Consider the following 72,089-nt stretch of genomic DNA (forward strand, 5'->3'; position numbering starts at 1 on the left):
AATGTTCTATGTTCTATGAGGCAAAGTCGCTGTAATAACCGAGCGTTTCCATAAAGGGCCAATCATGCGTTGTAATGTGCGATGTTCTTCGAGTCTAATGGCCATAATGATCCGAGTGGTTCCATAAAAAGGCCTCTAATGCGGTGTAATCTTCAATGTTCAATGAGTTTGTCTTTCTTTATTAGCCGAGCATTTTCAGAAAGGACATATATTGTGCTGTAATGTTCTATGTTCTATGAGTGCACCATTCTTTATTAGCTGAACGGTTCCATAAAGAGACGCGCTGCACTGTCACATTGGATGTTGTATTAATCGAACATACTTTACCAGCCGAGCGGTCCCATAAAGGGCCTGTATTGCGCTGTTATATTCTATGTTCTCTGAGTCTAACTTCTATATTAACCAAACAGTTCGATAAAGGACCTGTACTACCCTATAATGGTCTATGTTATATTAGTCTAACTTCATTTGTGAGCTGAGAGGTTGCATAAAGGGCCTGTACTGTGTTGTAATGTTCTATGTTGTATTAGTCTAACTTCCTGTATTAGTCGATAGGTTCCATATAGGGCCTGTACTACGCTGTAATGATCTATGTTCTCTGAGTCTAACTTCCTTTATTGGGCGACCGGTTCCATAAAGGGTCTGTACTGCGCTGTAATGTTCTATGTTATCTTTGACTGACTTCCTTTATCGTGCAACCAGTTCCATAAAGGGCCTGTACTGCTCTGTAATGTACTATGTTGTATTAGTCTAACATTCAGCATTGACCGAGCAGTTCCATAAACTTCCATTATCAAGCCTCCGGTTCCATAAATTGGCTCTACTACCCTGAAATGTTCTGTGATCTATGATTCTAATTTCCTGTATTAGCTGAGCGGGCCTGTTCTACACTGTAATGATCTATTTTCCTTGAGTCTAACTTCCTTTGTTGGACTGCACTGTAATGTTCTCTGTTGTACTAGTCTAACTTCCTTTTTCAGCCGAGCAGTTCCATGCAGGGCATGTTCTGTGCTGTGATAGTCTATGAGACTAACGTCCTTTATTAGCAAAGTGGTTCCCGAAAGGGCCTGTACTGTGGTGGAATGTTCTATTTTGTATTCGTCTAATATCCGTTATTAGCGGAGCGGTTCCATAAACGGCCTGTACTGCATTGTAATTTTCTATGCTGTATTGTTCTAATATCCGCTTTTGGCCGAGCGGTTCCATAAAATGCTTCTACTGCACTGTAATGTTCTATGTTGTATTAGTCTAATATCCGTTAATACCCGAGCGGTTCAATAAAGTGGGAAAGATAATGGCCAAGAGCCACTCAATTTCTCTTCGAGTTCTCTTGGTACGAGGTGAAGGTCGTGGGAATGGGGAGAGTACGTGTGGTAAAAGCAGAACCACATCCCCATGATAGCAAATCCCAGTGTAGGAGAGTGGGAGCCTGGTCAAGGCCTTATGGCTGCAAGTGAAAGAGGTGCCATTATCCGTTCGTCAGTATATCGATTGATTTCCAGTTCGAAAGGTTTCGAACCTGGCACTTGTAGTCGGATAGGAATACTCCCAGAGGAAATTGTTCAGTGTCCGGATGGGCTGAGGAGCAGGGATGGGCTACATTTCCTGTTTCCAGCATTCCACCTTGACCTCCAGCTGCATTGAAATGAGGTTATTGTAACCTTCGGCCTTCCAGTTGAAACTATCATGGCGTACCTGTGAATGTAAACTTTGAAAAGTTTTGGATGACTTATGCAGATATTTTCACACCATTTAAACCACTGTTGGAGCAGACTTTTCAGCTGTTGGGATGAGTTCAATCAATCTCCAAAATACATCTCCTCTCAGGAGACTATTTTGATAAAAATGTACTCGAGATAATTCTATAAAGCAAATTGTAGACAAGTAGAAAGGCCCACCAGGCAAGTGGGTGTTTCCAGACTGCAAGGACATCCCTTACACATCGTCTTTTTACAAATCGGCCATGTTTCAGCTCTTTTCTGAGTTGCTTTCTGGAAATTCGCGTGCCAACAGGTTTGTAATAAAGTATTAACGATTTACTCCTTACCCAAGCGTCTCCAATTATGCACAGAAACAACGAGGTTCGGAGCAAAGAAGGATCCCAAACATGTCCCACAGGGATCATCCACAGCTTGGTTTGAGCATCGAGGGTGCAACCCATTTGACTCCATTGTTTTTGCTGTTCAGCAGGGTGTCTCCCTCTGATTATCTGTAACTTCCCCAGGCCTGGCATACCCGGCCTTATATTGTCCATTGTTTGTGCTATTCAGCAGGGTCTCCCCCCTCAGTGATTTCTGTATCTTCCACAGCTCTGGCATACCCGGCCTTTTCTTGTCCATTGTTTGTGCTGTTCAGAAAGGTCTCCCCTCTGTTATTTCTGTATTTTACCAGGTCGGGTATACCGGGTGTGTCCAACCGGGTTTTACTGGGAACCCAATGGGGTCAGAGGTTTGCAAGTACCCACTCATTTCCTTTGGAGACTGTATCAGTTGCCTCAGCGTGAATCGAATATTTGATAACTGCCAGACTGGGTGGACAAAAGCAGCCGAATAAGCTGTTCCGTGGAAGCTATTTGTCGAAGTTCAATCCTCTGTGTTCCAAAAGGCATCGAAACTCTGGGCCATGCCAAAGGCACAACAAGAGTCGGTATATATTTGCAGATTCTGCTTTTTCTAGGATGCAAGGTAACGATAAGGGAATTTCACTCCCTACTGCCCATATCTCCGACAGTTAAACCAACAGGCTGCCATTGGTCCCTGGAGGGTCTTGTACTGGTGCTGGCCTGTCGCTGTTGTCAGGGTCCCCTCAGGAGAGGGTTGCTCAGCAGTGGTCGCTGTGCAGGCATCTGAGTTAGATGCCGCTTCCAGTGGGCATGCTGGTCTCTGTCAATGCAGTCAGGGTTGGCATACGGGGTATAGGGCTCGCGAGGTCATGTACATATTCGAGTGTTTTTATTCATTAAACTTGTATTGTGGTTCGGTCTCGTTCTGGCCATCTCTGCGGACGACCACCACTCACCTCATTAGTGACCGGGATTTCTTGGACCAGTTCATATTGTTTGTCTGGATCATGCCAGTGACAACAGAAGGAATACGTTGCAAAAGCATATCGTTAAACAAAGGTGAGTCAGCTTCCAGATTAAAGGATTGATCACCTATAAATGTACTGTAACAAGTCACAAACCATTCCTAGTAATCACCTCCTGACTTCCAGTATTTGGGATTGCATTCCAGTCCATCACCAACGTTTACAGGTATTTGTAAGGCTTGTTCTAACGACTGGATTGAGGTGTCTACCTGGGCATCATTGTTGGGGAATCTCTCCTTCGAGTCCCCGTAACTGTGGACAGGCCCTGCACCACTCTTGCCCATCTATCCTTGCCACTTGCAAACTTCTTCAGTGGTCCAGCTGAACACTAACTGATGCAGCCATGCTTCAAATTAACCATAGACGCTAGCACAGATCACCGACAACATATAAAGGTATAAAACCATTAATTCTAATTTTTCTATGCAGGACTACTAGAAATGGTTTAAAAATATTGACTAATATAACTATATTCTCTAATTGAGAGATGGAAACTGAACAAGTGGCTGAGATATTTCACTGTTAATTAATAAGAACAGCAAGATTTTCATATCACAAAAATGATTCAGATCTGCTCAGGGTTGTATACATTAATTTGGATCATGCGTGTTCTTTTCTGTGCATTTTCTATTCTGCTATTCAATTACAATTTTCTTCCTATTGAGTATGAGTTTTGTTAAGAATCTTCAATATAAACTGGAAATTCATTTCTTCAAAATCAAATTATATAATATAACACGTGCGCAGTTTCCATCTCTGAAGTCCATTATAATTACCTGTTTCGAGTCTCTCAATTTAAATCGTAAGCTTGTTCTTTAGGCAGTTCTGATCAAGCATTGCTCATTCCGACTGTTATCAGCTGCAAAATGTCTTATCAGCTGCTTGTCTGCTCAAAATATTTTTTGAGAATGGGCTAAGGATCATGGTAACAAAATGCTACTTATGCACAAATAATGATTAATCTAAAGACACAGATATAAACAATAGCAAATTAGTTACAAACTAATGTTGAGCTGAATCTTCAGTTCTCAATGAGGAAGGGATATTGAAGTGGAAGAAAGCTACGACTGGCACTCCGTACTCACATACGGAAGGTTTTCTGAGAGAAAGTCTTTTCAGACAGTGGGTGGTGCGGGTCTGGAATATTTGCCTGGGAGGGTAGTGAGCGTTGGGTTCAGATACACCCTACCTTGAAAGTGGTGTCACAGGTAGCCAGTGTGGTGAAGGCAGTGTTTGTCACGTTTGACTTCATTGATCAGAACATTGAGCGTAGGAGTTGGGATGTCTTGTTGGTAAGACCACTTTTAAAGCACTGTATAAAGTTCAAGACGCCCAGATTTAGGAAGGATATTATTAAAGTAGGAGTAATTCTGAAAAGATTTACGAGTAGGTTATCAGGACTGGACGGTTTGAGTTACAAGGAGAGATTGGACATGCTGGGACTTTCTCCCTGTGTGGTGCGGTGCCAATCATGTGGGTTGGTTTGTCCTGGATTGTGTCAAGATTCTTGAGTGTTGTTGGAGATGCACCCATCCAAGCAAGTGGGGAGTATTCCATTATACTCCTGACTTGTGCCTTGGCGATGGTGGTTAGAAGTTGGGGTGTCATTAGATGAGTTAACTTGACACAGTATGCCTAGTCTCTGACCTGCTCTTGTGCCACTGTCTTTATGTGGTGAGTCCAGTTGAGTTTTGGTCAATGGTAACCCCGAGGATGTTGACAGTGGAGGATCCCGTGAAGGAAATAAAGTGAATGTCACGGGCCTTGGTGAGAGTGTCTCTTATTGGTGATGGTCATTGCCTGGCATTTGTGGAGCGTGAAGGTTACTTGCCACTTGTCGACACCAGCCTGGATATTGTAAAGGTCTTGCATTTGAGCATACAAAGCTTCAGTGTCTGAGGAGTTGCGAATGGTGCTGAACACTGTGCAATCATCGGCGAACATTCTTACTTCTGACTTTATGACAGAGGGAAGGTCATTGATGAAGCAACTGAACATTGTTGGGTCTCATGAGGATGACTCAAATCAGCGGAGAGTTTGCCATCTGATACCCATTGATTACAGTTTTGCCAGGACTCCTTGATGCCATAACTGACCAAATGCAGTCTTGATGTCAAGCGCTGTCACTCTCACCTCACCTCTGGAGGTCTGCTCTTTTGTCCATGTTTGTACCAAAGCTGTGATGAGACCGGGAGCTGAGTGACACTGGCGAAACCCAAACTGGGCGTCACCTAGCAGTTTATTCCTGAGCAAGTACTGCTTGTTATCACTGTTGCTGATCCCTTGCATCACTTTACTGATGAAACTTGTATCAACAGTGGGAAACCTGATGGAAATCATAATACAAGTTAGTTAAACATATACTTTGAGAAAAATAAGTTATCACAAGTCAGTAAACATGGCTTTGCCAATGGAAGGTCGTGTTTCACAATTTTGATTGAGTTTTTTGCTGAGGTGGGAAATGGGCAGTGGATGTGGGTTGTGCTGTAGATGTTACATTTTCGACAATAAAGGCTGATGTAAAATAACTGTGTAACTGCCTTTTTCCATCACTGCCTCGACAGATTGCGAAAGAGGTTTGATGAGTTAGAGAGGAGGTTTGACTTACTGGGACAATCTGGAACAAGAAGATAGAGTTTTGGATAAGTGGGTGGCAGATTTAAAAGAGAGATGAGGAAGAATTACTTCCCAAAATATCATGAATCAGTGGAATTCACTCCCCCAGTGTGCAGAGGATATCAGGACACGGAATACATTTAAGGAGGAGATGTAAAGAATTTTAATGGGTAATGGGTTGGAGGGTGACTGAGACCGGGGGACACTCTAGAAAAATTCAGGTTGTTTTCCTTGCAGCAGCAGACGCTGAGGGGAGACTCCATGGAAGTGTAAAACATTATGAGATACAATAATCGAGTTGGCAGTCAGAATCTCTTTCACAGAATTGAAATGTCAAAACGTTTGGAGCATACATTTAAGATGAAAGTGGGCAAGTTCAAAGGAGATGTGGGGCAAGGTTTTTTTTTCACAGAGAGAGGTAGGTGTGCGATTCATAATGTCAGGGGTGGTAATGGAGGTGCGGATGTTTCAGCCACTTTTAGCCCCATAAGCATATGGATGTGCAAGGATTGGAAGGACCAAGTGACCATCAACCAGCTGGAACTTCCAGTTGCTAAATAAATGAAGACAAAGGTGAATATATTTGCAGGAATGGTGGGCAGCAACCTCATCGAAAACATAAACTAGCCCGAAACTGCTCCCAATCATTAGACTTATGGTGTTCTTATCTGCCATTTCACTTGACGTACTGCAAAGCGATCTGTAACTTATTTCACGTTCCCACACGCTGGTAGCATTGACCGCACAGAAGAATATCTAACACTTTCATAGAGAGTTTATAAAACAAGATTCACACCAGCCCAAAAAAGTAAAGAAATTAGTGGATGAACATGGAAGATTTTGAATTCACAAGTGAGAATTGCCAACCAAAAATTTGGAGGACAATATATCTATGTTGGATCTGGCAGTCACCAGACGATCAGGGAATATTGAGATTTGTTGGGATATGAAAACTAGGAGGATTGAAAAAACTTGGACAAAATAAAGACAAGGAGTTTATAATCTGGTATCTAGCTGATATGGCACTGGAATATAATGGTAGAGTGATGATAATGTTTCACCAATTCTGATCTGAGGCAGGGAGATCGGAGCCGTTTTGCAGATGGAAACAATTCTTCATGATGGTGTAATTATCTTTTTGAATTTATCACACATTTTCTTACGTAGCCACAATGGAAATAGGGTTCTTCTAGAGTCACTTAAGAGACACAAAACCTTTTCATGGAAGCAGAAAGGATGTTGACTCACCTGCCACATCCAACCCCTTTCCTGAGATCGGATCCCAGTTGCCACTGAGCCCTCTGACTTGGCCTTGGATTCCCCATCAACACAGCAACTGATTCATGGAAAGAAATAAATCAAGAAAGGAAGTGGCATAAGCCTCAGGCCGGGTGAACTGAATAGAAACAGACAAAGTGAAGTATTGCTGAAATGCATTTGTATACAAAAGACACTATTTTTTACAGGATATCATTTAATCTTTGCTTCAGGAAACTTCTCACATTTTTAAACTTTTGTTCTGATGAGAGAATCAGAGAATTCAGTGAGGAAGAATCACTGAATCCTATTGTTATTTTTCCCACTCTGGCCTGCAGTGAATGATGATACTTTCTTTCAGGTCATTTATATTTGTACCTGCTTCACTCACTGAGAATGGATTACTTGGGATAAATATATTTTTGTACATATCAAGCTTCTCTTTCGATTTTGCTTTTGTTGCTCAGCTTTATGTGAACAGTTTCTCCTTGCTAACAGCATTTTACACAGGCCTTAATGCCGCAGTCTCTTTCAGTCTGCCCCGCCAATTAGTCTTTACCCATTAGAAAAGGACTGGTTTCATGTTACTGCTCCTCCTTCTCCTTTCAGTACATTCCTCATGTGGACCCAGGTTCCATTATCCACTGCAGGTCGTGTTGGCTCTTAGTTACTTAGATTTATTCATCAATTGAATTACATTTATAGCTGGATATTTCACTGCATGCATTAACTGTTCTCTGAAGTTTTTCTGAGTCCCCACATAAATAAAATCATTTGTGCAGCAACTTCGATTTCACAGCATTAAGGCAGCTTGCAGAAAGAGACGAAAAGCAGTGCGATGCAAGGAATGACCGAAGTGAAAGATATATAAAATATATATCAACCAGAGAAGTATGAAGCTGGCAGATATGGAAAAGAGTAAAATTACAGAATTCCGTCTGATCTCTAATTCTGGAACATTCTCTGTGTTTCTCTGACCCTTCAGTCCCTTCCATACCTACATAGCCTCAGAGATGTGTCTGACAGTCAGAATATTGGGAAAGCGAATGAAAGTGAATGGGAATATTGGTGTTAAGCATCGTTCAAAATATGTAAAACTTGTCCACTGAAGACCATTATAATAATGGATCTGGTATAGCAGTATCATGGAACATTATTAATGATCTTTCCAGGTTCATATTAAAGGTAACTGGGAACATTCTTTAAAGAAAAGAAAATACAGATTGTTGCGAGAACCATCATTGCAGTTTTCTCTGTGCAGTACTGAGATTTCATCAGATGAAAACAAGTGGCAACAAATCGATCAAAAGAAAAATCGACAGTGAACCAGACAGAACAATTAATGGTCAAGCAGCTCAGGACATAGAGAACGCAACAAACAAGAAATATCCAGAAAACACCGGGGATAATAATAATATGGAAATCGAAGAAAGACAACCTAAAAAAACAATGAACAGTAGATAAGACGTTGCCATTGCAAACAGATAATATTTGCTGCATGAAGAAAGACCACAGTTGCCCCTAGTCAAGAAGATAATCGTCACTAGGCTAACTGTAAGAGAGAGAAAGATGAAAAGAAGACTTGAAGTTACTGATCAAACATTTCTCTGCCTGCATCCAGACGATTTTTGATGGATTTTAACACAAAGAAATTGTTCCAAGTCATATGAAGTTGACAGAATATGAAATCATGAAATGAATCATTTGCACTTTTAAAAGACATAGGGAAGAATATGACAGGCAGATTACTCTCAGAAACACAGTTATTGGGGATAACAGCGGTTGATTTCAGCTGCTTTGTAGGTTACTCCGACTGGCTGGATTTGTCTATTAGACCATAATATCCATAGAAAAGCAAAGAATGGGAGATACCTACCATCGACATGGGTCTCAAAATCCCTCTGGAGCCTCCACAGTTGAAACTGTACCTAGAATTGTACATCCTTATGTACAATTCTAGGTACAGTTCAATCACTCCAAATATACAGAAATAGATGGCCTCCCAAATATGAACAAACAAGTAATAGGTGTTTACCAGTGAACCCAATCACCATGTACATGTTGGATATCCACAACATTCAGAAGAACTTCAACATTTGGTAAGGTCTCCCCAGTCCTCACGCCCATACCGCCCACCCTAGCACCTAACCAAGACTGTATTCCAAAGTTCCCACCGAAATAAAATTTCTCTCCTTGTGAATAGCGGTCCTCTTTCCCATATTCAGACAACACACTGTGGCTACGAATTCCCATCTTTCAATCAACTCATGCCATGGACATTACCAGAATTAGACCACAGCTTGTTCGAGGAGACCCAATTAGTGTACTAATTCTTGGCCTCTCAGGCTACCTTTCTGGATTCTACCAAAATTCTAAAGATTAGGGGAAGTGATGGCCTAACAGTTTTATCACTGTTAATCACTATTAATTCAGAAGCTGACACGACGTTCTGCGGAACTGGGTTCAATATCTGCCACAGCAGCTCGTGGGATTTCAATTCAAAGCTTATGTCGTTTTATAATTTCGAAGAATAACAATTAAACGGCTGTCAGTTGTTGGGGAAAAAAAATCTCATCTCATTCAGTAATGCCCTTTCCCTGGTCTGGACTACATGTGACTCCAGATCTAAAATAGCCTGTCTGACTCTTACCTGGTCTCTGGGCAATTAGGGAAGGGTGGTAAATGTTGACCGAGGCAATGACACCCATATCCCTTTAATGAATAAAATAAAATAGTGCTTCCCAATACACAGTCAACTCCCCGGTACAGATGAAAGCTCCCTTCTTAGACTACTGCCTGGTATTTGAACATCCCCATACAGAGTGCATTGTCCCAACCATCAAATTCCCAAAATTGAAGACATGGGATCCTACACTGAATTCAGTGCAGTTACGTAGAGTAAGGGACACCAAGCGTCGACTACTACCAAACAGAGACAACACCAGCAAAAGGGTCTGCCTCCAGGCTTTGAGACCAGCACGAGTTTGGAAAGGCATTGGACTCAGAAAAATAAGCTATGATACGGATGATGGACCAGAATAAATGATGCCTTAAATTCAGCAGCACCAAGCATCCAATCTTTAAGCTTGGCATTTCTCCTGCTGTCTACCACACGGAATATTCCCTTGGACACTTAACCACCCCTTGGGTTCAGAGATATGGAATAATGGAGGTTGGATGGGTTTCAGATTGGTTTGAAAGGTCGGCGCAACATTGAGGGCTGAAGGAACTGTACTGCGTTGTAATGTTCTATGTATATGGACATGAATCTCTTCGTTATCTGAGGAGTTATAAATGATGCTGAACGTGCGCAATCAAAAGTAAACTATTCTCATTTTGAAGTTATGCCAGAGGGAAGCTCATTGATGAGGCATCTGATTTTAGGAATGATGATGTGGAATTCCTGTCGAGATATATAATGGTTGAAATTATTGACCTCCAACAGGCAGAACCATCTTCACCTGCAGTCAGGATGAAACCATAGAGAGTTGTAATCTCACTGAGTTCATTTTTTCAAAAGATCAAAATGTTTGACATTGTTATAAAAAACGAAGGGAAATGCTCACAACTCTGGAGTTTGGATTTGTGAATTGTTTTACGGACTTAGAGCATGTAGATGTATAAAGAGTTTCAGTGCCTTTGTGGTACAAATATAGAAATTATATTCCCATTCAAAAGACAGACCTCAACTTGAGTTCATTAATGTGGAATACTCATTCAGGTTTAGAGCACATTGTAATAAGAGATGTTTGTATGGTATATTAGTTCACTGTGTTAAATGGTCTGTATTCTGGAAATGTTAATGCTCACGAAATCAATTATTAGCCATCCTCATAATTTTGCAGATACTAAAGTTAGTTAATTGTTGAAACAGACATTTTTATTCCAAATACTGTTAGCATTTTCATTTTTATATATTGTTTGCATCAAAATCTCTTCCATTAAAGGAGGATACACATTACAAAGTTAAGAGCATCGATCACTGGAACATTGAATCTGAATACATTATGAATTACAAATGTAACAATTCTTAAAACAAATCTAACTTGATCTAGATCTGAAATTGTATCAACATTTCCAGCTCTACAACTATCCTTATTAATGTACAGATAATGAATTAGCGAACCAATATCCCAGAGTTTGTCCTAAACTTGTTGGAAGTTTAATCAATACCAAAAATATTATTCAAGTCCATAAGATATGTCCAGAAGGTATTTCACTGAATTCATATTGTTATCCTGCCATTTTTCTTTTTTGAAAAAAAATCACATCTGTTCATCTGCAATAGGACATTTAACTTTGAAATCTAAGCACCAAAGAGATACAACCAGCTGGGAAGATTTCCCCAATTGCAATCCATTGAATATTTGCAAACTACAGTGACAGCTCCATGAGTGGGCACAACAGAAATAAGGAATGTAATATAATCGAAGAACCGCATGGTTCATTGTTATCATCTTAATTTCCACTGCGGTCAGATAACACTTTTCATTCAGTACCCTACAAACAGTGGAAAACCATTGTCAGAGACACTCCTCCTTGTGCAAAGCGATTATAGTAATTTGTTCTCTGCAGTTGGTAAACCCCACTCAGTGTAATTTTGCTTTGAGAGGTGCTCCCAGTAATACTTGGACACTGGGGTTCATTGTTCCCCTTTGGCGAGGAGCGCACACGGAGTAACATTCGGATTGAAAGATGCTCACTTCATCAAATTGTCACTGGAATCGGTTGTTCCCTTCAGGCTATTGAACCTCGTGGCATACAGTTTACAGTGAAAGATATTCCTAGTAAAACTTGCAACTGGAGCTGCCAGTAGTCTCCTGTTAGTGCCCCATACTTATTATAATGTTCCATGTCAGATACCCACAGAAAAGAAAGAATACTGCGTCAGAAGTTCATGCTCATGAAGTTCCTAATCCCCCACACAGTACAATTCTACAATGACACTTCCTCCCAGTAACATAAAGGTCCAGTCTGAAGTTTGTGATCCCCATTCAGTACAACTCCATGATCAGCAACACCGTCACTCAGAGTAATTCTTGGAGATTTGGATCAACAGGACATAATATTCCAGTCAATCACTGGATAATGCAGGGACCCTATGAGTTACACGTAATGTTCTATCCTTTCCTCAGTTGAGGAATTATACCACGTACATCGTTTGGAAATCTTAACTGCGCATATTGATATCGCACATTAGGAACTCGTACCGCCCTAGCCCAGTGCCCAGTTAGTCAAGAACTAAATGCACAGCAATGGATCAGCTTTCAGACAGCATGTGACATCAGTTAATAGAATTCTCTGGGGAGGTAAAGATTGAACTTCAAAAGAAGAATTTAAAATTCCAAGATAGCCTATCACAGAACGCTAGTGCCTCAGAACGCTCACTCTTCTGTGTATACTAACGTCTGGTATTATGGCAAAAACACGCATGCCTTGAATCTTACAAAGTCTTGTCAGATATCAAATTCAATTCATTTAAAATCTTGCCACCCAATACTCCAGCGATTGAAGTTTCCTTCAAGTCAACCGTTTTGGAATTAAAGAAACTGGACGTTATTGTATCAAAGAGTTTAATCGATTGTGTCACTTCCCTGATGTGGAACACACGGGGCCAGATATGTCCCATTCAGCAGCGTTGATGCAGCAGCCCTGACCTTTATAATGTGTTGTGGGAGTGAACAGCTCCGTGTTATTGATACTGCAAGCATTTATAAACCCCCAAGTGCTAGCAGGCAACAAGAAGTTACTTCAATCCTACCTCACTCCAACCATCAACTTTGTTTAAATCTCTCAATAGCCACAAAACAGTCTGGGGTTACTCAGCATCCAAATGTGACCTGCAGTGATCCACCTCACCTGGAAACCACAATCACTGATTGGACAGCCATCCCGGGTGACAATTGCTGCAGTGATGTCCCACATCATCAAGCAAAGGACATGATGCTGTATCAGTTTCAACACATGGTTCATAGTCTCTTGGCATTGCACTCATAGTGGACTATGAATGAACAGATGACCCTGGTACAGTTTCCAACTCACCGTGCACCTCAGCTGGACATCAGGTCAAATGGAGGACACAAACTCTGGCTAACTGTCACTCTGTAAGGCAGGATGTTCTTGATCCTGAATGGAGCCTTGGAGCAGCACAACAATATCAAATATGCGCAATCACACATCAGTCACCACAAATCAACTTGTCTTTCATCAGAGAAAAGTCCTGTCTTACCACCCAATCTTCACCGTTCGGAGTCCTATGGATCGGGTACAATAACAGAGAGTTCACAAAGCTGATGGAGTACTGCACTCCATGGAGTAACACGATTGATGCACAGTAAATCGATCTAAAAATATATCCAGGGTGTTCTTCTCCAATACGTCAGTTTCGAGAAAATGTTAATAATTAATTTAAAAACTCATCCAAATTGATTGTCTGAATCAAAATAATCGCAACAAAAGGTGAAATGGGAAATATCTGGTTGGGCAAAGTTGTTTGATCGTCTGTTGAAGAGCTGCTGTCACTCCAATCCAGATCTCAGAGTTTGTCCTATTAAACTCTGTATAACAGCACTGTGCATCGTTTTACAAATAACACAACTCGCACGTTTTTATGAGAGTTAAATAAATTACCAATGCACATCATAATCAGACTCCTGTGCTGAACACCCCGCTCAGCGATCTTTCATCACAAATATCATGTTATCAGATTCCCACTGACTGATGAAAACACACAAAATGTTTCGCTATCGTTGCTGATGCTCAAGTATCACTCTATCATGACCTACTCAATCCACCTATTGCTCACATTGTATTTGGGCTTCCATTTGGAGCGGACTACCTGAGCAAGATACACCAACTCAATCACTTCGCATCACAGAATGGGAAATACCAGGTATCACGAAGAGGTGGGTTGTTATAAAACCCAACTAACAAGTAGCAGGATTTAACCTCCCACAGAGAGACACTAATCTTGCTAAACACTTTGTAGACCAGCCAGGGCCGGTGCTCAGCCAAACCCCATCAATGTGCCAATAGGATAAACACATTCTGCTCTATATGGCGAAACTGACAGTGCTGCACTTTCCTGAGGAGTCCTCTAATCGACAAACTAATCGTTTTAAACTCAGTAAGTGAGGACAGCATTGTCTGGCATCGGGATTTATCATGCTAAATGGAAATGAAATAATTATCAATCATAGAGTGGAATAAGCATCATTACATACAGAAATTTGCATAACATAAGTTTTTAACAAGACTTACCGGGAACACCAAGGATGATGTAATATACATTAGCAAAAAATAGATTAGCGTAATGCATTTTATGATTGTTGAACAATCTCTCCCTTCCTTCTGCTAGCAAACTGTTGAAACTGGAGATGATACAGATCCAGGGTTATAATTTTGTGTCGTGTGGTATCTCCATTAGAATACTCTGATTACATATTTATTTTTTAATAACTTCAAACAAACGGATGATGGCATCAGCTTTATTTTAATTATGTGATATCATTGGTGTTTAAGGCTGTGTTTGAACACCCCAAAGATTGGCTAAATCTGATCCTCTTGGGTCTCAAATATTAATATCAACTTGCCTCCAAACAACAAAACTTGCATTATTTCACTCACTATCACTCCATCATTGTCTAAATATCTTTTGATATTCTTTTCAGTGATAGCGTTAATTTAGTTGATACTATTCAGTTATTCAATACCTTATGATGTAGATCGCATGAAGAACTGTTCAACTGGACTGTTAAAGATCAGCAAGTCGGCCTTTGTGTGGAGCCGCAGAAAATGGGGGAGATACTAAATGAGTCTTTTGCATAAATATTTACTGTGTAAAATGATATGGAAGGCATAGAAAGTAGCAAAATAGATGATGACGACTTGGAAAATGTCCATATTACAGAGGAGGAAGTGCTGGCTGTCTTGAAACACGTAAATGTGGATAAATCCCCATTGATCAGGAGTACCCTATACCTCCGTGGGAAGCGGGAGACGTAATTACTGGGCCTCTTGCTGAGATATTTGTTTCAAAGATGATCACAAGTGAGGTGCCGGAAGACCGGAAGTTGGCTAACATGGTGCCACCATTTAAGAAGAGTGGTAAGGACAAGCCAGTGAACTATGGACCAGTGAGCCTGACATCGGTGGTTGGCAAGTTGTTGGAGGGAATCCTGAGGGACAGGATGAACATGTATTTGGACAGGCAAGGGCTGATTAGAGATGGATAGCATGGCTTTGTGCGAGAGAAATAATGTCTCACAAACTTGATAGCGTTTTGTTTGATGAAGTGACAAAGAGGATTGATGAATGCAGAGTGGTAGATGTGATCTACATGGACTTCAGTAAGGCGTTTGATACGGTTCCCCACGGGAAACTGATTAACAAGTTTAGATCTCATGGAATACAGGGAGAACTAGCCATTTGGATAGAAAACTGGCTCAATGGTAGAAGACAGAGGGTAGTGGTGGAGGATTGGTTTTCAGTCTGGAGGCCTGTGACCAGTCGATGGCCACAAGGATCGGTGCTGAGTCCTCTACTTTTTGTCATTTAAATAAATGATTTGGACGCGAGCATAAAAGGTACAGTTAGTAAGTTTGCAGATGACACCAAAATTGGAAGTGTCGTGAACAGCAAAGAGGGTTTCCTCATATTACAATGGCATCTTGACCAGATGGGCCAATGGGCTGAGAAGTCGCAGATGGAGTTAAATTCAGATAAATGCGAGGTGCTGCATTTTGAGAAAGCAAACCTTAGTAGAACTTATACACTTTATGGTTAGGTCTTTGGGAGTGTTGCTGAACAAAGCGACCTTGGAGTGCAGGTTCATAGCTCCTTGAAATTGGAGTCGCAGATAGATAGGATAGTGAAGAAGGCGTTTGGTATGCTTTCCTTTATTGGTCAGAGTATTGAGTACAGAAGTTGGTAGGTCATGTTGCGGCTGTACAGGACATTGGTTAGGCCACTGCTGGAATATTGCGTGCAATTCTGGTATCATTCCTATCGGAAAGATGTTGTGAAACTTGAAAAGGTTCAGAAAAGATTTACAAGGACTTTGCCAGGGTTGGCGAATTTGAGATATGGGGAGAGGCTGACCTGGCTGGGGATGTTGTCCCTGGAGTGTTGGAGGCTGAGGGGTGACCTGATAGAAGTTGACAAAATGGATAGAATCAATAGACCAAGTCTTATCCCAGTGGTGGGGGAGTCCAGAACTATAGGGCATAGATTTCGGGTGAGACGGGAAAAATATAAGAGACCTAATAGGCAAACGTTTCACACAGAGAGTGATATTGATGTGGAATGAGCTGCCAGAGGAAGTGCAGAATGCTGGTATAATTGCAACTTTTAAGAGGCATTTGGATGGGTATATGAATAGGAAGGTTTTGGAGGGACATGGGCAGCGTGCTGCCAGGTGGCACTGGATTGGGTTGGCATATCTGGTCGGCTTGGACTGAAGGGTCTGTTTCCATGCTGTACATCTCTTTGACTGCACACTCTTATCCCACTGCTTTCCTTCTTAATTCACTTTTACAATACATTTGGGAAATTCAATCTTTCTTTGAACATGCACTCTAATACAGAAACTGAAGCTGACACTGCCCACACCAACAGTTGGAAAGTTCACAGGGAAATATTTTCTCAAACAAAGACAAAATAAATATTCAAAACCTTACCTTCAAAATCACAGAATGATACTATCATTCAGGACGGCGGTAATTGTAGCGTCATTCAGGACAGCGGTGGCCTGTCTGTCAAGTTTGTCCCTCCAAAATTACACTAAGGGCTAAACGTGTCTCATTTCCCAGCACTTAATACATAGTGCAAAGAAGCCCGAAAATGTGGAAACAGGTCCTTCAGCCCAACAGGTCTACACTGATCCTCCAAACAGTATCACACCCAGACCCTTTCTCCTACACTGTTACTCGGTTTTTACCCCTAAATAATTTACCTAAACTACACAGCCCTGAACACCACTGGAAATTCAGCATGGCAACTTCATCAACCTGCATCTCTTTGGATTAGGATTATTTTGACTGTTGTGACATTTCAGCTGCTGAGCCAAGTTCTTTTTAAAGGAAGTGAGCTTTCCCGTCTCATGCAATGCATTGCAGGTCCCTCCTATCTTCCAAGTGAGAAAACCTTTCCTCATGTCCCCGCGAAATGTCCTGCCTCTCAACTTAAAATTATGCCATCTTCTTCATGGCCCTTCAGCAAAGTGTACAACTGTTTTCTATTCACCTTATCCCGGTCCCATATAGTCCTATATACACTCATCTCTGCTCAAAAGAAAGCAACCGAAGCATATCCAGCCTCCCTTGTCAGAGCTAACTTGCTACAGCTCAAGCAACATCCTGGTGATTTCCTTTGATTCTCCCTCCAATGCAATCGCATACTTCTTACTGTGTACTGTGCAGTGACCAGGACTGTGCACAGTGCCTCCAGCTCTGGCCTGAATAATATCTTGATGGACTGAATTGCTTGAAGTGATCATCCAGAATGTAGATGCAGTAGATATTGTCATTTTGAGTAGGTAGGTTGTTGAGTAAGGTTAACATCTCACGGCTAGGGAGGTCTGGACGGGTCTGTAACACTGGAATATGTACATTCTGTAACCTGATGACAGTGAGGGTTTCAGTAACTCCGTGTGTGATCGCAGTGAGGGCCCTTGTACTGGGCAGGGCAAAGCATGACCTCACAGAACAAGTGTGACCTCACTATGTACCTCAAAGAGAACGACCTCACATCACAATCGGTTTGTAAAATGCCTTCGTTTGAGGCACGAGGCTGCACGATGAAACCCAGGGAAGGCAAGGTCAGTGCGCTGGGAGTGAGTGTGATCAGAGAGAAGAGCAAAACTGCTTCACTTTACAAAATACAACGCTGTGCCAAGATTATCAGTGAGGTTATTATGCAGAAGATGGTAGGGGTTGAAACGTTCATCTACTTTTTTTTCGTTATGTAATGACTGAGCGTTTGGGTGGAATGTGGAAGTAATGCTCTAGAGATTTATTCTGAGGTAATTTAGAGTTTATTAAAATTGGGAAGACATCCACAACTGACTCTTACCAGGAAAAAAAATCTTTAATTCCAAATGTCACTGTATTCCTCTGACCTCGCTAATCCTTATATCCTTACCAGTGAAGAGCATCATGTGTGGTAAAAAAAAAAGTGCACTTTGGAGAACTGACATGGCATTAACTTAAGAAGAGGATCAGTTCCGTGACTAGTGCATGTGAGAGGGAGAAAGGTGGAGCAGAAATTGAGATGGAGAGGGATTGATTGAGGTGGAGCTGGATGTGAGAGATTCGGATGGGAGAGAAATCTGATGGTGAGCATTAGAGGGGAGGGCATTGTGGATGGTACAGAGATGATGACCTGCTTCACATCATCATTGTCCGCAAATCCACGAATGTCAAACCCAAGAGCTTGTGAAGTGTGTGACCAGGGTTCCCAATATACCTAATCAGCTTTAAAAGAAGTGATTCATTCAAACCTCACGGTTTGATATTGTAATGGAAAAATATCTTTTAAATGTGAAATTAATTATCCATTTACAGTGAAATTTAAAGAGAATGCTTTTCTTCAGTTGAATGATGTACCGTGTTTGTAAACGATACTTTGATGAACGCCTGTAGTTAGTTTAGCTTTGTTTGAATTCTGTAAACATTCGACTTGACCTTGCGATAGTCAAACACAGCGAAAGCTGAAAAACTGATATGTCTAAGACCAGGGGATGAGAGAATAAAAAGTTGATCTCTCCCAGTCTCTGCAGACTGTCACATTCCAAAGTCCAGGACTATGTCTGAGGGTCACCCGGATGTTTTGGGCAGCTCCTGCCAAGGTGCAGTGGGGAAAGACCCACAGTCTGCGGGCTCCCTGCCGAAGGTAAGTGTGATCCCGTTCCGACCCTCTCACTGTCTCAAATACATGTCAATATTAATATTGAATGTATGAGATTCAAATTTCAATGTTTTCTTTGTTCATTGATACGCAGCTGAACAGAACTACACTGCATTTATGACTATGTATATATACAAAGAGATTTTAACGAATAAAGTATGTAATTGATAAAAAAAGACGGCGCCTCGCTCATCAGCCTGTATAAGGTTGAAGGATATTGTACGTGGGATGTGCTCTCCAAAATGGACTTTAGCGAGAGGAATTTTACGATTGAATCCGACTGCTCTTCACCAACATTGTTTATGTAGCCTCATACAATCGATAAGTGTCAGAAAGGCAGACAGGACTGCACATTCTCTCCTGCCTTGTTTGGGTGCTGGATGGAACCTTTCCTGAGTCCACCAGGAAAGGTGTGAGCCTGAGTGGGGTGACTATTCCAGGCAGCGGATGGCTGTAGGTCAAAATCTTCCTGTCCATAGGCAACATTGACGTTTTATGTTCAGATCAACCTTCATTGTGCAGACTCATGAGCATCTGGGACCATTTGACAGTCCACAGGAGCGAAGGTAAATGGAGGCAAGAACGAGACCATGTTCTTTGGGAACTGGACCAACTCACGCTTTATTTCCTTCATCAGATTACCTGAAGGAGCTGGGAATATGCTTCAGAGTGAGTGGGGCAAGCACAAAATCTTCGAAGGAGCACACTGCCAAAGTTAAACAGAGATTGACCTTTTGGGAGCACTGATCCCTGTGGATTGCAAAAAAACGTTTGGTCACCAGGTGTGAGGCACTTTCTCCTTGTTGTTATACATGGCACACAGCTGGCCTATCCTGTGAAAATGTGCTGTTTCAGTGATCTGGCCATCCACCACTTCATCTGAACATTGAATTAAATATTGTATGTTGTCATAGAGTCATAGCGATGCACAGCATGGAAACAGACCCTTCAATCCAACTCGTCCACGCTGACCAGACATCCCAATGCATTCGAGTCCCACCTGCCAGAACCCGGCCCATATCCCTCCAAAACCTTCCTATTCATATAACCATCCAAATGCTTTTAACATGTTGCAATTGTACTCGACTCCACAACTTAATATGGCAGCTCATTTCATACACGTATCACCCACTGTGTGAAAACGTTGCCCGTTCAGTCTCTTTTATATCTTTCCCCTCTCACACAAAAACTATGCCCTCTTGATCTGGACTCCCGCACCCCAGGGAAAAGGCTTTGCCTATTTATCCTATCCATGCCCCTCATAATTTTGGAAACCTCTATAAGGTCACCCCTCAGCCTGCGATGCTCCAGGGAAAACAACCCCAGCCTGTTCAGCATGTCCCGATAGCTCAAATCCTCCAACCCTGGCAACATCCTTGTAAATCTTTTCTGGACCTTTTCAAGTTTCACGACATCTTTCCAATAAAAAGGAGACCAGAATTGAACGCAATATTCCAACAGTGGCCTATACAATGTCTTGTATAGCCACAACATGAGCTCCCAACTACTGTACTCAATACTCTGAACGATAAAGGAAAGCGTAGCAAACGCCTTCTTCTCTATCCTATCTACCTATGACTCTATTTTCAAGGAGCTGTGAACCTACACTCCAAGGTCTTTTTGTTCAGCAACACTTCCTAGGAACGTATGATTAAGTGTGTAAGTCCTGCCAAGATTTGCTTTCCCAAAAGGCAGCACCTCACAATTATCTGAATTAAACTCCATCTGCCATTTCTCAGCCCATTGGCTCAACTGATGAAGATCCTGTTGTAATCTGAGGTAACCTTCTTCGCTGTCCACTACACCTCCAATTTTGGTGACATCTGCAAACTTACCAGCTGTACCTCTTATGCGCGCACCCAAATCATTTATATAAATGATGTAGTGGATCAAGCAACGAGCCTTATGGCAATCCACTGGTCACAGAACTCCCGTCTGAACAAACAACCCTCAACCACCAATATCTGTCTTGTACCATTGAGCCAGTTATGTAACAAAATGGCTAGTTCTCCCTGTATTCTTTGGGATATAACCTTGCTAACCAGTCTCCCATGGAGAAGGTTGTTGAACGCCTGACTGAAGTCCACATAGATCACATTTACCGCTCTGCCTTCATCAATCCTGTTTGTTACTTCTTCAAAATGCTCAATCCAGTTTGTGAGACATGATTTGCCACCCACATGCCATGTTGATTACCCCTAATCAGTCCTTGCTTTTCCAAATACATGTACATCCTTTCCCTCAGTACTCCCCCCAACAACTTGCCCACCGCTGATGTCCGTCTCATTGCTTTATCCTTACCACCTGGCTTCTTCCTACCATCTTTCTTAAACAGTGGCACCATGTTAGCCAACCTTCAGTCTTCAGGCACCTCATCTGTAACTATCGATGATACAAATATCTCAGCAACAGGCCTGGCAATTACTTCCCTAGCTTCCCACAGAGTTCTAGGGTACACCTGAATAGGTCCTGGGGATTTATCCACATTTATGTGTTTCAAGACTCCCCCCATCTTACTAGTTTAAATCCTCCCGAGCAGCTCTAGCAAATCTCTCTTGCAGTATATTAGTTCCCTTCCAATTTAGGTGCAATCCGTCCTGCTTGTACAGGTCACTTCTACCCCAAAAATGCTTCCAAGGATCCAGAAATATGAATCCTTCTCCCTTACACCAGCTTCTCAGCCATGCATTCATCTGCTCTATCCTCCTATTCCTGCCCTCACTAGCTTGCAGCACCAGGAGTAATCCAGATATTACTATTCTCGAGGATCTCCTTTCGAAATTCCTGCCTAACTCTCTGTAATCTCCCTTCAGAATCTCAATCTTTCCCCTTTCTATGTGTTTGTTTCCAATCATGAAGGTCGATAACATGGAAACAGGTCCTTCGGCCCCACGGCTCAATGTCTTCGACTTCCCTATCCTGCGATAGCTGTTGGCTATCAAATTTATCCGCAGCTCTCATGATTTTACTCGATTAACACTTTGAAAGAGTGACTTGTGCTTTGGGGATCGGTGGACAGACTGGTCTTGTCTCTGCTGGACTTTAGATGAGTTAAGGATGACCTGATCAAAGTGTGCGAAGTCCCTAATGATCCTAACATTGCGGATAGGCAATGGATGTTTCTCCTTGTTGGTGAGTTCAGACTGGGGACACGATTTGAAGAATAGTGTATGGGGGTGGTCTCTCGTTTTGGACAGAGATGAGAATTGTGTTTTTAGGGCTGTGCAACTTTGGAACTGGCAGTCACAGTAAGTGATCGAGGTGGGGAAAATAAATATTTGTAAATTACAGGTAAATTTATTCCGCTGCATAACATGAATCTAAGGTTACTCTGATTAGATGGGAATGTGGAGCTGTAAACGTAAACTCACCAGCTATAATATTCTGAAATGCTGGAGTAGGTTCTAGCGAGCAATTCACCTACTTCAGTTCCAATTTCATGTGTTTCTGTGAAATAACTCGATATCTGAATCTTTATTTTTATAATTAACAGAGATAACGTTGAACCCTCCTGTTTTGTACTTGTGTGTGTATGAGGGCGAGAGAGAATGTTTCTAATTGTGTTCCTGGGTATGTAGATGTGAGACTGTTCATGTTTGTCTGCATGTGTCCCTCTGAGCACAAAGTCTGAGTGTCGATGATGCATGGTGTAACTGTCTATGAAAACCTAATCTATCCCTGCCCCAGGAATAATTCACAAAACAAACAGACTCCTGTACATTCACACGCCCTCCCACAGTCTCTCACACTCAATACCAAACACCCACTGATCTCATTGTATCACAAACGACTCTATCATATCCACATACTCTGTCAAACTCAATTTATCGCACGTAGTCTCTGAAATGATGCAGCAATCATCCTCACAGTCACACCACCCCACTCTTATTCAGTTATTTCCATTAAATCACATTGCACTGTAGTCACACACACACAACAAGCACATTCATGTCCTTGCACACTAAGTCACTCACACAGACGTAATCACATGCTCTGACCCACTGTCATGCACACTTGTTCAGAGACACACCGTTCCACAGTCACACAATTTGAGCTGTTCTACCATATGGTAAAAAGTGAGGACTGCAGATGCTGGAGATCAGAGCTGAAAAATGTGTTGCTGGAAAAGCAAAGCAGGTCAGGCAGCATCCAAAGATCAGGAGAATCGACGTTTCCGGCATGAGTCCTTCTTCTTTCAGCTCTGTTCTGCCTTATGGTCAAACACCTTGACTGAAGGGTTAATACCAAGGGGCAGACTTTTAAAGTGAAAATTAGGAGTATTTTAAAAGTGAGTTTGAGGATTAGTTTCCTACCAGAGATAGGTGGGCACCTGAAATTCACTGTGCGAGAGTGTAATTGAGACAGGAAACTTCTGAACCTTTAAAAAACACCTGGATGAGCACATGTAAAATTCAAGGCTCTTGGCCTTGTGTGGAAAGTGAGATTAGTATAGGGATGAGTGAGGTTTTGGTGGAAGACTTGATGGGGAGAATTACCTCTTCTGTACGATATTAAGCAATGATTGTGTGATATCACATTCCCAACATTCCCAACAGAATGGAAGCATTCTCTAAATTCACTGTAAATATCGTTGTTAATTCTCTGCATTCTGCTTTGTTAGATTCCTGGTTCTAAACGTCCACATGAACAGTTTTCATTATCTGGGAGGGGAAGCTTGAGCCTGAGCCAGTTGGGTGAATTTCCCGTGTTAATCTGACACACAGATTTTGCAGAAATCCTAATAATGGCTTGCAGCCAAAATTCCTGAGAAACTGTGTGTGTACGCATGTGTGCATGCCGGTTGCACAGGTGTGTGTGTGTGTGTGTGTGTGTCTCAAAGTGAATGAATGCGTGTGCACTGCCAGGCCTTTGCATCATAAGAATGCAGAACTTTACACAAAGTTAGAGTACTTCCTGTGCTTTGTTAGAGTCAAGTTAACATTAATGCAAGATTTCTGGCATCGCCAAGAATATTAGCAGGTGCCAACCAGGTGCAATAAATGATCCCATAATTGCTTATGACATTACTCAATGCATTGTCCTGTGAGAAACAAAGCAGCAGTCAGTACCAATATATTCCACTGTCATTCTTAGGCGAAACAATATCATTAAGTGACAGTTAATTGAAGATTTTCTTTCATTAGCATGATGCCACAACAGCAATGACTAAAAGAATGGCCTATTCAGCCTTGGCAAAATATTCCCTACACTTTGGGTTAATCTTCCCTTCTCCAGGTTTAATGTTTGGGGATTCATGGCCTGAGCTTTGTAATTTTCTCCCTGATGATCCAGCTGCACTGAGGTGGAAAGCCATCTCTTGTTTGTTAAAGGACTGCCACTAATTGTTTTGACAAAACTAACGTATGATCTCATGTAATCTCAGGGCGATAGCTTGATATATAAAGGACGCGAAATTAAGGATCTCAGATGGATTCCACAAGGAGCCAGGGAACGTGACGGAATTTTCTCATTCTTAACGTAAGAATGGTAACAATTCTCCATATAAAGAACATCTGCTATCCTGTTATTGCAGCCTTTGGCGTTCTTGGTAAGGCAATGTTATTTTTCTTCGTGGACAGTGAAGGTCATGGTGCTCATGTCAGAAATTTCAGGAATAGTCCTCATTACAGAGACGCTTATCCATCAGAAGGAACTGGGAAAGACAGACTCGGTGATGCACATTTACTGTGTGGCTCCTCCAGGATGAGTATCAACAAAGAAAATCAATCCTGGGAAGTTAACGCAATGTTTGTGTCCAAACAGAAAGTTTTGTTGGAATCAAAATGTTTAGCAATTATCTGGAAATAATTTAGACATTGCCATCAATGAAATATAAAGATTGTTAGAAGAGCACCAATATTAAATTTTAAATGTAGTTTTGTTATCAAAAGAAACTGTCAGTGCCATTGGTCTACATTATAAAAAATCGTCTTTGGGAAACTCAATGTAAAATCACCTCTGACTATGACGCAAATATTTTCTGTGATATCTATTTCTCTTCTCTCTCCTTCTTACAGCAAACCTACTGACTATCGTCATTCTCTCCAGTGGAAATTGTGGACTTTCTAAATGTATCTTGGCTTACATGATTGCCATGGCAACTGCAGATTTCCTCGTGATATTTTTCAATGTCATTGTGTATCACATTTTCAGTTATCACTTTCCACATTCGTTTCTATCCTACACTGCTGTTTGTAAGTTCATTCTCTGTGTTAATCCTGCCACATTGGATATGTCTGTGTGGTTCACTGTCTTTTTTACAATTGATCGATTTGTAACGATCTGTTGTCAGAAGTTTAAATCAAACTACTGCACAGTGAGAACTGCCACTGTGATTTTAACGACGCTGCCTGCCCTGATTTCTTTGGAGAACATACCCTTCTGGTTTGCATATGAACCCAGCCGAATAATTTCCAAAGTTGCCTGGGGCTGTCGCTCCCATATGGCCTTTTATACTTTGCCTGCAGGTGAGGCCTACTCTTGGATGAAAAGTATTTTAGTAGCATGGCTGCCTTTTTGTTTGATATTACTGTTTAACACTTTGACAGTCCAGCGTATTATAGTGACCGGCAAAATCCGTAGGGGACTGCGGGGTCTCAGCAATGAGAATAGCACCAACCTAGAGATGAAAAGCAGAAGGAAATCAATCGTGTTACTGTTCAGTGTCTCAGGCAGTTTTGTCGTATTGTGGCTAACAGCAGTCGTTAACTTTTTAACCAGCAAACTCACCACAACAGCATATTACCGAGGGGATCACACAGCTCCAACATATATTGCCACAGAGTCTGGGTACATTCTCATGTATTTAAGTTCCTGTACAAACCCATGTATTTATGTAGCCACACAAACCAAGTTCAGGGAAGAGATGAAGAAGATGATGAAACTTCCTTTCCTGTTGATTAAAAAAAAAGTTAACCCAAAACTTTCTTCCCAAACTCGGTAAATATCAACATGTGTTCTCACTCAGAATAGCCTATTCTGATGTGGCTGAGGATTGCACTTGTGAAAATTAAACGTTCTCGAAATACATTGTTTCAAGCTGTGTGCCTGCTCATTTCTCAGGGTGAAATAGTCGTCATGGTATTTACCTTGCGTCCAGTCAAATCATTGTCACTGTTTTACCTGCCAGGGTCTAACATCACAACAACCTCTTTTTATTCAGCAGCATCGCTTTTTTAATCCTGAACAGTAGTTCGGCCTCTGAATTGCACAGCCTCACCTCCATTTTCCAGATGGAGGGGACTGACCGCTTCTGATTCTATTCTGACCTGCACCTTCTGAAAGAGGGATTGTTATCTGGTCAGCTAGTTTATGATGTACGGTGATGGTTTCAATTCCTGTCACTGACTGAGGTTCAATCGCTCTCACTGCCTGAGATTACCAAGAAGGAATCTCTGCCTCAATCCAAGGTTGGGAAAAAGAACCAGGAAATAATGTCTGTGTCAGTCTAACTGTTACCGTAGGGGAAAATATTGCTACACTGCTTTTTTCAAAGGAGGTTGTTGCAAGATATTTCGAAATGAAGCAATGATAGCAGTGCTTTATGAAAAGCAAAACATGATGACAAAATAGTCCATAACCTAGGAGGACAAAGGATGGCCTGCAGATGTTTTGTGTATGAATTTCTAAAGGCCATTTTATAATATTTCCGAAATAATGTTATAGTCCGTTCTCACAGCACATGGTGACAGCATGAATGTACTAGTTTAGAGTGAGAATTGAGTCATGATGAGAAACAGATTGAGGGAAAATGGTCATTTGCAGGTCACTAAACTGTAACGGGAGATCAGTGCTGTAACATTCATAATCACAAACTGTAGTCACACTAATACAGAGTCAAGAAAGAAAGTAATGAGTCGAACAGTAAGAGTCTCCATCAGGAAGATATAGTTAAGCAGAGTTAGCAAAAAAAAAAACAGCTGATGGAGTATAATGCTGTGCATTGTCAATCTCATATTCAGCATGGACAAGCAAAATATTCATTAACTGAAGAAGACTGGGGAAAGTTGAGATGCAGTGCAGTCAGGGTGACCTATATAAATAGAAAGTTGTTCACAGACAAGTACATCAAACAGTTCGGAAAGAGAAAGAAAAGCTTTTATTTGATGAGTGTTGAACATCTCGGAAACAGTACTTCAGTACTGACCAACTTTAGTCACGATATTATATATACCATGTGAAGCAGTCAATGAACTGTTCCAAAATACAATCAGCTCAAACATTTCCCAGTGTTTCAGCTGACACAATACTACAAAACAGCCACTAGATTGCCTACTTGAACTTTTAATTGATTTGGTTGGGGGATGGGGGTGGGGGGGGGGGGTTTCTTGTCAAAACTATATATTAAAAGGTCTATTGTTTTAAGTTTGTGCACATAATGTGAAGTTAAATTGCTGATTTAACGACATTCTTTTAATAAAACGTTTTATGTTTTATGCAGAAAACTTAATGTACAATAAGGCTCTATTTCTTCTGGGACAAAACTTAATCTCTTTATTTCCAAGATCGGGTCAGACAGTCACGCATAATCATTATCATATTGTTCATTACAAATTTTTCTGAGTAACTTTGTTTCGCCACCTACTGCCTTTGCGGTTTGAAATCATGTAATGCTGGGCATCGGAGTGAGTCCAGGGAAACTTAACAAGCAGCGAAATTCACAATTCATCTTGGAGGACCCTGTTTGGGAGAAGTCCCAGCACAAAAACAGATACGTCAGTAGTTTTATGTGTATCCTTGCTGTAAATCAAAAAGAGTGAGTACATTGGGTTCTTGAATATGTGTTTTACTGAGATCTGACTCTTGATTAAAATTTAAAAATGTAAGCCATAAGTATGAAGTTAGCCTGGAGCAATGTTTTGTAGGGAAATAAGACGGTGCTATTTTTTGGGTCTGTTGATGTTCGAGTTTCAAGAGATTATAAGTGTTACTGAGCAACAAATTGGCAATAAATATCTTTTGTAATGAATCCTATCAGATCGAATCGATCAGACGGAGCGACAGTTCAACACAATGAGGCATTTACAAGAGCAAGAGGGTGGGATGGATTAGAGGAACAGGAAGGGAGAAGGATCTCAGATACAGTCAGCTAGATGTGTTAACTCCAGGAAAGGTAGGAGAGATAGGCAGATAGTGCAGGAGCCTTCTGTGACTCACCCATCTCAAACCAGAATAGAAAATGGAGGCAGGGATGGATTCTTCGGGAAACAGAGCACGACCCAATTTCTGGTATTGAGACTGGCTCTAATGGAATGAGAGGTACGTCGGTGTCCCTAACACAAGAGGTCGATTGTGTTAGGGGACTCTCGAGGAAGAGTTACAGACAAATGTTTCTGTGGTCAGCAGCAAAATATCAGAATGGCGTGTTGCCTTCCTGATGCCAGAGTGAAGGATGTCTCAGAGAGGGTGGAAAATGTTCTGATGGGGAGAGGGACCAGCAGAGGGTCAATATACACATTGGAACCAATTTCATAGGATGGGAAAATGATGAGATTCTGAAAGAGGAATATCAAAAGTTAGCCAGGAATTTAAAAAGTCGGTACTCGAGTGTGGCAATATCTGGAATACTGCCGGTGCTACACGCTAATGATGATAGGAATTGAGGATATAGCAGATGAATGTGTGGTTGATGGGCCGGTGTATGGGTGAATGATTCATATTTTTAGGTTATTGGGATGTCATCTAGGAAAAGTGAACTGTACAACAGGGAGCTGTTATTAACTAAAGAAGTAAAATTCCTTGTCAAGAGAAAGCAGGAGGCTAATGTATGGAGAAGATATGAAAAGTCAGTTCAGGTGCTTGTGATGAGATTAGATTAGATTACTTACAGTGTGGAAACAGGCCCTTCGGCCCAACAAGTCCACGCCGATCCGCCGAAGCGCAACCCAACCATACCCCTTTAACCTAACACTACGGGCAATTTAGCATGGCCAATTCACCTGCCCCGCACATCTTTGGACTGTGGTAGGAAACCGGAGCACCCGGAGGAAACCCACGCAGACACGGGAAGAATGTGCAAACTCCACACAGTCAGTCGCCTGAGTCGGGAATTGAAGCCGGGTCTCTAGCGCTGTGAGGCAGCAGTGCTAACCACTGTGCCACCGTGCCGCCCACAAGTTGCAAGTTAGCCAGGAAGAAGAGAAAGCGAGAGCTGAGAAGAGCCAGGAAAGGACACGAGAAGTCATTGGCAGGTAGGATCAAGGTGAACTGTAAAGCTTTCTGTCGGCATGTCAGGAATAAAAGAATGATGAGTGTAAGATTCCGGCCTGTCAAGGACAGGAGTGGAAAGTTGTGCGTGGAGCCTGAGGAGATGGAGATGCTCTAAACGAATATTTGTCATCAATGTTCACACTGGAAAACGACAATGTTGTCATGGAGAATACTGAGATACAGGCTAACAGACTAGTTGTGATTATGAAGGGCTTTAGCCCGAAAATCGATTTTCCTGCTCCTCGGATGCTGCCTGACCTGCTGTGCTTTTCAAGTACCACTCTAATCTAGGTAGGATTGAGATTCATAAGGAGGAGATATTAGCAATTCTGGAAAGTATGAAAATAGATAAACCCCCTGGGCTGGATGGGATTATCCTGGGATTCTCTGAAAAGCCACGGAGGAGATTGCAGAGCCTTTGCCTTTGATCTTTATATTGTCATTGTCTACAGGAATAGCAGCAGAGGACTGGAGGATAGCAAACGCTGTTCCCTTGTTCTAGAAGGAGATTAGAGACAACCCTGATCATGATAGACCAGGGAGCCTTACTTCGGTTTTGGTAAAGTGTTGGAAAGGATTACAAGAGATGGGATTCATAATCCCTAGGATTAAGGATAGTCAACACGGGTGAAGGGTGGGTTGTGCCTCATAACCCTTCCTGAGTTCTTTGAAAAGGTGACCAAAGAGATGGATGGGGTAAAGCAGTTGATGTGGACTTTAGAAATGTTTTTGATCAGATTCCCAACGTTAGGCTATTGCAGAAAATAAAGAGGCATGAGATTGAGGGCGATTTAGTGGTTTGGATCAGAAACTGGCTAACTGAAAGAAGACCGGGGGTCGTGATTGATGGGAAATGTCCATCCTGGAATACAAGTGGTCTACCACAAGGATCTGTTTTGGGGCCACTGCTGTATGTCATTTTTATAAGTGACCTGGATGAGGGCGTAAAACAATGGGTAGAGTTGTGGATAGTGCTGAAGGATGTTTCAGGTCACAGAGGGACAAAGATAACCTGCTGAGCTGGGCTGAGAGGTGGCAAAGGGAATTTAATGCCGAAAAGTGTGCGGTCATTGACTTTAGATGTAGTAACAGGAATGCAGAGTAGTGGGCTAATGGGAAGATTCTTGGAAGTGTGGATGAGCAGAATGATCTCTGTGTCCATGTGTATGGATCCCTGAAAGCGGCCACCCAGTTTGGTAGGGTTATTAAGAAGGCATACAGTGTGTCAGCTTTTAGTGGTAGAGGGATTGAGTTTCTGAGCCACGAGGTTATGTTGCAGCTGTACAAAACTCTGATGCGACTGCACTTTGAGTATTGCATACAGTTCGGGTTGCCGCATTTTCGGAAGGATGTGGAAACATTGGAAATGGTGCAGAGTAGATTTACCAGGATGTTGCCTGTTATGGAGCAAAGGTCATATAATGAAAGTCTGAGGGACTTGAGGCTGTTTTCGTGAGAGAGACGAAGGTTGAGATGTGTTGTAATAGAGATGTATCAGATTATCAGAGGGTTAGATAGTGTGGAGAGTGACAGCCTTTTTCCTGGGATGGTGATAGTTAGCACAAGGGGAAACAGGTTAAATTGAGGGGTGATACAAAAAGGACAGAGGGCAGAGAGTAGTAAGGGCGTGGAACGCTATGGCTGCAGCAGTAGTAGACTCACCAACTGTAAGGCTATATAAATGATCACCGTACAAAAGTATGAATGATAATGGAATAGTGTAGGTGAGATGGGTTTTGGATTGGTTTTCCAGGTTGGCACAAGATCGAGGGACGAAGGGCCCGTACTGCGTTGTCATATTCTATGTTGTATTACTCTAACTTACTTTATTAGCCGAGTGGTTCCATAAAGGGCCTGCACTGCGCTGTAATGTTCTTTATTCGATGAGGCTAACATCCTTTTTTGGCCGAGCGATTCCTTAAAGTACATTTACTGCGCTGTAATGTTCTACATTCGATGAGTTGAACTTCCTTTATTAGCTGAGCGGTTTCATAAAGTGCCTGCAATGCGCTGTAATGTTCTAAGTCGTATTTGTCTGTCTTCCTATATTAGCCGAGCAGTTCCATAAAGGGCCGGCACTTTGCTGTAATGTTCTAAGTTCTCTGAGTGTAACTTCATTTATCAGCCAAGTGGTTCCATAAAGGGCCTGTACTGTGCTATAATGTTCTATGTTACATCAGCCTAATTTCCTTTATTAGCTGAGCGATTCTTAAAAGGACTGCACTGTTATTTACTATGTTCTGTGAGCATAAATTCCTTTATTCACCAAGCTGTTGCAGAAAGGGTCTGCACTGCGCTGTAATGTTCTATGTTGTATTAGTCTAACTTACTTTATTAGGCGAGCAGTTCCATATAGGGACTGTACTCCGGTTTAATTTTCTATGATGGATCAGTGTAACGTCCGTTAGTAGCTGAGCGGTTCAATGAAGGGTCTGTACCGCGCTGTAATGTTCTGTGATGTATGAGTCTCACTTCTTTTATTGACTTTGCGGTTTCATAAGGGGGATTATACTGCGTGGTAATGTTCTATGTCATATTTGTCTAACTTCCTTTATGAGCCGAGCGGTTCTATAAGGGGCCGATATTGTGCTGCAATGTTCGGTGTTGTATTAGTCTAACTTCCTTTGTTATCTGAGTCGTTCCATAAAGGACCTGTACTGAGCTGTAATGTTGTATGTTCTATGAGTTTAACTTTATTTATTAGCTGAGTGGTTCCATAAGTGACCTGTGCTGCGTTGTGATATTCTATGTTGTATTAGTTTAATTTCTTTGAAAAGCAGAGTGGTTCCAGAAAGGGTCAGTACTGTCCGATAATGCTCTGTCTTGTATGAGTCTAACTTGCTATTTTAGCTGAGCGGTTCAATAAAGAGCCTGTACTGCGCTGTGATATTCTATGTTATATTTGTCTAAGCTTCTTTATCGGTGGGATGGTTCCATACAGGGCCTGTACTGCGCCTTCAAGATCTATGTTGCTTTTGTCTAATTTTCTTTCTCAGCCGAGCGTTTCCATGAAGGGCCTACACTGCGCTGTAATGTTCTATGTTAAATTAGTCTAAAGTCTTTTATGAGCCGAGCGGTTCAACAAACCATTTGTGCTGAGCTGTGATGTACTTTGTTGTCTCAGTCTATCTTCTTTTATTGGCCGAGTGGTTCCATAAGGGACTTGTACTGCGCTGTCATGTTCTATGCTGTATTAGTCTAACGTCCTTTACTAGCCACACAGTTCCAGAAACGACATGTCATGCACTGTAATTTTCAATGTTATATTAGTCTAACTTCCTTTATTAGCTGAGCTGTTCCATAAATCTCCTGTATTGCGGAGTAATGTTCTATGTTGTATTAGTCTAACTTCCATTATTAGCCGAGAGGGTCCATAAAGGGCCTGCACTGCAATTGTAATGTTCTATGTTGTATAAGTCTAACGTCCTTTATTATTCAAATGGTTCTATACAGGGCCTGTAGTGCGCCATCATGTTCTATGTTGTATTAGTCAAACTTCCTTTATTAGCTGAACGACTCCGGAAAGGGGCAACACTGCGCTGTAATGTTCTATTTTGCATTAATCTAACTTCCTTTATTAGACAAGCGTTTCCTCGAAGGATCTGTACTGCGCTGTATTGTTCTATGTTGTCTGAGTCTAACATCCTCTCGAAGCCGAGAGGTTCCATTAAGGAACCACTCATATAATAAAGGAACTTAGACGAATACAACACAGAATGCGATGGCGCAGTACAGGCCCTTTATGGAACCACTCAGAATATCAAAGTTGTTAGACTAATACAACAAAGAACATTACAGCGCAGTACAGGCCCTTTATGGAACCACTCAGATAATAAAGCAAGTTAGAATAATACAATATTGAACATTCCAGCGCAGAACAAGCGGTTTATGGAACTACTTGGCTAATAAAGGAAGTTAGACTAATACAACATAGCCCTTTACAGCGCAGTACAGACCTTTTATGGAACCGCTTGTCTAATAAAGTAAGTTAGAATAATATAACAAAGAACATTACAGCGCCGTACAGGCCCCTTATGCAACAGCTCAGCTGTGGAAGGACTTTAGATTCATAGAACACAGACCATTCCATCGCAGTATTGGCCCTTTCGGCTAATACAGGAAGTTAGTCACACAGAAAATATAACGTTACAGCACAGTACACGCAAATCATTGAACCGCACGGATGAAGAAGAAAGCTCGAATAATACCACATAGAACATTACAGTGCAGTATACTTTCTGTATTAGTCTACAGTCTTCTATTAGCTGAGCGTTTCAATAAAAAGCCTGTGCTGAGCTGTGATGTTCTATGTTCTATGAGTCTAACTTCCTTTATTGTCCGAACAGTTCCATAAGGGACTCGTACTGCGCGTTCATGTTCTCTGTTTTACTCGTCTAACTTCCTTTTTTAGAGGACCGGTCGCTATAAGGGCCTGTACTGTGCTGTAATGTTCTATGATTTATTCGTCTAACTTCCTTTATTAGCTGATCCGTTGCTTAGAGGGCCTGTACTGCGCTGTAATTTTCAATGTTGTATGAGTATAGCATCCTCTATTAGCGAGGGGTTCCATAAAGGGCCTGTACGGCGCTGTAATGTTCTATGTTGATTTGTCTAGCTTCGTTTATCAGTCTGGCGGTTCCATAAAGGGCCTGTGCTAAGATATCATGTTCTATGTTATATCAGTCTGATTTCCTTTATGAGCCGAGCAGTTCCTTAAAGGGCCTGTACTGCGCTGTAAAGTTTTATGTTGTACTAGTCTACCTTCATTTATTGCCCAGGTAGTTCCATAAAGGACCTGCAGTGCACTGTCATGTTCTATGTTGTATTAGTCAAACTTCCTTTATCAGCCAAGCGGTTCAATGAAGGGTGTGTACGGCGCTGTAACGTTCTATGTTCTGTGAATCTAACTTCCTGCATTAGCTGAGCAGTTCAAAAAGGGCCAGTACACCGATGGAATGATCTATTTTCTACGAGTGTAACTTTATTTCTTAGCCAAGTGGTTCCATAAACAACCTGTACTGCGCTGTGATATTCCATGTTGTATTAGTCTAAATTCCTTTATGAGCCGTGTGATCCCATAAACGGTCTGAACTGCGGTGTAATGTTCTGTGTTCTATGAGTCAAACAACCTGTATTAGCGGAGCGGTTCCAGAATGGCCCAGTACTGCGCTGTTATATTTTGTGTTGTATTAGTCTAATGTTTATTTATCAGCCGAGCAGTTCCATAAAGGGCCTGCACTGCACGAAAATGTTCTACGTTGTATTCGTCGAACTTGATTTAGTAGCCGGGCAGTTCCATATTGGGCCTGTACTGATCTCTAATGTTCCATGTCCTGTCAGTCTAATTTCCTTTATTAGCTGAGCGATTCCTTAATGCACCTACATTGCGCTGTAATGTTCTATGTTACATGAGCCTAACATCCTCCAGTAGCCGAACAGTTCTATAAAGAGCATGTACTGTGCTATAATGTTCAATTTTGTTTTAGTTTAACGTCTTGTATTAGACGAGCCTATGCTGAGCTTTTATGTTCTTTGAGTCTAACTTCCTTTATTAGCCGTTACATTAAGAGCCTGAGCTGCGTTGCCATGTACTGCACTGTAATGTTCTGTGTTGTATTGGTCTAACTTCCTTAATTATCTGAAAGGTTCCATAAATTGCCTATGACTCTGCTACAATGTTCTATGTTCTATGAGTGCAACTTTATTTAGATTAGATTAGATTACTTTACAGTGTAGAAACAGGCTCTTCGGCCCAAAAAGTTCACACCGATCCGCCGAAACACAAACCACCCATACCCCTACATTTACCCCTTACCTAACACTACGGACAATTTAGCATGGTCAATTCACCTGACCTGCACATCTTTGGACTGTGGGAAGAAACCAGAGCACCCGGAGGAAACCCACGCAGACACGGGGAGAATGTGCAAACTCCACACAGTCAGTCGCCTGAGGCGGGAATTGAACCCGGGTCTCTAGCTAACCACTGTGCCACTGCGCCGCCCATTAGTTTAACGTCCTTTATTAGCCACACAGTTCCGCCACTATTTATTCGCTGAGCGGTTCCATAATCAGCCTGTACTGCGCTATGATAGTCTATGTTGTATTAGTCAAAATTTCTTTATTAGCCGAACGGTTCCATAAAGGGCCTGTACTGTTCTGTCATGTTTTTGTTTTATTAGTCCAACTTGATTTATTAGCCGGGCAGTTCCATACTGGGCCTATACTGAGCTGTAATGTTCCATGTCCTATAAGTCTAACTTCGTTTATCAGCACAGCGATTCCTTAAAGGACCTGTGCTTTACTGTAATGTTCTATGTTGTCTGTGACTAACATTCTCTATTAGCCAAACATTTCCATAAAGGGCATTTAATGTGCTGTAATGTTCCATGTTGTTTTAGTTTGACGTCTTGTATTAGTAGAGCGGCTCCATAAACTGCCTGTGCTGAGCTTTTATGTTCTCTGTGTCCAACCTCCTTTCTTGGCCGTGTGGTTCCATTAAGGGCCTGTGCTGCGCTGTCATGTCCTATATTGTATTAATCTAACTTCCTTTATTAGCCGAGCGGTTCCATGAATGGCCTGTCCTGCGCTATCATGTTCTATGTTGTATTATTCCAACGTCCTTTTCTTATCTGAGAGGTTCCATAAAGGGCCTGTACTGTACTGTAATATTCTATATTGTATGAGTGTAACGTTATTTATTAGCTGAGTCATTCCATAATCAATTTGTACTGCACTGTGATATTTTATGTTATATTAGTCTAAATTCCATTATTAGCCGAGCGATTCCCTAAACGGTCTGAACTACGCTGCAATGTGCTTGGTTGTACAATCTAACACCTAGTATTAGCCGAGAGGTTCTGAAAAGGGCCTGCACTGCGTCGTCATATTTTATGGTGTATTAGTCTAAGTTTCTTTATCGGCCAAGCGGTTCCATAAATGGCCTGTACTGTGCTGTCATGGTTGGAGTTACAGGCCTCGAGGTATTCTCTGGCATGTCTTTGCTTAGCCTGTCCCAGGATAGATGTGTTGTCGCAGTCGAAATGGTGTTTGTTTTTCTTCCGTGTGTAAAAAAACAATTCGACTGGGACAACACATCTATCCTGGGACAGGCTAAGCAAAGACATGCCAGATAATTACTAGATGCCTGGCACTCCACCCACAGCGCCATAAACAATCACATAGATCTAGATACCATCCAACAACCCCTCAGAAAACGAACAGGAAATGACATCACACCAAAACCCAGCTACCCCATCCAGGACAAATATATAAATAGAAAGCAGGAGACAACAGCTTTGCTTCACTTGGAGGTCGCCACTGATGAGGTTACTTAGCCAGATAATGAAATGTCTGGATATCAAACCTACAGCTCAGCGAGCAAACCTCCACCATGTAATGTTTTATGTTGTGTTGGTCTAACTTTCTTTATTATCTGATTGGTTCCATAAAGGGCCTGTACTGTGCTGTAGTGTTCTATATTCTATCAATCTAACTTTATTTATGAGCCGAGTGGTTCCATAAACGACATGAACTGCGCTGTGATATTCTATGTTGTTTTACTCGAAATTCCTGTATGAGCGGACCAGTTCCAGAAAGGATCTGTACTGCGTTGTTTTGTATGAGTCTAATTTCCTTTATTAGCCGAGCTCTTCCATTAGGTCTCTGTACTGCGCTGTCATATTCTGTGTTGTATTACTCTTAGTTTGTTTATCAGCCATGCGGTTCAATAAAGGGCCTGTACTGCGCCGCCATGAGCTATGCTGTATTTGTCTGAACTCCATATTAGCCGAGCAACTCCATAAAGGACCTGCACCCCTTTGTAATGTTCCTTGTTGTATTAATCTAAATTCCTTTTGTATCTGAGCGATTCCATAAAGGGCCTGTATTGCACCATTATGTTCTATGTTGCATGAGTCCAACGTCTATGTTCTGCGAGTCTAGCCTCCTGTATGAGACGAGCAATTCAGAAAGGGCATGTACTGCGCTGTAATGTACTGTATTGTATGAGTCTACCTTAAATTATAAGCCAACCGGTTGCATAAAAGGCCTGCACTGCGTTGTAATGTTCCATGTTGTAAAGTCGAACATCCGTTATTAGCCAAGCCATTCCATAAATAATGCTCAATCGCATATGAGTCTAACTTCCTTTATTAGCCAAGCGGTTACATAAAGGGCTTGTACTGCACTCTAATGTTCTGTGTTCACGGTGTATACCTTCCTTTATTGGCCGAGCGCCTCCAGAAAGGACCTGTACTGTGAAGTAATGTTCTTTGTTGTATTAGTTTAACTTTCGTAATTGGCAAAGCGGTTACATAAAGGGCCTGCACTGCACTGTCAAATTCTTTGTTGTATCACTGTAATTTCCATCAACAAGCGAGCGTTTCCATAAAGGTCCTGTCCTGCAGTGACATGTTCTATGTTGTTTTCGTCTAACTTCCTTTATTTGCCGAGTGGTTCCATATAGGACCTGCAGTGCGCTGTCATGTTCTATGTTGTATTAATCTCGCTTCCTTTTCTCGCTGAGCGGTTCAATAAAGGGCTTGTACTGACCTGTCATTTTCAATGTTCTACGAGTATAACTTCATTTATAAGCTAAGAGTTTCCATAAATGGCCTGTACTGCGCTGTAATTTTCTATGTTCTTCGAGTCTCATAGCTATAATTATCCGAGTGGTTGCATAAAAGCCCTGTAATGCTGTGTAATGTTCTATGTTCAGTCAGTGTAACTTACTTTGCTGCTGAGTGGTTTCATAAAAGACTTGTACTGTAATGTTCTACGTTGTATTAGTCTAACTTACTTCATTCCTGAAGAATGGCTTATGCCCAAAACGTCGATTCTCCTGTTCCTTGGATGCTGCCTGACCTGCTGCGCTTTTCCAGCAACACATTTTCAGCTCTGATCTCCAGCATCTGCAGTCCTCACTTTCTCATCCTAACTTACTTCAGGAGCCAAGTGGTTCCCTGAAGGGTCTGTACTGCGCTGTAATGTCCTATGTTCTATTCGTCTAACTTCCTTTATTAGCCATGCGGTTCCATAAAAAGCCTGTAATGCGTCGTCATGTTCTATGTTGTATTATTCTAACATCTGTCATTCGCCGTGCGGTTCCATAAAGGGCCTGTACTGCGCTGTAATATTATATGTTGTATTAGTCAAACATCCGGCATTAGCTAAGCAGTTGCATAAAGGACCTGTACTGAGCTGTAACGCTCCATGTTCTATGAATCTAACATCCGTTATCATGCAAGTGGTGCCCTATAGAGACTATTCTGTACTGTACTGTTCTATGTTCTCTGAGTGTAATACCCTGCATTAGCCGAGCGGTTCCATAAAGGGCCTTTGCTGCGCTATAATGTTCTACATTGTATTAGATTTACTTCCTTTACCAGCCGAACGGTTCCATAATGGGTCTGCACTGCGCTATAATGCTTCATGTTCTCTGAGTCTGATTTCCATTGTCAAGCAAGTGATTCCACATTGGGCCTGTGCTGCGCTGTAATGTTCTAACTTGTATTGGTCTAACTTCCTTTATTGGCTGAGCATTTCCTTCAAGGACCTGTACTGCGCTGTGATTTTGTATGTTGTATTAGTCTAAATACCTTTATTAGCCGACCGGTTCCATAAAGGACCTGTGCTGTGCTGCAATGTTCTAAGTTGTATTAATATAATGTTCGGTATTAGCCAAGTGGTTGCATAAAGTGCCTATACTGCACTGTAATGTTTTATGTTCTGTTAGTCCAAATACCTTTAATAACCGAGCATTTCCACATAGGGCCTATACTGCACTTTGATGTTCGATGTTGTATTAGTCTATCTTCCTTTATTAGCCGAGTTGTTCCATAAAGGACCAGTAATGTTCTATGTTCTATGAGTGAAAGTCGTTGTAATAGCCGAGCGTTTCCATAAAGGGCCAATCATGCGTTGTAATGTGCGATGTTCTTCGAGTCTAATGGTCATAATTATCCGAGTGGTTCCATAAAGAGCCTCGAACGCGGTGTAATCTTCAATGTTCAATGAGTTTGTCTTTCTTTATTAACCGAGCGTTTTCAGAAAGGACATGTACTGTGCTGTAATGTTCTATGTTCTATGAGTGTATCTTCCTGTGTAAGCCGCGCAGTTCCATAAAGGGCACGTACTTCGCTGTAATGTTCTATGTTCTATGAGTGCACCATTCTTTATTAGCTGAACGGTTCCATAAAGAGGCGCGCTGCACTGTCACATTGGATGTTGTATTAGTCGAACTTCCTTTACCAGCCGAGCGATCCCATATGCGCTGTCATATTCTATGTTCTCTGAGTCTAACTTCTATATTAACCAAGCAGTTCGATAAAAGACCTGTATTACGCTCTGTATATGGTCGATGTTATATTCGTGTGACTTCATTTGTGAGCTGAGAGGTTGCATAAAGGTCCTGTACTGTGTTGTAATGTTCTATGTTGTATTAGTCTAACTTCCTGTATTAGCCGATAGGTTCCATTTGGGCCTTTACTACACTGTAATGATCTATGTTCTCTGAGTCTAACTTCCTTTTTTAGGCGACCGGTTCCATAAAGGGTCTGTACTGCGCTGTAATGTTCTATGTTGTCTTTGTCTGACTTCCTTTATCGTGCAACCAGGTCCATAAAGGGCCTGTACTGCTCTGTAATTTTCTATGTTGCATTAGTCTAACATTCAGCATTGACCGAGCAGTTCCATAAACTTCCACTATCATGCCTCCGGTTCCATAAATTGCCTCTACTACCCTGAAATGTCCTATGATCTATGATTCTAACTTCCTGCATTAGCTGAGCGGGCCTGTACTACACTGTAATGATCTATGTTCCTTGAGTCTAACTTCCTTTATTGGGCGATTGGTTTCATAAGGGGCCTGTACTGCACTGTAATGATCTATGTTGTATTAATCTAACTTCCTTTTTCAGCCGAACAGTTCCATGCAGGGCATGTTCTGCGCTGTGATGGTCTATGAGACTAACTTCCTTTTTTGGCAAAGCGATTCCTGAAAGGCCCTGTACTGCGTTGTAATGTTCTATTTTGTATTTGTATTTCAATCAATCTCCAAAATACAAGTTCTCTCAGCAGGCAATTTTGATAAAAATGTACTCGAGATAATTCTATAAAGCAAGTTGCAGACAAGTAGAAGGGCCCACCAGGCAAGTCAGCATTTCCAGACCGCAGGGATATCCCTTTTACACATTCCTCTTTTTACAAATCGACCATGCTTCAGTTCTTTTCTGAGCTGCTTTCTGGAAATTCGGGTGCCACCAGGTTTGTAATAAAGTATTTTACTCTTTCCCCAAGCGTCTCCAATTATGCATAGAAACAACGAGGTTGTGAGCAAAGAAGGATCACAAACATGTCCCACAGGGATCATCCACGGCTTGGTTTGAGCATCGAGGGAGCACCCCATTTGAGTCCATTGTTTTTTTCTGTTCAGCAGGGTGTCTCCCTCTATGATATCTGTAAATTCCCCAGGTCTAGGATACCCAGCCTTATAGTGTCCATTGTTTGTGCTGTTCAGCAGGGTCTCCCGCCTCTGTACTTTCTGTGTCTTCCCAAGCTCTGGCATACCCGGCCTTATATTGTCAATTGTTTGTGCTGTTCAGCAAGGTCTCCCCTCTGTCATTTCTGTATTTTACCCAGGTCTGGCATACCCGTCCTTACATTGTGTCCAACCGGGTTTTACTGGGAACCCATTGGGGACAGAAGTTTGCACGTACCCACTCATTTCCTTTGGAGACTGTATCAGTTGCCTCAGCGTGAATCGAATATTTGATAACTGCCAGACTGGTTGGACAAAAGCAGCATTCCTAATAAGCTGTTCCGTGGAAGTTATTTATGGAAGTTCAATCCTCTGTGTTCCAAAAAGGCCATGCCAAAGGCACAACAAGAGTCGGGAAATATTTGAAGGTTCTCCTTTTGCTAGGCCCTTGGATTGTGGTTCGGTTTCGTTCTGGCCATCTCTGCAGACGACCACCACTCACCTCATTAGCGACCGGGAATTCTTGGACCAGTTCATATTGTTTGTCTGGATCATGCCAGAGACACCAGAAGGAATATGTTGTAAAAGCATAACGTTAAACGAAGGTGAGTCAGCTTCCAGATTAAAGGCTTGATAAATGGTCACAAACCATTCCTAGTAATCACCTCCTGACTTCCCGTGTTTGGGATTGCATTCCAGTCCATCACCAATGTTTACAGGTATTTGTAAGGCTTGTTTTAACGACTGGATTGAGGGGTCTACCTGGGCATCATTGTTGTGGAATCTCTCCTTCGAGTCCCCGTAACTGTGGACAGACCCTGCACCACTCTTGCTCATCTATCCTTGTCACTTGCTAACCTCTGCAGGGGACAAGATCAATCAACAAAAAGCAAGCATTGTCCAACTGTATTGTCCTCTGGACATATTCAGCAAATGGGACTAGTTTCTCCTTGTGTTCAGGAGCTTGGTTCATTAACCTTACTCCGTTTCCCGGGACAGCCCCTCAGTGAGGATGGTCCAGGCCGGTCATCCCCATGATGTTGGTTATGAAGTTGGTGACCAATGCCAGACCATCCAACTTTAGAGTAAGAGGAAAGTTTACAATTGGGTGTTGTGCTGGGGACTATCAGGAGATGTTAGGGGCTCAGTGGGTAGCCTGGAATAAAATCCCCATTCCTCATCCATATTGGTGTGAACCCTATCTTTAAATAGTGTCAGTACATCAGATATTGTTTTTTTTTTAACTCAACGCCTCCACTTTCTATCGGATTGCCTCTTTCTATTACCAATTGGATGGACAATGTTCAATTTATTTTCAGGGATGGTCCAGCTGAACATTAATCAATGTAGCCATGCTTCAAATTAACCATGAGGCACTAGCACAGATCACTGACAATATATAAAGGTATAAAAACTATTAATTCTAATTTTGTAATGCAGGACTAATTGAAATGGTTTAAAAATATTGACTAATATAACTATATTCTCTAATTGAGAGATGGAAGCTGAACAAATTGTTGAGATATTTCACTGTTAATTAATAAGAACAGCAAGATTTTCATATCACAAAAATGATTCAGATCTGCTCAGGGTTGTATACTTTAATTTGGATCATGCGTGTTCTATTCTGTGCATTTTCCATTCTGCTATTCAATTAAAATTTTCTTCCTATTGAGTATGAGTTTTGTTAAGAATCTTCAATATAAACTGGAAATTCATGTTTTCAAAATCTAATTACATAATATAACACGTGCGCAGTTTCCATCTCTGAAGTCCATTGTAATTACCTGTTTCGAGTCTCTCAATTTAAATTGTAAGCTTGTTCTTTAGGCAGTTCTGATCAAGCGTTGCTCATTCCGACTGTTATAAGCTGCAAAATGACTGCAGCAGCTTGTCTACTCACAATATTTTTTGAGAATGTGCTAAGGATCATGGTAACAAAATGCTACTTATGCACAGCTAATAATGATTAATCTAAAGACACAGATATAAACAATAGCAAATTAGTTACAAACTAATGTTGAGCTGAATCTTCAGTTCTCAATGAGGAAGGGATATTGAAGTGGAAGAAAGCTACGACTGGCACTCCGTACTCACATACGGAAGGTTTTCTGAGAGAAAGTCTTTTCAGACAATGGGTGGTGCGGGTCTGGAATGTTTGCCTGGGAGGGTAGTGAGCGTAGGGTTCAGATACACCCTACCTTGAAAGTGGTGTCACAGGTAGCCAGGGTGGTGAAGGCAGTGTTTGTCACGTTTGACTTTATTGATCAGAACATTGAGCGGAGGAGTTGGGATATCTTGTTTGTAAGACCACTTTTAAAACACTGTATAAAGTTCGAGACGTCCAGATTTAGGAAGGATATTATTAAAGTAGGAGTAATTCTGAAAAGAGTTACGAGTAGGTTATCAGGACTGGACGGTTTGAGTTACAAGGAGAGATTGGATATGCTGGGACTGTTTCCCTGTGTGGTGCGGTGCCAAACATGTGGGTTGGTTTGTCCTGGATTGTGTCAAGATTCTTGAGTGTTGTTGGAGATGCGCCCATCCAAGCAAGTGGGGAGTATTCCATTTTACTCCTGACTTGTGCCTTGGCGATGGTGGATAGAAGTTGGAGTGTCATTAGATGAGTTACTTGACACAGTATGCCTAGTCTCTGACCTGCTCTTGTGCCACTGTCTTTATGTGGTGAGTCCAGTTGAGTTTTGGTCAATGGTAACCCCGAGGATGTTGACAGTGGAGGATCCCGTGAAGGAAATAAAGTGAATGTCAAGGGCCTTGGTGAGAGTTTCTCTTATTGGTGATGGTCATTGCCTGGCATTTGTGGAGCGTGAAGGTTACTTGCCACTTGTCGACACCAGCCTGGATATTGTAAAGGTCTTCTTGCATTTGAGCATAGACTGCTTCAGTGTCTGAGGAGTTGCGAATGGTGCTGAACACTGTGCAATCATCGGCGAACATTCCTACTTCTGACCTTATGACAGAGGGAAGGTCATTGATGAAGCAGCAGTTGGGTATCATAAGGATGACTCAAATCAACGGAGAGTTTGCCAACTGATACCCATTGATTCCAGTTTTGCCAGGGATCCTTGATGCCATAAATGGCCAAATGCAGTCACTCTCAAGTGCTGTCACTCTCACCTCATTTCTGGAGGTCTGCTCTTTTGTCCATGTTTGAACCAAGGCTGTAATGAGATCGGGAGCTGATTAACACTGGCGAAACCCAAACTGGAAGTCACCTAGCAGTTTATTACTGAGCAGGTACTGCTTGTTATCACTGTTGCTGATCCCTTCCATCACGTTACTGATGAAACTTGTATCAACAGTGGGAAACCTGATGGAAATCATAATACAAGTTAGTTAAACATATACTTTGAGAAAAATAATTTATTACAAGACAGTCAACATGGCTTTGCCAATGGAAGGTCGTGTTTCACACTTTTGATTGAGTTCTTTGTTGAGGTAGGAAATGGGCAGGGGATGTGGGTTGTGCTGTAGATGTTATATTTTCGACAATAAAAGCTGATGTAAAATAACTGTGTAACTGCCATTTTCCATCACTGTCTCTACAGATTGGGAAAGAGCTTTGACGAGTTAGAGATGAGGTTTTACTTAGTGCGACAATCTGGAACAAGAAGCTAGAGTTTTGGATAAGGGAGTGGCAGATTTAAAAGAGAGATGAGAAAGAATTACTTCCCCAAATATCATGAATCTGTGGAATGCACTCCCCCAGTGTGCAGAGGATTCAGGACACGGAATATGTTTAAGCAGGAGATGTAAAGAATTTTAATGGGTAATGAGTTGGAGGGTGACAGAGACCAGGTCAGGACAGTGGAGTTGAGACAGAAATGAGATCAGCCAGGACCATATTGAATAGCAGTCCAGGCTCGAGGTGTTGAATTGCCTCCTTCTGCCCCAATGCTTATGATCTCATGGTGACTTCAAAGAAACATAAGATAACACCGCTTCCTCTCTCAATAGGTGCTGCCAGACCTGCTGTATTCCTCTAGCACTTTCTGCTTTTGTTTTGTATTAATTTGTGGTGCTCTATTTGTTTGTGATATTGACGTGACATGTGAGTTCAATTTCTTTTGGAAGTTGTTGTCCCATTTTCAGGATTTAACCCAAATCCTTCTAAACCCTTCCTATTCATAAACACATCGCAATGCCTTTTCAGTGTTGCCATTGAACCAGACTCGTTTGGCAGCTCATTCCATACACGCACCACTCTCTGCATGAAAATGACACCCTTTTGATCATTTCTACATCGTTCCTCCCTCACCTTAAAGCTATGCTATCTAGTTTTGGACTCCTGTACTTTGAGAAAAACATATTGCCTGTTTACCCATCATCCCTCATGATATTATAACCTTTCATTTGGTCACTCCTCAGACTCTGACACTTCAGGGAAAATAGCCTCGACCTATTCAGCCTCTTCCTTTAGCTCAAACCCTCCAAACCCTCAAAATCTTTGTAAATCTTTTCTGATACCCCAGTATCACAACATATTTCCTTTAGCAGGGAGGCCAGAACTGAATGCAGTATTTAAAAGTGACCGAACCAGTGACCTTTACAGCCACAACATGATATCTCAACATCTATACTCAATGCACAGACTAATAAAGGCAAGTGTATTAAACGCCTTCTTAATGGCCCTGTCTACAGGCAACTCCACTTCCAATGAACTATGAACCTGCACTCCAAAGTGCCTTTGTTCAGCAATCACATCTCACCATGAAATGTGTAAGTCCTGCCCCGATTTGACTCACCAAAATTCAGCAACTCCAATTTATCTACGTTAAAGTCTATCTGCCACTCCTCGGCCCAGTGGTTCATTTGATCAAGGTCCTATTGTATTCTGAGGTAACCATCTTCAGTCTCCACGTCATCACTAGTTGTAGTGTCACCTGCATACTTACTAAACATACCTCCTATAATCACATCTATGTGTTGTAGTTCTGTTCGCCGACCTGCAAGACAAATTCCCAGCTCGGCGAACAGAACCACAACAACGATCACCCGAACTCCAAATCTTCTCCCAAACTTTGATCACATCTATGTCTTTATATAAATGATGGACATAAGTAGACTCAGCACCAATCCTTGCATCTCACCCTTGGTCACAGGCCGCCAGTTCGAAAAGCAATCATTAACCTCCACCTTCTGTCTCCTAATTTCAAGCCAATTTTGTATCTAAATGGCTAGCTTTCCCGGGATTCCATGTGACCAACTTCCGAACTGTGATAATAAGATTTCTGAACAGTTCACTGGATAAAGAATGTAAATTGTAAAAAATCATTCATGATGTTGTTTAATATGATTCACAATAATAGGAACTACGGATAAAATCTGAATGCTTCTATTAAAAATGTTGAGAAGTTATGAAACATTATCATCCTTCGGGAATGAGAGGGCCCTTACACCACAATCATAAAGTTAATGTAATGGTGCAGACAACAAGGTGGACAAATTATACGATCCCAGTTATTGCCAGGCGATTGGAGTAGGACAGTGACGAAGACTTGCAGTGAGTATCTGGGGTTTGGGTGTAAAAATGGATAGCAGGAAACAGGTGCACACACACACACACACACACACACACACACACACACACACACACACACACACACACACACACACACACACACACACACACACACACACACACACACACACACACACACACACACACACTCACTGACCAAAAGCCAGAGATGTTGGCTAATCTTGATGTTGTTCATTGTTTCCTGATGTTGAGGCACAACGTCGAAATATCTCAATAACAGTGAAAAAGGAAGTTGAGAACTATTAGCAGGATGGTGTTGAATGTCAGAAAGATACTGGTATTTTGTTGGGTTAGATGGATAGATGACAGATGAAGTCCAATGTGGAGAAGTGTGAGGTGATAGATTTCGGGCAGAAGAAGAGTCAATTGACAATATGGCTCCAAATCAAAGAGGGGTTAACAGGAGCAGATTGAACATTGACTATGTTGGCAGAACAGGCTGACAGAACATCTCATAAAGAATACTATTTCCGGGTCCTTTTCACAGTGACTGAGACTGTGAGAACATTGAGGCGTTGTTGTGCATTTACAATACACCAGTTCAGGATCAGTTGGAGAATTGTTTCCTCTTGTGGAAACCACACGATCAGAAGGAACGTCGAGACAATCGAGACATGGTCAAACAGGTTCACAATCAAGTTTCCGGGGATGAGCATGCTCAATTCGCATCATTGCTTGGACGAGTTGGAGCTGGTTTCCTGAGGAAGAGTTGGCAGAGGAATTGCAAACCGTGCACTCACACCTCCCCCACACCTCCGTCCACGGCCCCAAAGGAGCTTTCCACATCCATCAAAGTTTCACCTGCATTCCAGAAATGTTCATTGCTCCCGATGTGATCTCCTGTATATTGAGGAGACTGGACACCTTCTCTCAGAGCACTTTAGGGAGCATCTATGGGACAACCGCACCAATCAACCCCACCGCCCCGTGGCCAAACATTTCAACTTCCCCTTCCATTCTGCTGAGGACATGCAGGTCCTGGGCCTCCTCCATCACCACTCCCTTACCACCCAATTCCTGGAGGAAGAACCCATCATCTTCCAGCTCGGGACCCTTCAACCCCTGGGCATCAATGTGGATTTCACGAGCTTCCTCATTTCCCCTCCGCCACCTTACCCCAGTTCCAACCTTCCATCTCAGCACCATCCTCATGACCTGTCCTATCTGCCAATCTACCTTTCCCACCCATCTGCTCCACTATCCTCCCCGACCTATTCCCTTTGTCCCCACCCCCATTCACCTATTACACTCTAAGTTACCTTTCCCCTCGCCCCAATTCCCTCCTGATGAAGGCCTTTTGCCGGAAACGTCGATTTTCCTACTCCATGGATAGTGTCTGAGCTGCTGTGCTTTTCCAACATCGCTCTAATCTTGATGATAACTCCAGTATCGCTTCTCAGCCTTTTGCCTGAGATCATGTGTAGTTCTGTTCTTGTCAGTTTAAATATCTGATATATTGTTCACCTGAGTTAGAGACTGAATATTAATCTGATTTTTGCAGGAATGAGTTTGGTTAGGAGCTTGCTCCGTCAACTTGGCGCATCGTCCTGGTATTGCAGTGTTTCTGAGAAAGGTGCACCCCTCATTAAAGAATCCGAAAAGCAGCTTTATTTGTTTACTGTTGTATCTGTTTGCTTTATTTCTCGTGTACCGAGTCTATGTGTAAGAAAGGGTACAGACTGCCTTTTGGTTAAGTCAGACTCGCTTTCGTGCAAATCAATTTGTTTTAGTTATTATTCACCAGTCTCTTTCTGCATGTTCAGCCCACAGTCTCAATGCTATCACTTCATTCCTGGTGCACGCTGCCCTTCCCAACAACCTGCAACTACGAACAACAGAATTCAAACAAAGTTACCCACCAGCTCGACCTAATGTCAAACGGCATTTCAGAAAACAAAATGGAGACGATGAAGCTATCGAAGTATTCAACAGTTTGGATTTTGATGATGACGATGATGACTCGGATTTATTGAATAAGATATTTTGAGAACACTGTAAAGCAGGAAAATATCTGATGTTTCTAAACCACATAGAGTCACAGAGATACAATACAACTCGTCCATGCTGACCAGATATTGCAACCGAATCCAGTCCCATTATCCAGCACGTGGCCCATATCCCTCTAAACCCTTCCTGTTCATATACTCGTCCAGATGCCTTTTAAATGTTGTAATTGTACCAGTCTCCACCACTTCCTCTGGCAGCTCATTCCACAAATACACCATCTTCTGCTTGAAAACATTGCGCCTTAGATTCGTTGTAATTTTTTCTTCTCTCACCCTAAACCTATGCCCTATCATTCTGGACTACCCACCACAGGGAAAAAAGACCTTGTCTATTTACCCTATGCATGCCCCTCATGATTTTATAAACCTCTATAGCCTATTCAGCCTCTCCCTGTAGCTGACACCTTCCAACACTGGCAACATTTTTGTAAATCTTTATGAATGTTGTTTATCAAAGTGCAAGAACAACCAGAATTCAATAGGTGCGTTCGTGACGGCTTTATTTTCTCATTTCAAAGGCCTATGAGTTCAATCAGATTACAAGTGACCAAATCAGAGGCATATTACTCCGAGAGTCGATTCACACATTAACCAGTCTAATAGATTCTTGTGGAGCTGGCGGAAGGAGCCAGAGTTAAATAAAAGCTCTGCAGCAAGTGTAGAATTACCTGCCCACAAAGTACATTATTGCTGTAAGAACACTAACAAACCTTCCGGCGCCTGAGACACTTCCTGCTCAGGGACTGGTACATCATCTCTGTCTTTCCTTTGCCTTTTTGCACGTTGATGCCGAGAGCAGAACCTAATGTTTCACATTGCTCTTGTCTTGCATGGTTGTTTATCGCAGACATAAGCCAGGCAGCTTATCGTTATTGTCAGCGGTGACGAGACAATGGGTTGGACTGTCAGGAACTTGGAACAGCAGCTAAAGCAGCAAACACACTGCATGTGCATCAACCAAATGGTCACGTCTCAAAGCCTCAGGGAACCAGTTCTCAGTGGGCAAGGGAGACGGGATTCAGTCAGAAGATTCGGGCATTGTATGTCCAGGAAATTTGACATTGTTTGGGACAATCAGGACCAGCGATTGTGTGTCACTACAGTCCAGAGAGTTAGACCATACAAACTATGCATTGCATCCCATAAACGCTCTGGTAGATTTTTCGATCCTGAATTTCTGTTTACCAATCCATGCTGGCCCTGTCCGTTCCTGTCGTTGGGGATCATTTCAATGAAATTCTCAAGGAGGGGTTCGGAAGCTCTTGCAGTAGCAGTGAAGTTTGGAAAGTCAGTTCAGGGCACTGGAGACAGCTTCTTCTAGCAGAGTACACGGAATTGTGGAAGGTGTGGGAATGTCACCATATTAGAGGCGGATGGAGACAAGGACATGGGACTGTGGAATTGCGAGTCACCATCACTGTCCCGGTTTTCATGTGGGGTCAATGCAGCGTGATCGTTGGCAAGGCGACACTGTCGGCTTGGGGATGTGTAATGTTCTGAGGTAAGGTTTATAAGCATGGGACCGGTGTGGGAAAGTACAGAATTTCATAGACTCAACACAAAGTTCAAGGAAGAAATGAGTGTTAGAATGTCATGTTGCAGATTTATAAGACTTTATTTAGGGTTCACCTGGAGTGTTGCCACCTTTCAGTGAGGATGTGGAGAATGCAGAAGAGGTTTCCCAGTATGCTGCTTGTATGGGAGCGTATGAGCTGTAAGGAGACTCTAGAAAAATTCATGTTGTTTTCCATGGAGCAGCGGATGCCGAGGGGAGACTCCTGGAAGTGTAAAAAATTATGAGATACAATAATAGAATTGGCGGTCAGAATCTCTCTCCCAGAATTGAAATGTCAAAACCTTTAAGATGAAAGTGGGCAAGTTCAAACGAGATGTGAGGCAAGGTTTTTTTTTGTTTTCACAGAGACTGGTAGGTGTCCGAAACATAATGTCAGGAGTGGTAATGGAGGCAGATATGGTGCGGGTGTTTCAGGCGCTTTTAGCCCCATAACCAGATGGATGTTCAAGTATTGGAGGGATATAGACCAAGTGACCATCAACCAGCTTGAATTTCCAGTTGCTAAATAAATGAAGACAGAGATGAATGTATTTGCAGGAATGGTGGGCAGCAACCTCATCGAAAACATAAACTAGTCCGAAAATGCTCTCAATCATTAGACTTTTGGTGTTCTTATCTGCCAATTCATTTGACTTACTGCAAAGCGATCTGTAACTTTTTTCACCATCACACACGCTGGTAACATTGACAACACAGGAGAATATCTAACACTTTCATAGAGAGTTTATAAAACAAGATTCACACCAGCCCAAAAAAGTAAAGAAATTAGTGGATGAACATGGAAGATTTCGAATCCACAAGTGAGCATTGCCAACCGAAAATTTGGAGGACAATGTATCTGTGTTGGATCTGGCAGTCACCAGACGATCAGGGAATATTGAGATTTGTTGGCATATGCAAACTAGGAGGATAGAAAAAAAATGGACAAAATTAAGACAAGGAGTTTATAATCTGGTATCCAGCTGATATGGCACCGGAATATAACGGTAGAATGATGATAATGTTTCACCAATTCTGAGCTGAGGCAGGAATATCGGAGCCATTTTGCAGAATGAAACAATTCTTCATTATGGTGTAATTATCTTTTTGAATTTATCACGCATTTTCTTACGTTGCCACAATGGAAACAGGGTTCTTCTAGAGTCACTTAAGAGACACAAAACTTTTTCATGAAAGCAGAAAGGATGTTGACTCACCTACCACATCCAACCCCTTTCCTGAGATCGGATCCCAGTTGCCACTGAGCCCTCTGACTTGGCCTTGGATTCCCCATCAACACAGCAACTGATTCATGGAAAGAAATAAATCAAGAAAGGGAGTGGCATAAGCCTCAGGCCGGGTGAACTGAATAGAAACAGACAAAGTGAAGTATTGCTGAAGTGTATTTGTATACAAAAGACACTTTTTTTACAGGATATCATTTAATATTTGCTTCAGGAAACTTCTCACATTTTTAAACTTATGTTCTGATGAGAGAATCAGAGAATTCAGTGAGGAAGAGTGGATCAGAATCCTATTGGCCTGCAGTGATTGATGACACTTTCTTTTAGGTCATTTATATTTTTACTCGCTTCACTCACTGAGAACGGATTGCTTGGGATAAACATATTTTTTGTACATATCTAGCTTCTCTTTCGATTTTGGTTTAATGGTTCTGCTTTATGTGAACAGTTTCTCCTTGCTAACAGCATTTTATAATGGCTTTGCTACGGCATTCTCTTTCATTCTGCCCCGCCCATTAGTCCTTGCTCATTAGAAAAGGACTGCTTTCATGTTGCTGCTCCTCCTTCTCCTTTTAATACATTCCTCATGTGGACCCAGGTTCCATTATCCACTGCATCTCATGTTGGCGCTTCGTTACTTAGATTTATTCATCAATTGAATTACTTTTATAGCTGGATATTTCACTGCGTGCATTAACTGTTCTTCAAAGTTTTTCTGAGTCCCCACATCAATAAAAGCATTTGTGCAGCAACTTCGATTCCACAGCATTAAGGCAGCTTGCAGAACGAGATGAAAAGCAGTGCGATGCAAGGAATGACGGAAGTGAAAGATATATAAAATATACATCAACCAGAGAAGTATGAAGTTGGCAGATATGGAAAAGATTAAAATTACAGAATTCCGTCTGATCTCTAATTCTGGAACATTCTCTGCGTTTCTCTGACCCTTCAGTCCCTTCCGTACCTTCACAGCCTCAGAGATGTGTCTGACAGTCAGAATATTGGGAAAGCGAATGAAAGTGAATGGGAATATTGGTGTTAAGTATTGTTCAAAATATGTAAAACTTGTCCACTGAAGGCCATTATAATAATGGATCTGGTATAGCAGTATCATGGAACATTATTAATGATCTTTCTAGGTTCATATCGAAGGTAGTTGGGAGCATTCTTTAAAGAAAGGAAAATACAGATTGTTGCTAGAACCATCATTGCAGTTTTCTCTGTGCAGTACTGAGATTTCATCAGATGAAAACAAGTGGCAACAAATCGATCAAAAGAAAAAGCGACAGTGAACTAGACATAACAATCAATGGTCAAGCAGCTCAGGATATAGAGAACACAACAAACAGGAGATATCTAGAAAACACCGGGGATAATAATAAAATGGAAATCGAAGAAATACAACCTAAAAAAACAATGAACAGTAGATAAGACGTTGGCATTGCCACCAGATAATATTTGCTGCATGAAGAAAGACCACATTTGCCCCTAGTCAAGGAGATAATCGTCACTAGGCTAACTGTAAGAGAGAGAAAGAAGAAAATAAGACTTGAAGTTACTGAAAAAGCATTTCTGTGCCTGAACTCAGACGATTTTTGATGGATTTTAACACAAAGAAATTGTTCCGAGTCATATGAAGTTGACAGGATATGAAGTCATGAAATGAATCATTTGTACTTTTAAAAGACATAGGGAAGAATATGAGAAGCATATTACTCCCAGAAACGCAGTTATTGGGGTTGACAGCGGTTGATTTCAGCTGCTTTGTAGGTTACTCCAACTGACTGGATTTGTCTATTAGACCATAACATCCACAGAAAAGCAAAGAATGGGAGATAACTACCATCGACATAGGTGTCAAAATCCTCTGGAGCCTCCACAGTTGAAACTGACCCTAGAATTGTACATCCTTATGATACGAATGACAGTACAGGGCATTCAATCACTCCAAATATACAGAAATAGATGGCCTCCCAAATATGAACAAACAAGTAATAGGTCATTGAGTTATTTTCTCAGAACGCCCTAGCAGTCTGAGCTATGAAGGTATTTACTAGTGAACCAAATCACCATGTACATGTTGGATTTCCACCACATTCAGAAGAACTTCAACATTCGGTAATGTCTCCCCAATCCTCACGCCCTTTCCACCCACCCTACCACCTAACCAAGACTGTATTCCACAGTTTCCACCGAAACAAAACTTTTCTCCTTGTGAATGGCAGTCCTCCTTCCCAGATTCAGACAACACACTGGGGCTACGAATCCCCATCGTTCAGTCAACTCATGCCATGGTCATCACCAGAATTAGACCACAGCTTGTTCTAGGAGACCCAATCGGTATACTATTACTTGGCCTCTCAGGCTACCTTTCTGGATTTTTCCAAAATTCTAAAGATTAGGGGAAGTGATGGCCTAACAGTTTTATCACTGTTAATCACTATTAATTCAGAAGCTGACACGACGTTCTGCGGAACTGGGTTCAATATCTGCCACAGCAGCTCGTGCGATTTCAATTCAAAACTTATGTCGTTTTATAATTTCGAAGTATAATAATTAAACGGCTGTCAGTTGTTGGGGAAAAAATCTCATCTCATTCATAAATGCCCTTTATGGAGGGTAAACAGTCACCTTTACCTGGTCTTGACTACATGTGACTCCAAATCAAAAATAGCCTGGTTGACTCTGACCTGGTCTCTGGGCAATTAGGGAAGGGTGGTAAGTGTTGACCGAGGCAATGACACCGACACTCCTTTAATGAATAAAATAAAATGGTGCTTCCCAATACACAGCCAACTCCCCTTTCACAGCCAACTCCCCTCCCCTCCATTCTTAGACGACTCCCTGGTATTTGAACTCCATTCAGAGTGCATTGTCTCAACCATGAAATTCCCAAAATTGAAGACATGGGATCCTATACTCAATTCAGTGTAGTTACGTAGAGAAGAGAACACCAAGCGTCGACTACTACGAAGCAGAGACAACTGAAGCAAAAGGGTTTGCCTCCAGGCTTTGAGACCAGCAAAAGTTGGGAAAATCATTGGACTCAGAAAAATAAGCTATGATACGGGTGATGGACCGGAATAAATGATGCCTTAAATGCAGCAGCACCAAGTATCCAGTCTTTCAGCTTGGAATTTCTCCAGCTCTCTACCACGCGGAACATTCCCTTGGACACTTAACCACCGCTCGGGTTCAGAGATATGGAATAGTGAAGGTTAGATGGGTTTCAGATTGTTTTGACAAGTCGGCGCAACATTGAGGGATGAAGGAACTGTACTGCGTTGTAATGTTCTATGTGTATGGACATGAATCTCCTTACTATCTGAGGAGTTGTAAATGGTACTGAAAGTGCACAATCATAAGCAAACTATTCTCATTTTGAAGTTATGCCAGAGGGAAGCTCATTGATGAGGCAGCTGATTTTAGGAACGATGCTGTGGAATTCTTGTCGAGATATATAATGTTTGAAATGATTAACCTCCAACAGGCAGAACCATCTTCACCTGTATTCAGGATGATATCGTCGAGAGTTGCAATCTCACTGAGTTCATTCTTTCAAAGGATCAAAACGTTTGACATTGTTATAATAAACGAAAGGAAATGCTCACAACTCTGGAATTTGGATTTATGAGTTGTGTTAGGGACATAGAGTATGTAGATGTATAAAGAGTTTCAATGCCTTTGTGATGCAAATATGGAAATTATATTTCCACTCATAAGACAGAGCTCAACTGGAGTTCATTAATGTGGAATACTCATTCAGGTTTAGAGCACATTGTAATAAGAGAGGCTTGTATGGTATATTAGTTCACTGTGTTAAATGGTCTGTATTCTGGAAATGTTAATTCTACGTGACGCTCACGAAATCAATTATTAAACATCCTCATTTTGCAGGCACTGAAGTAGGTAATAGTTGAAACAGACATTTTTATTCCAAATACTGTTAGCATTTTTATTTTTATATATTGTCTGCATCAAAATCTCTTCCAATAAAGGACACACATTAAAAAGTTAAGAGCATCGATCACTGGAACATTAACTCTGAATACATTATGTATTACAAATGCAACAATTCTTAAAACAAATCTAACTAGATCAGATCTGAAATTGTATCAACATTTCCAGCTCTACAACTATCCTTATTAATGTACAGATAATGAATTAGCGTATCAATATCCCAGAGCTTGTCCTAAAATTGTTGGAAGTTTAATCAATACCAAAAATATTATTCAAATCAATAAGATATGTCCAGAAGGTATTTCACTGAATTCATATTGTCGTCCTGCCATTTTCCCTTTATGAAAAAATCACATCTTTTCATCTGCAATAGGACACTTAACTTTGAAATCTTAGCACCAAATAGATACATCAAATAGATTTCCCCAATTGCAATCCATTGTATATTTGCAAACTACACTGACAGCTCCATGAGTGGGCACAACAGAAATAAGGAATGTATTATAATCGAAGAACCGCATGGTTCATCGTTATCATCTTATTTACCACTGCGGTCAGATATTACATTTCATTTAGCTCCCCCACAAAGAGTTCAATACCATTGTCAGAGACACTCCTCCTTGTGCAAAGCTATGATAGTAATTTGTTCTCTCCAGTTGGTAAACCCCACTCAGTGCAATTTTACTTTTAGAGGTGCACCCAGTAATACTTGGACACTGGGTTTAGTTGTTCCCCTTTGGCGAGGAGCGCACATGTAGTAACATTCGAATTGAAAGATTCTCACTTCCTCAAATTGTCACTGGAATCGGTTGTTCCCTTCAGGCTATTGAACCTCGTGGCATACAGTTTACAGTATTCCTAGTAAAACTTGCAACTGGAGCTGCCAGTAGTCTCCTGTCAGTGCCCCATACTTATTATAAAGCTCCATTTACAGATACCCACAGAAATGAAAGAATACTGCATCAGAACGTCATGCTCGTGAAGTTCCTATTCCCACACACAGTACAATTCTACAATTACACTACCTCCCAGTAACATAAAGGTCTAGCCTGAAGTTTGTGATCCCCATTCAGTACAACTCAATGATCAGCAACACCGTCACTCAGAGTAATTCTTGGAGATCTGGATCAACAGGACACAATATCCCAGTCAATCACTGGATAATGCAGGGAGCCTGTGAGTTACACACAATGTTCTATCCTTTCCTCAGTTGAGGAATTATACCATGCACATCGTTTGGAAATCTTAACTGCGTATAGTGATATCGCACATTTGGAAAGCGTACCGCCCCAGCCCAGTGCCCAGTTAGTCAAGAGCTAAATGCACAGCAATGGATCAGCTTTCAGACAGCATGTGACATCAGTTAATAGAATTCTCTGGGGAGGTAAAGATTGAACTTCAAAAGAAGAATTTAAAATTCCAAGATAGCCTATTCTGTGTGTACTAACGTCTGGTATTATGGCAATAACACACATGCCTTGAATCTTACATAGTCTTGTCAGATATCAAATTCAATTCATTTAAAATCTTGCCATCCAATACTCCAGCGAGTGAATTTTCCTTCAATTCAACCGTTTTGGAATTAAAGAAACTGGACGTTATTGTATCAAAGAGTTTAATCGACTGTGTCACTTCCCTGATGTGGAACACACTGTGCCAGATATGTCCCAACCAGCAGCATTGATGCAGCAGCCCTGACCTTTATATTGTGTTGTGGGAGGGAACAGCTCCGTGTTATCGTTACTGCACACATTTATAAACCTCCAAGTGCTAGCAGGCAACAAGAAGTTCCTTCAATACTCCCTCACTCCCACCATCAACTTAGTTTAAATCCCCCAAAAGCCACAAAACAGTCTGGGGTTACTCAGCATCCAAATGTGACCTGCAAAATGATCCACCTCACCTGGAAACCACAATCACTGTTTGGACAGCCATCCCGGTGACAATTGCTGCAGTGATGACCCACACCATCAGTCAAAGGACATGATGCTGTATCAATTTCAACACATGGTTCTTGGTCTTTTGACAGTGCACTGATGATGGAATATGAATGAACGGATGACCCTGATACAATTTCCAACTCACCGTGTCCCTCAGAGCTGGACATCAGGTCAAATGGAGGACACAAACTCGGGCTGACTGTCACTCTGTAAGGCAGGATGTTCTTGATCCTGATTGGAGCCTTGGAGCAGCACAGCAATATCAAATCACACATCAGTCACCCCAAACCACCTTGTCTTTCATCAGAGAAAAGTCCTGTCTAACCACCCAATCGGGTACAATAACAGAGAGTTCACAAAGCTGTGGAGTACTGCTCTCCATGGACGAACACAAACGATTCACAGTGAATCGATCTAAAAATATATCCAGGGTGTTCTTCTCCAATATGTCAGTTTCGACAAAATATTAATAATTAATTTAAAAACTCATCCAAATTGATTGTCAGAATCAAAATAATAGGAACAAAGGGTGAAATGGGAAACATCTGGTTTGGCAAAGTTGTTTGATCGTCTATTGGAGAGCTGTCACTCCACTACAGATCAAGAGTTCGTCCTACTAAACTCTGTATAACAGCACTGTGAATCGTTTCACAAATAACACAACTCGCACGTGTTTATGAGAGTTAAATAAATCACCAATGCACATCATAATCAGACCCCTGTGCGAACACCCCGCTCAGCGATCTTTCATCACAAACCAGACTCCCACTGACTGATGAAAACACACAAAGTGTTTCGCTATCGTTGTTGATTCTCACGTATCACTCCATCATGACCTAATCAATCCACCCATTGCTCACATTGTATTTGGACTTCCATTTGGAGCGGACGACCGGAGCAAGACACGCCAACACAAACACTTTGTAGACCAGCCAGGGCTGGTGCTCAAGCAAACCCCATCAACGTGCCAAAATGGTAAACACATTCTGCACTTTACTGAGGAGTCCACTAATCGACAAACTAATCGTTTTAAACTCAGTAAGAGAGGATAGCATTCTCTGGCATCGGGATTTATCATGCTAAATGGAAATGAAATAATTATCAGTAATAGAGTGGAATAAGCATCATTACATACAGAAATTTGCATAACATAAGTTTTTAACAAGACTAACCGGGAACAACAAGTATGGTGTAATACACATTAGCAAAAAATAGATGAGCATAATGCATTTTATGTTTGTTGAACAACCTCTTCCTTCCTTCTGCTAGCAACCTGTTGAAAATGGAGATGACACATTTCCAGGGATATCATTTTGTGTCATGTGGTATCTCCATTAGGATATTCTGATTACATCTTTATTTTTTAATAATTTCAAACAAACTGATGATGGCATCAGGTCAATTTTAATTATGTGATATCATTGATGTTTAAGGCTGTGTTTGAACACACCAAAAATTGGCTAAATCTGATCCTCTTGGGTCTCAAATACTAAAATCGACGTTTCGGACATTAGCCCTTCTTCCTGAAGAAGGGTTAATGCCCGAAACGTCGATTCTCCTGTTCCCTAGATGCTGCCTGACCTGCTGCGCTTCTCCAGCAACACATTTCCATCTCTGATCTCCAGCATCTGCAGACCTCATTTTCTCTCAAATATTAAATTCAACTTGCCTCCAAACAACAAAACTTGCATTATTTCACTCGCTATCAGTCCATCATTGTCTAAATATCTTTTGATATTCTTTTCAGTGATAGCGTTAATTTAGTTGATGCTATTCAGTTATTCAATACCTCATGATGTTGATCTCCTTCAGATCTGTTCAAATGGACTCTAAAAGATCAGCAAGGCGGCCTTTGTGTGGAGCCGCAGAAAATGGGGGAGATACTAAATGACTGTTTTGCATCAGTATTTACTGTGTAAACTGATATGGAAGGCATAGAAAGTCGCAAAACAGATGGTGACGACTTGGAAAATGTCCATATTAGAGAGGAGGAAGTGCTGGCTGTCTTGAAACAGGTAAATGTGGATAAATCCCCATTGATCAGGTGTACCCTAGACCTCAGTGGGAAGCTGGAGAAGTATTTACTGGGCCTCTTGCTGAGATATTTGTTTCAAAGATGATCACAAGTGAGGTGCCAGAAGACTGGAGGTTGGCTTACGTCGTGCCACCATTTCAGAAGAGTGGTAAGGACAAGCCAGGGAACTATGGACCAGTGAGCCTGACGTCGGTGGTTGGCAAGTTGTTGCAGAGAATCCTGAGGGACTGGATGTACATGTATTTGGAAAGGCAAGGACTGATTATGGATAGAAAACATGGCTTTGTGCGAGGGAAATAATGTCTCACAAACTTGATAGCGTTGTATAATGTAGTGACAAAGAGGATTGATGAGGGCAGAGTGGTAGATGTGATCTATATGGACTTCAGTAAGGCGTTTGATAAAGTTCCCCACGGGAAACTGATTAACAAGTTTAGATCTCATGGAATACAGGGAGAACTAGCCATTTGGATAGAAAACTGGCTCAAAGGTAGAAGACAGAGGTTGGTGCTGGAGGATTGTTTTTCAGTCTGGAGGCCTGTGACCAGTGGAGTGCCACAAGGATCGGTTCTGGGTCCTCTACTTTTTGTCATTTAAATAAATGATTTGGATGCGAGCATAAAAGGTACAGTTAGTAAGTTTGCAGATGACACCAAAATTGGAGGTGTCTTGGACAGCAAAGAGGGTTACCTCATATTACAATGGGATCTTGACCAGGTGGGCCAATGGGCTGAGAAGTCGCAGATCGAGTTTATTCAGATAAATGCGAGGTGCTGCATTTTGGGAAAGCAAATCTTAGTAGAACTTATACATTTTATGGTCAGGTCTTTGGGAGTGTTGCTGAACAAAGTGACCTTGGAGTGCAGGTGCATAGTGGAGACGCAGATAGATAGGATAGTGAAGCCGGCGTTTGGTATGCTTTAACTTATTGGTCAGAGTATTGAGTACAGAAGTTGGTAGGTCATGTTGCGGCTGTACAGGACATTGGTTAGGCCTCTGCTGGAATATTGCGTGTAATTCTGGTATCATTCTTATCGGAAAGATGTTGTGAAACTTGAAAAGGTTCAGAAAAGATTTACAAGGATTTTGCCAGAGTTGGCGGATTTGAGCTATGGGGAGACGCTGAACTGCATGGGCATGTTGTCCTTGGAGTGTCGGAGGCTGAGGAGTGACCTGATAGAAGTTTAAAAAATTATGAGGGGCATGGATAGAATCAAAAGACCAAGTCTTTTCCCTGTGGTGGGGCAGTCCAGAACTAGAGGGCATAGACTTAGGGTGAGAGGGGAAACATATAAGTGGCAAACGTTTCACACAGAGGGCGATACGGACATGGAATGAGCTGCCAGAGGAAGTGCAGGATGCCGGTATAATTGCAACTTTGAAGAGGCATTTGGATGGGTATATGAATAGGAAGGATTTGGAGGGACATGGGCAGGTTGCTGGCAGGTGGGACTGGATTGGGTTGGCATATCTTGTCGGTTTGGACGGTTTGGACCGAAGGGTCTGTTTCCATGCTGTACATCTCTTTGACTGCACACTCTTATCCCACTGCTTTCCTTGTTAATTCAGTTTTACAATACATTTGGGAAATTCAATCTTTGTACATGCACTCTAATACAGAAACTGAAGCTGACACTGCCCACCAACAGTTGGAACGTACACAGGGAAATATGTTCTCAAAACAATGACAAAAAAAGTATTCAGAACCTTACCTTCAAAATCACAGAATGATACTATCATTCAGGACGGCGGTAATGTTAGCGTCATTCAGGACAGCGGTGGCCTGCCTGTCAATTTTGTCCCTCCAAAATTACAATAAGGGCTAAACGTGTCTCATTTCCCAGCACTTAATACATAGTGCATAGAAGCCCTATAATGTGGAAACAGGTCCTTCAGCCCAACAAGTCTACACTGATCCTCGAAAGAGTATCACACCCAGACCCTTTCTCCTACACTATTACTCTATTTTTACCCCTGAATAATGTACCTTAACTACACATCCCTGAACACTACTGGAAATTCAGCATGGCCAGTTCACCAACCTGCATCTCTTTGAATTAGGATTATTTTGAATGTTGTGACATTTCAGGTGCTTAGCCAAGTTCTTTTTAAAGAAAGTGAGCTTTCCCGTCTCATGCAATGCATTGGAGGCCCCTACTATATTCCAGGTGAGAAAACCTTTCCTGATGTTCCCTCTAAATGTCCTTCCTCTCAACTTAAAATTCTGCCATCTTCTTCGTGGCCCTTCAGCAAAGGGTACAGCTGATTTCTATTCACCTTATCCCTGCCCCATATGTCCTATATACACTCATCTCTGCTCAAAAGAAAGCAACCCAAGCTTATCCAGCCTCCGTCTTCAGAGCTAACTTGCTACAGCTCAAGCAACATCCTGGTGATTTCCTTTGATTCCCCCTCCAATGCAATCACAACTTTCTTACTGTGTACTGTGCAGTGACCAGGACTGTGCACAGTGCCTCCAGCTCTGGCCTGAATAATATCTTGATGGACTGAGTTGTTTGAACTGGTCATCCAGAATGTAGATGCAGTAGATATTGTCATTTTGAGAAGGTAGGTTGTTGAGTAAGGTAAACATCTCACGGCTAGGGAGGTCTGGACTGGTCTGTAACATTGGAATATGTACATATTGTATCCTGATGTCACTGAGGGTTTCAGTAACTCCGTGTGTGATCGCAGTGAGGGCCCTTTTACTGGGAAGGTCAAAGCATGACCTCACAGAACAAGGTGACCTCACCATGTACATCAAAGAGAACGACCTCACATCACAATCGGTTTGTAAACTGCCTTCGTCTGAGGCACGAGGCTGCACGAGGAAATCCAGGGAACGCAAGGTCACTGCACTGATAGTGTCTCAGGTTGATCTGGCTGGGAGTGAGTGCGATCAGAGATAAGAACAAAACTGCTTCACTTTACAAAATACAACGCTGTGCCAAGATTATCAGTGAGGTTGTTATGCCGAAAATGGTGGGGTTTGAAACTGTCATCTTTTTTTTTTCCTTATGTAATGACTGAGCGTTTGGGTGGAATGTGGAATTAATGTCCTAGAGATTTATTCTGAAGTAATTTAGAATGCATTTAATTTGGGAAGACATCCAGAACTGACTCTTAACAGGAAACAGAATCTTTAATTCCAAATGTCACTGTATTCCTCTGACATAGCTAATCCTTATATCCTTACAATTGAAGAGCATCATGTGTGTTAAAAAAGTGTACTTTGGAGAACTGACAGGGCATTAAATTAAGGAGTGGATCAGTTCAGTGACAGTGCACGTGAGAGGGAGAAAGGTGGAGCAGAAATTGAGATGGAGAGGGATAGATTGAGGTGGAGCTGGATGTGTGAGATTAGGATGGGAGAGAAATCTGATGGTGAGGATTCGAGGGGAGGGCATTATGGATGGTACAGAGATTATGAACTGCTTCACATCTTCATTGCCCGCAAATCCACGAATGTCAAACCCAAGAGGCTAACCGTGTGGTCAAGAGTGTGGCCAGAGTTCCCAATATACCTAATCAGCTTTAAAAGAAGTGTTTATTTCCAATCTCGAGGTTTGTTATTGTAATGGAAAATTATCTATTTAATGTGAAATTTATTATCAATTTGCTGTGAAATTTAAAGGGAATGTTTTTCTTCAATTCAATGATGTACTGAGCTTTGTAAACGATACTTTGATAAAGACCTGTAGTTAGCTTAGCTCTGTTTGAATTCGATAAACATTCGACGTACCTTGCAATAGTCAAACACAGCGAAAGCTGAAGAACTGATATGTCTAAGACCAGGGCATAAGAGAATAATAACAGGAGCTCTCCCAGTCTCTGCCCTTGAGAGCATGAAAAGAATCAGTATAAGGCAAACGTCTGAACAATGCTCAGTACTCCTTACGTTGAGGCATCTGGCTTTGCGTAATGAGTCACTCCTGCAGGATTAATTATAATGCTCCTTTCTTTGATCTTGCTAATAATTAAGTCAAGTCAAATTAATTTCCACGTCATAAACTTGGGGGCTTGTCCAGGGACCCCGCGACTGGGTGAGATTCTGAAGATTCCCAGGAGACGCAGGCACGAACGCCTTGAAGGTCTTTCACTTCATCTCGAGCGCTGAATTGACCCTTTTGCGTGAGAGGACTGGGAATCTATGGATCGCCCAGCGTCGGGGGTCCGAATCGAATCGGCTTGCGGTAAGAGTCATGGCTTAGGTAATCCTACATAGAGACTCATTCTAAGAGAATAAATACAGCAGGAAAAGGGTTCAGTTAACTCACACGTGGTATTAGTAAAAACCCCAGGGAAAATGATTGCCGTCTCGAGAGTGTTTAGGAGACAACAAATTTAAGGGTTGTTTTAGATTTTGAACCACCACTAGCTGAGTTGGACTCGCCAAAGATGTACCAGGTACGTTGTTTCTTGCTTTACAAAAACCAAGGCATTGAGGCAAACACGCCCAATGCGAGAGGGGACCTCCGGAGGCAAAACGCAAGTCAAAGGGTAAAGGTAATTGTACTGCGAGAGACAGAGAGAGCTGAACACTTTTCCAGTTACACTAAAAATGTGTTCCAGCAAGAGCAAACAAAGGGAGAGTCCACACAGGACTTGTAATGGCCAACCAAAAATACAATACATGCTAAATAATTACGGCCCAGAATCTGTAAAGCAGTTAGAATTGTGGATTAAGGAATGTGGTTTTCTGGAAGGAGAGAGGTTTAGTAAAAGACAGCTGGAAATATGGAGGTCACGGTTGGAGGAGAGAGGGAAGGAGAAAAGGAAGGGAAAATAGAACCTGTGAAATGCAGTGCTTATAACATGTAGCAGGCTGAGGCTGATATAAAACAAATTGGAATTTTTTGAAGAGGTAACAAGTAGGTTAGACCAGGGAAACCCAGTGGATGTGGTCTATCTAGACTTTCAAAAGGCCTTTGAAAAGGTGCCACACGGGAGGCTGCTGAGCAAGGTGAGGGCCCATGGTGTTCGAGGTGAGCTGCTGGGATGGATTGAGGATTGGCTGTCTAACAGAAGGCAGAGAGTTGGAATAAAAGGTTCTTTTTCAGAATGGTAGCCGGTGACGAGCGGTGTCCCACAGGGTTCGGTGCTGGGGCCACAGCTGTTCGCATTATATATTAATGATTTGGATGAGGGAACCGGGGGCATTCTAGCGAAGTTTGCCGATGATACGAAGTTCGGTGGACAGGCAGGCAGTACTGAGGAAGTGGGGAGGCTACAGAAGGATCTAGACAGGTTGGGAGAGTGGTCCAGGAAATGGCTGATGGAATTTAACGTGAGCAAGTGCGAGGTCTTGCACTTTGGCAAAAAGAATACAAGCATAGACTACTTTCTAAATGGTGAGAAAATTAATAAAGCCAAAGCACAAAGAGATCTGGGAGTGCTAGTCGAGGATTCTCTAAAGGTAAACGTGCAGGTTGAGTCCGTGATTAAGAAAGCGAATGCAATGTTGTCTCTTATCTCAAGAGGGTTGGAATATAAAACCAGAGATGTACTACTAAGACTTTATAAAGCTCTGGTTAGGCCCCATTTTGAGTACTGTGTCCAGTTTTGGTCCCCACACCTCAGGAAGGACATACTGGCACTGGAACGTGTCCAGCGGAGATTCACACGGATGATCCCTGGAATGACAGGTCTAACATATGAGGAACGGCTGAGGATACTGGGATTGTATTCGTTGGAGTTTAGAAGATTAAGGGGAGACTTAATAGAGACGTACAAAATAATACATGGCTTGGAAAAGGTGGATGCTAGGAAATTGTTTCCGTTCGACGAGGAGACTAGGACCCGTGGACACAGCCTTAGAATTAGAGGGGGTCATTTCAGAACAGAAATGCGGAGACATTTCTTCAGCCAGAGAGTGGTGGGCCTGTGGAATTCATTGCCACGGAGTGCAGTGGAAGCCGGGACGCTAAATGTCTTCAAGGCCGAGATTGATAGATTCTTGTTGTCTAGAGGAATTAAGGGCTACGGGGGAACGCTGGTAAGTGGAGCTGAAATGCGCATCAGCCATGATTGAATGGCGAAGTGGACTCGATGGGCCGAATGGCCTTACTTCCACTCCTATGTCTTATGGTCTTATGGTCTTAAATGAAATATCAAGTAAAGGATAGATCAAATAAACGTACAAACACCAGTGCACATGCAGACGCACGCATAAATTAATCTAATGAAGCTGTACAGTGTCTTAATTCTGTTTCAGATCCTGACCTTGATGACTGCCCTATGAGACCTACAGCCCCCCATGAGATCCTTCTGGCGAAGGTTCCACATCAGCGGCCATCGACTCAAGGTCTGCTGAATCACTAATAGCACGCCATACCTGCAACCAATTAAATCAAGAATCCAAAAATAAGGACGACCACTCCAAGACGGAAAGGCATCCAAGGCCTGTTAGCGATCACCCCCCCACCCCCCACCCGCGCCGACGGATGATGTGTCAGACAGTGAGGGTATGGTGCACGATCATCCAACGAGGTAATTCTGCAAGCCCCAATGGTTGAATTTGCAGGTCCAGAAGGATATCCAATGTTGGTCCACCGACCATGGACCATGAAGGATCTGCAAAACTGCCTATGGGCAGTTGCCTGACTCACGTGAGGTTATAGGCAATAAAATCAGCGAATGAGTGACAAAGTTCTGTGCTGAGTTCCATTCCACATCATATGAGATGAGACTTCTCCTGGGAAGAAACCTAGGTGCCGATGTCAACAAAATCAAATATAACTGGCCAGCTGCAAACGTCCATGCCACAGTAGCCGACCCGCAAGCGAAGCAGAACGGAGACTTTCATGCTTTTGTTGCAGCGCTGGCACCTGCCTGCAGGGAGACATTCCCAGTGCGCATGGACATGGCCAAAGTAGCAAAGTGTAAACAATGGGAAGGCGAGAGAGTGTCACAGTATCCTACGGGCATCACTGAAGTCCACAACATCCATAGTGGACTGACACCACCCGAGGACATAATGGGGGCAGAGATCACGCTGTATGAGGCACACGTGAGGAACAGTTTCATAAATGGAATGAAGGACGAAATAGCAAAAAAGTTTGAATACTCATGTATTACTAGGGGCACTGGAAAGCTGAATTTGATAGAACAACATGCGATACATGCTGAAAAATTGTTTACCCAAGAGAAGGATAAGCGGAAACTAAAGATGGAGCAGCAAGCACATAAAGCTCAGCTTACTATGATGCAAATGCTCGCCCAGCCCTTTCAGGGAGGTGCTGCGGGAAAAGAAAGAAGCAGAGGTGGAGGTCGCGGAAGATGAAGTGGAAGAGGTCGCGGAAGAGGGGCTGGCAGAGGTAGGTGTAGCAGGTGCTTTGTTTGCATAGCAATGGACCACTGGGCGAGGCAGTGCCCACACAGGCAGCCTCAAATGGGCCTAGAGGCTGGACAGCAGGTTGATTGATGGGGGAAGGTTGAATTGGAGGTGGCAGCCCACAAGGTACAGGTAAGCATCTATCCTTTATATTTTGCAACGAAAATCGCTTATGCTAACCACTTCTACGAACCGTATGGGCACTGAAACATGTCCCACCTCTATATTGAACGCTGAGATTGCATAGCGTGGACTGTTTGTTCAGTCAACGATGATGCATATAAGTCAATGCCAACTTCTATGTTATATGTGGAAGGTACGCTAGTTGCTTTTTTGGTAGATACGGGGCAACACATACACCCCTTAAATCAAGCCAGTTCAGACAGTCGACGTAAATAAAGAAGAGTGGAAGGTTCCTGAACTCAGTCACAGAGAACCTGATGAGAAATGCTAGCTGCCTGCTACCCTGGCCCAGATAGGGGGAGCAATTAGGGCAAACGTCGCGCACCACCCGAATTCAAGGCTAACTGCAGTCCCAATGCTGACACGTTGCTGACCACAGCTTTTCACATTTCAGAAAGCAGGGGAGAAACATGTATTTTCACAAATCAGGGAATTCTCCATTTGGGGATCTCCCAGTGTACTACGACGCTGTACCTGAATAATGACTCTTGCTCAGCAACCTACGCGAATGGTATGATCATCAACATTATGTGTTCCTTTATCAATAGTCAGACCATGATGGCGTGTATAATATGGGCCTGTAGAGAGAGAAGGTACAACGATCTCCCGCTAGGATGGAAGGGTGCTGCTACCCCGTGGTACTGTCCACTGGCGCAGCAGTGCTCGTCCCAAAGCCCAGTAATGGGAAAACCCGAAGGGACGTCTCATGGCATTGGAATGGGTACACATTCGCAGACCCATGGACTACACGAGGAGCGAACATTGGGTGGTCTATTCTCTTGGGAGCAGGGACAACGGTAGCAATAAACAAGATTAATAGTCTCGCATATAGTGTATTACTATTAGCAATAAGATGGAGGAAGGTCGAGCACTCATTAATACTGAGTTAACAGTAGTAAGGAAAGCATTGATACAAAAGTGACTAGTACTAGACCTAACCAAAATGTTAGGTACCTCATACTGTTTTAATATTCCTGATGAGTCCCAGAATAATACCATGAATGAGGCAATAAGACCGCTTCCCCCGCAGATGACTCCTGGTACCGATGGCTCACCTCCCTTTGGGAAGATGGGCATATTGGATCCTACACGTTCTGATAGTTGTAGGACTGGTCTTACTCATAGTGCTGTGTATAAGACCCTGCTTGAGTACCTGCCTACCCCATTTGCTTATGAGTTCAGTTGGATACCAAATGGTAAAACCGTCAGTGGCCCACAGCAGGGAGATCCGATTGCGTGGACCCCACCATACCGTGACCTTGAAGTGTGTAATGTGTGAAAATGCGCTATGTATAGGGCACACCAAAACAAGTGACGACACCACCACAAAGCTGTGTTACAGGTGGGTAGTGTCTGAGGAAAGGCCCTGTGATGCCTAAACAATTTGATGTACAGCTATCTGGCTCTGTACATTTTTTTTTGTTTTTGTCATTGTTGTCACAAAAGGGGTGGGGAATTTAATGGAAAATTAACATTTATTGTGAAATCTATAAAATAATACTTTGCAAAGTCTTACAGGCAAACGGAAAAGCAATGTCAGGGAAAAATGTAAAGTTAAACCAGACTCACAGTAGTCTCGCAAAGACAGTAAACTATCATATCAACAGTCAAGGAATGAGAAGAACAACTCCATATGTGGAAAGGAGCTCATCTGTTCCAAAATCTTGGGTTGAGGTGTGAGCAGAATAAGCGAAGTTTAGTATAAAGGGAATATATGAAAACTATTCAGGCACACCTTACATGAGGCATTTGCCACATGTATTGGATCGAATCTACAGAGTCCGAAATCAATTTTTTCTTTGTTCTTGTTAGCAGTTGAGCCGAGTCGATTTCATTTCCACGACAATAGTTCAGATTATGTGATTGGAATGTGGGATGTGGTGGACAATGGCAGGTCTGAATGCAAAACTTAAATGAACCTATAATCCCACTGGAGATGGGGTTGGGAGTTTGCTCGTTGGGGTCGGTAGGAAGAGGACACAGTGGCAGAGAATGTAACAAGCATAGTTAAAAGACAGTAGAGGAATAACCATGGTTATTTCGCACTTTGTTTTGCAGATTGAAGGTGTTATCTCAATATGCCGAGGACAGACAAGTGGGAATATGAGCAGGACACTCTCTAAAAATGAATGGCCCTATGAGAAGGTCAGGCACATCCTTGTGCACAGGCCATAGGTATTCTGCAAAGCTGTCAACCTCTTCATTCTGCACTTGGCTTCTCCGATGTAGAGTAGGCCACATTGGGTGCACAGAATACAATACACAAGATTGGAGGAGGTGCAGATGAAATCCCGCTTCACCTAGAAAAACAATTTAGGCCTTTGGATGGTGACCCCCTTCACCTTCTCCCCAGATACCATCCATTACACCATCAGTTACTGTGATCTCCAGCAATTTCCTGTTTTCAATAATTCCCATTAATAGGCCTCTTGTCATTTATTAGTAGTAATTCAATCCCAACCTCCAGGATTTGCTTGGTAAATGCGACTTGTTGGTCTCAATGGCAAGAAAGGCCTCACTGATGTCCAACACAATTCTTCCAAATTATTCATTAATGTTATTTTTTTTTGGAGTTCGTGATTACAGTTACCTAACATAGGCAGTTGATGATTTGTCTGTAATTTTATCATGGTTGTGTTCGCAAAGAAGCATCAGTTTAGATGTGACACATTAGTTAATTCGATAAAGAAATTTTATGGCAGTGTCAATTGGTATCAGTGACTGAAACTAAAGCTCAAACAAACTGTCGGCACAAAATCTTTCAACCCTGTTAAAGAGCTGAGGGCAGCATCCAAAGTCTTTCCACACAGAGTCTATTCACTCTTTCTTAAAGTTACAGTACACATCTTCAACCTCATAACAACATCCACTATCGAAAAAGAACTACTGAGTTTGGTCCTGGCCTTCCAACATTTTGCTGCTTACGTGACGAACAATGTTTCACAGATTGTTGTGTGCATGGACTACAATGTTCTCATATTTTTGGACAGATTTAAAGGTAGTAATATGAGACTATTTCCGTGGTATCTTAAGTTACAGACCTTCAGTTTACAAATTGTGCATGTTGCACGTCGTAAAAATGTTATTGCAGATGCGTTTTCACTGATGTAAACGGAAAAGGTGTTGACAAGATTAGACCGCATTGATTCCAAAGTTATATATGAGCAGAATTAATGAGAAGTGTAACTAAAATTAATGACAAACATATTTCATAATAATGGTATTAAGATTTAGAGGAAAAAAGATAAAAATGTAGCCCACGTTTCATTAGCTGGTTTCATTCTTAATCTTCAGGGTTGACGTGTTACGAAGTTGAAGTATGGTCACATTAAGGTGGAAAGTATTTTTTGAATTCAAAGTACAGAAACAACTGCCAGCAAAGAGACAGGTTGTTCCGCAACAGTTATATGTAACAATTGGTTGTTAAATGGATATCTGAGTTTTGGTTGCTGTTTTGATAATAATTCAAATTTAACCGATTATTTTACATTATGCCCAGGATACTGAAAACCAATTGAGTTTGAATTTATTGTATTGATAACATGGTATCAATGAGCGGGAACAATGTTGGGGGGTTTAAAAATACAGGCATTTTGGAAACTGCTCAGAGCAACTGGCGTAGAGCCAAAGAGTTAACAGCCCATCTAACATGTAAATCTCTCAAACAAATCTCTGGGAAGGCACTGTCGATCAAAAGGTTCCTTTTCCTGTAAAAGCCGTTAGAAAAATTAAGACAACGACCAAGGAAGAAGACAGCAGCATACGAAGACTAGAAGGAAGACAGCATAAGAAACTATGGACTTCGAGAAGATTAGATTATATTTCTTGAAGTGTGGAAACAGGCCCTTCGGCCCAACAAGTACACACCGACCCGCCGTAGCGCAACCCACCCATTCCCCTACATTTACCCCTTTACCTAACACTACGGGCAATTTAGCATGGCCAATTCATCTGACCTGCACATCTTTGGACTGTGGGAGGAAACCAGAGCAAACCCAGTCAGACACGGGGAGAATGTGCAAACTCCACACAGTCAGTCACCTGAGTCGGGAATTGAACCCGGGTCTCTGGCATTGTGAGGCAGCAGTGTCAACCACTGTGTCACCGGGCTGCTTTCGGCTGCTTAAGTTTATGTAATTTTTAATAATTGAGTTATTCAAATTTTAATAGATTTGTGTTCAACTAATGAGTAATGGTTAGTTAGGGGAAAGAGTGTTTGGTTTGGTAATAGATTTGCTTAGTGTTCACTGTTAGGGTTAAATGCATAATTTGTTACTTTATATTTATAAGTGGAAATCAGGGATCTCTTTTCATTCACACTAATTTTAACAGTTTACAAGGCGAGGAGAGCATTTCTGGGTGTATGGTTTTAATTAGCATGAGGGCTTTACCCTCCACATCGTGACAATAGTCAGTCTTCTGCCAGACCGGAGAAATTAGTCTCGAAATATCCCATCAAATCACAGGGGTCAGTTCAGTTTCAACACTAAAATATTCTAACAGTTAGTCATGTCGATCCATCTGCAACACTTGATCTTTGATCATTTATGTCCAAGTTAGAAATTTATGTCTTAACATTGAATTGAAAATGATCAGTGCATTCATTCTCCTGGAGACACCAGAATGTGCACTGCACACTGAGACAACAGACACACCACCCCACCACCCCTGCCCTGCACCCACACAGATACATACGTGCACACATATGCACACATAACCATACACACACCTGCATACACACACCACCACAAACTATGAGGAAATATTCGATCAATGCAATGAAGCTTCAGAGGGGAACTGATAGAATTTTATAAGATTATAAGGGTTACTGATGAGATCCATCAGATAACACATACTTTACCATCAGTTGAGGATTCAACAACTAGGGCTACAGATTTGCGTTAAGAGGGAGAAGGCTAAGAGAAAGGTTTCTGAGAATGTTTGTCACTTTGAGTATTATTGGAGAATGGAAGCTCCTGCCTGATGGTGTGATTGAGTCAGAAACCGGTGTAATATATAACCAGCACCTAATTGTTCAATTGTTTTGCTCCAGCTACTAAGGCTATAGAAACAAAGCTGGCAAATAGGATTCTTGTACTCAGTTATTTATTGGCAGGCATGGACATGATGGTTCCAGTGTCTTCCAGCTGTTCTGTTAAGTCTCTATGTCTCTGTCTGAAACTTCTCTCTTACTGTGAAAAAAACAAAAGCACAAATAGCTGGAAAGAACTGGATACGGCTGGCAGCATCTGTGGAGAGAAGGCACAATTAAACTTTCGAGCAGCAATCGTAATTCCGGATTTCCAACATCTGCTGCATTTAGGATTTGTTTTGAATCTGTCCCACGGTTCCTGAATTTGGCAGGGAGCTTAGCGATTTCCGATTGGATAAAGCAGATGTCACACAGGCAGAACTCAGCAACCATTGGATAAAGGAAATAACAATAACAACCTGAGATATTCTGATTGGTTGAAACTGTTGAGATAAATGTTGGCTGCTCTAATTGGCTGACAAGTCTTGTGTTGACAGCGTGAGATGACGGTATTATCTGATTGGTTCATATGGTTGTCAGTCATAGATGGCCTTATCCTGATTAGTAGATGTAACTGTCAGTAACCTGTCAGATCTCTCTGAATGGTTAATGCTGGTGTAAACGCAACAGGCTGAGCTGTCTGATTGGTTTAGCTAGCCACCTAGGCACAGGCTTCATTAATTTGC

General features: G+C 42.0%; 1 protein-coding gene and 1 non-coding gene across 2 annotated transcripts; both read left to right on the forward strand.

Moving 5' to 3' along the window:
* The first annotated feature begins 24,348 nt into the window (after window positions 1–24,348).
* On the forward strand, window positions 24,349–48,102 carry LOC148138482 (uncharacterized). The gene is made up of 4 exons (XM_087981728.1): window positions 24,349–24,412; window positions 24,882–25,803; window positions 40,940–41,157; window positions 47,879–48,102. The coding sequence occupies exons 1-4, from the start codon at window positions 24,349–24,351 to the stop codon at window positions 48,100–48,102; spliced, it is 1,428 nt and encodes a 475-aa protein (XP_087837854.1).
* LOC122558136 (U2 spliceosomal RNA) lies at window positions 47,504–47,699 on the forward strand. Its single transcript, XR_006314040.1, has one exon. It is a non-coding gene; the product is annotated as a U2 spliceosomal RNA (small nuclear RNA).
* Window positions 48,103–72,089: the final 23,987 nt, after the last annotated feature.

This window comes from Chiloscyllium plagiosum, unplaced genomic scaffold (genome assembly GCF_037043375.1).
Source record: "Chiloscyllium plagiosum isolate Xiang-an unplaced genomic scaffold, Cpla_swu_hap1 HiC_scaffold_40, whole genome shotgun sequence".
Taxonomy (NCBI): Eukaryota; Metazoa; Chordata; class Chondrichthyes; order Orectolobiformes; family Hemiscylliidae; genus Chiloscyllium; species Chiloscyllium plagiosum.

Coding starts and splice junctions, on each gene's coding strand:
- LOC148138482 (XM_087981728.1), top strand. CDS start 24,349: ATGGTAACAATTCTCCATATAAAGAACATCTGCTATCCTGTTATTGCA. Junction 24,413..24,881: donor TGCAGCCTTTGGCGTTCTTG/GTAAGGCAATGT, acceptor TCCTTCTTACAG/CAAACCTACTGACTATCGTC. Junction 25,804..40,939: donor AAACTTTCTTCCCAAACTCG/GTAAATATCAAC, acceptor TGTTCCAAAAAG/GCCATGCCAAAGGCACAACA.